This window comes from Trachypithecus francoisi, unplaced genomic scaffold (assembly GCF_009764315.1).
Source record: "Trachypithecus francoisi isolate TF-2019V2 unplaced genomic scaffold, Tfra_2.0 Lachesis_group14, whole genome shotgun sequence".
In the NCBI taxonomy this organism is placed as follows: domain Eukaryota; kingdom Metazoa; phylum Chordata; class Mammalia; order Primates; family Cercopithecidae; genus Trachypithecus; species Trachypithecus francoisi.
In genome coordinates, this window is record NW_022681459.1 from 13,778,224 (window position 1) to 13,850,312 (window position 72,089).

At 38.5% G+C, this 72,089-nt stretch overlaps 1 protein-coding gene across 2 annotated transcripts; it reads right to left on the reverse strand.

Annotated features, from left to right (window-relative positions):
- Positions 1 to 6,215: 6,215 nt before the first annotated feature.
- On the reverse strand, positions 6,216 to 57,273 carry ADAMTS5 (ADAM metallopeptidase with thrombospondin type 1 motif 5). 2 transcript variants are annotated; one of them, XM_033232236.1, is made up of 9 exons: positions 56,941 to 57,273; positions 54,784 to 56,582; positions 44,004 to 44,136; positions 32,315 to 32,482; positions 22,989 to 23,272; positions 21,391 to 21,574; positions 20,515 to 20,690; positions 18,274 to 18,449; positions 6,216 to 12,924 (listed from the first exon to the last, which is right to left on the reverse strand). In XM_033232236.1, exons 2-9 carry the CDS (start codon positions 55,885 to 55,887, stop codon positions 12,357 to 12,359), a joined length of 2,793 nt encoding a protein of 930 aa, XP_033088127.1. In that variant the 5' UTR covers positions 55,888 to 56,582; positions 56,941 to 57,273; the 3' UTR covers positions 6,216 to 12,356. The 2 variants fall into 2 exon arrangements, with proteins under 2 accessions (XP_033088127.1, XP_033088126.1); XM_033232235.1 differs by having other exon boundaries at positions 54,784 to 56,632.
- Positions 57,274 to 72,089: the final 14,816 nt, after the last annotated feature.

The window sequence follows — 72,089 nt, forward strand, 5'->3', positions numbered from 1 at the left end:
GGCTCCAGAAACACTCAATCAATATTAAAATAGTTTCATTCTTTCAGTATGAGGAGGGTGCAACATACAAGCTGTCCTTTCTGTAGTTTCCTGACCCATTTTTAGCAGTAGGTGCCTTTTAAAGTCTGTGTTGAGGGATTTATATAACTCATCCATAATCTCTGATCAGCCCCTGTAAGAGCAATGGCAGAGGAACACGTAGGACTTAGGAGTGAGCTGTATCACTTGAATGCAGCTAGAACTTAATTGTAGCTTCATTAAATGGATCCAAACTAAGGCTATCTACATTTTCTAAATATCACATTTCCCAAGACTTCATTTTCCTCACTAGAAGGGTTTCAGTTGCTCATGAAATGACCCAGCAGATGATGCCTGAACAATTCATTATACTCTTGTACCCATCTGGCTTAATCTGTTTCGTAAAATGAAGATGTCTTGTCCAACTTTACATGTGTAACAGATAAAAACTTTCTTTCCAGTCTTATATTTGAGGCCTGCTTACATCCTGATCCACAGAATGGTCCTCTTACTTCCCATCTACCTTATATTCGAATACCTCTGGTTCACAGAGAAACAACGCCTCTCAGAAATGTTGAAATATTTTTTTCAGGGGAAGACATTCAGACTGGGAGACAAACAAACAAACAAACAGACAAACAAAAAATCAATTCATCCTCTCTACCCTCAACAAGGAAGCTTCCCCAGTCAGAGCTGGTGCACTAAGTTAATTAGAAGAGCGTGACTTCTCATCTGCAGTTTGCTTATTTTATACCTGATCGCTTCTCAGCCTTTTGGCTAAGAGTAAGTGTTGTATTTTATACTCAAATGGATATAAAAGGTAATAATTCCCTCCTCATTGATAACTATTATGACTTTGTAATTCTAAATCGCGTTGTTTCTGAAATAAAATCCTCATTTTTTTGCCTGTAGGAAAGACATGTTAACAATGAAAAATTTACTTTAAAAAGTTGGTAACCAAAGTATAAAGTGGCATATTTTATAATTTTTCAATTTCTAGAAGAATCAAGGAAGTATCTTTGAGTGTTCTTGATTCACGCGTTGTGAAATTTTTAACTAGTTGTGTTACAAAGGAATACTCTGGCACTTCCATGGCTTGAGCATAAAAAACCTTATAGATTCTACTTGGTTTTCTGGAAACACCTATTCTTAGAATCCTGAGCCACTTTGTAAGAAGAGTGAATACTCTGCTGAAGAGACCACACAGAAAGGCCTTGAGAATGCCTGGAGAGGGAGAGGAACTCAGCTGAGACTGATTATCTAGTTGTCCCATCCAAGACACGAGGCATGTGATTAAACCTGTCTTGGACCCTCCGGTCAAGTCCATTTGGTGTGTGGAGCAGAAGTATCATCTAGCTGAGAGCCCTGACTCACAAAATCATAATATTCAATAAAGCGTTCCTTTAAACCACTCTATTTAGAAAGTTGTATTAACATCAATATATAACCAAAACATCTTTGTTAAATTTTTGACTCATTTGATTAAAACTGTTACACATTTATTGACTGCCAACAAAGAATTTTTAGCTGTATTTTGGAAAACTTTTTTCCAGGCAATAAATTTCCGTATCCATTAACTTCCATTTTTCTTGCCCCTGTTTTCTGCCTTGTGTTTGCTTATTTTTATCACTGTGGCTACAGATTGCTACTCCACATCACATTTTTAACTAATCCTGTCCTGGAGTCAGGGTGTATATATGCAGCCCTTGTTAACAGCTCAAGTGACTTGATATCAAAATTAGATTAGCCGATGGTCTTATTCCAAGATTTTGTGCCTGATCTGGTAACCCTGAGTTTGAGTTTTCTTGTTTCCACCTTGTTCTGTAACCCTGATAGTGACAGGAGGCCACCAAATGCCTAGGCTGATGGGGCAGGTCCCTGTTGAAACCCCACCTTCAAGCCAAAGACAGTTTAAAGCCTGAAAGCCAAGCTACAAGTTAAATCCTCAGTCCAGATTAAGACTTGTCTTCCTGCTTGGCATGCTTTCCTCTGACTGATCACCACCCTAAGCCTATTTTGCATATACCTACCCTATTCTAATTGTTTTCCTACACTGTTGTACCCATCTTAGAGTGGTGTTTTTGCTTCAAACTTTTTTGCATACTCACAAACCAATCAGCATGCACTCCCCATTCTGAGTCCATGAAAGCCCCAGGCTCAGCCATATTGGGGGACTTTCCTGCTTTTGGGTAGGGGAAGCACCCCCCATGTTTTCTCTTTGCTGAGAGCTTTCCTTTCACTTAATACATTCTACACCACTCACTCTCTGGTGTCTGTGTGCCTAAATCTTCCTGGTCATGAGACAAGAACCCGTACCTCGCTGAGCTAAGGAGCAGAAAAAAATCCTGCATCAACCCCAATAACTGGATTGTAATTTTGTTCATTCTGCTTATGGGCCTAACATGATAGCCTTTCTAATAATCCACTCTAGATTGAGATTATTCCTTGTTTTCATGTGTACATTCATTTTCTATTAATATCATAACAAATGCCAATCATTCCGCATCTTTATCAAACCCATTTATAATATCACAGTTTGTAGATATCTAAGCTCAACAGAGCTCAGCTGGGCCTCCGCTCTGGGTTTACAAGGCTGGAATCAAGGTATCAGCAGGCTGTATTCCTTTCTAGAAGCTCTAAGGATGAATCTGATTCCAACAAACTCCTTCATGTTTTAGCTAGAATTCATTTGTTTTGAAGTTGTAGAACTGAGGTTCTCATTTCCCTGCTGGCTGTTCCATTGGCCAGGTGTCATTCTCAGCTTTCTAGATGCTACCTGAATCCTTTAGCCTGTTGATCCCTTTCTTCATCTTCCTAGCCAGCGGTGGTGCTTCTTATACTTGGAATTCCTCTAAATTCCCCTTCTGCCTTTCTCTTCCGCTTTTAAGAGTTCATGTGATTAAACTGGCCTCTCCAGTTAATCCAGACTAATCTTCCTATTTTAAGGTTGTTGATTATTAACATTAATTCCATATACACAATATTTTCACAGCAGTACCTCAATTTGTGTTTGATTGAATGACCAAGGGACAAGAAGTATGGGGGCACATCTTTAGAATTCTGTCTTCCACGTTGGTGTCATACCAGGCACTGAAGATCTGTCTTTGAATCAAGTAGCCAGGTTCTTGCTATCACCCATCTACCATGGCTCCTCTACTTCTTGGGCCTAAACTTGGCTTGATTTTTTTCTAAAATGTCTTTTTTTTTTTTTTTTAACAGTATTACTTGTTAAAAATATTTACATACCCACATTTTGCCCATTTTTCGGAGACATCATCAACGATTTCCTGAACCCTTTAATAATTATTATTTGACTGGGTTGCCATCAACTTATTGATTCAGTCATTTATTCAACAAGTACTTATTGAACTCTTAATATATGCCAGGTACCGTCTTAGGAGCTGGTAATACAGCAATGATACAAAATAAAGAGTATGCTCTCAAAGTATGTACATTTCTACATCTGGTTATATGATAGGGATATCAGACGTATACAAATGAGGATATGGTGAAATTTCAGGAACTTATAAGTGACATGAACAAAAATGAAGGAGGAATGTGTCTATTTAATTTAGGGTGGTCAGAGATGGCCTCTCTGAGGGATAACATTTAAGTAGAGATTTGAAGGAAGACAGGAAGCCAGTGTATATCTGGAGAAGAGTGTTTTAGGCAAAGGATTCTGGACAAGGTTTAAACTTGATGCTGTAAAGAGTAACAGAGAGGCAAAGTAGCTGGAGAGTGAACCAAGGGGTGAGAAAAGGAGGGAAAATCAGACAGGTCTGTGGCATCAGATCCTGTGGGGCCTTGAAGCCTGTGGAAAGAAGATTGTTTCCTACTTTCAGTAAGTTAGTAAGGTGTTGGAGAATATTTGGCAGAGGAGTTAAATGATCTCTCTGAAGGCTTTTCATGATTAGTCTAACTGCTGAAGGCAGCAGGAAGTCCCATAAAGAGGTATTTGCTGTTGTTCAGGATAGAAAAGATTGGAGGATTCTACTCAAGTGGTAGCAGTGTAGAGCTATGAACTGGCTTGTCTTAACATAATCTTAAAAAAGAGACATCTATTGCTTGTTCTAATATACTAACATTCTGTCTGACACTCCTGTAGCTGGTCATAGTCAGGCACTTCCTATGAGTGTTCAAAGCAACATCTTTGAACAGTTAGAGGGATGGTAAAGGAGCTTGACAGTAAAGAAACAATCTAGGTAGACTCTTTACAATGTCTAGTAGGTACCAGACGTATTTGGAAATGAAGAGGTTAATGCTTCTCAACATTTTTGTAGATAAAATACTCTTTTTAAAATCGAAAACTGGCTCAGCCGCTATTTTTGGAAGCAGTCTACTTACAAGTGATTAAGAAATATTTTTTCATGCTTTCCAAGATTTAGATGCTTCTTATAGTAAATAACAACAATAAAAAGTCCATAATTCCAATTCAAGGCAAATCCCAATGGAGGCTTAAGTAGGGAGACAAAGCATTGCAGGTAGCTGGAAGTAGAAGGAGAAAGCTATATTGCAGAAAATCTTATGAATGTACGTTGGAGAGAGGTCTTGGGCTAGGCACTGCCCCAGATGGTTAATCATTCTGACATCATGTCTCCTTATGTGACAGACATGGAAGGGAACTAGAAAAAGCAAGGCTATTCTACTATACTCCCTCACCTGTGTCTACATAATGACATATAATCATTTATTTTGTGGGAAAATATGAATTTAATTGAACAGATAAAACACTCAATAATATATCAAAAAAGACCCAATAGAATGTGAGAAATAGAGATGATTTGGACTTCACAAATTTCTAAGCATCTCCTTTGTTCATTCTACTCCTAATCCAAAAGCTACCACCATTACCACTTTTATGCCTTTGACCTTGTCTGGCCCAACTCATTACCAGCTGTGAAGGAGTTTGTAAGGAAAAACGCTGAATTTATTTTTGAAAAACTCTTACTGGCAATTTCTTAGTTTTCTAAATCAAATTATCTCTCCTCTTTCCTTAAACAACAGTCTTCGTGCTACCCTCAGCTCCTGACATTATCCTTACTGCTGGTCTAATTCTCCATAGTTTCCTTACCATTTTCATTGGAATTTTAGGAATGTTCTTGCTTTTACTCAGGGGGCCGACACATTAGACCTAAACACTTGCCTCTATTTCTCTAATCTTGCACAGTCAGTCCTCCAGTCACCCTGCAATCTCTCGCTCAGATTCACAGTCCAAAAGGATTTAAGACTCAGTGATCACAGAAACCAACAATTGATAATAACCATCTAAGGTGCTTACAACAGTGATTGGCACTTGGTGAAAGCTATTCTGTTGGTGTAAAAGTAATCTCAGTTTTTGCCATAAAAGAAACAGCAAAACCGCAATGACTTTTGCACCAACCGAATAGCTAATAATTAATGGCTATCATATTGCGACTGTTATCTGTAATATGGAATCTTAATACCAGTATCACAAGAGCCAAAGGGCATGGAGAGAAATTTGTGGTAGAAAGTTTGTGGGGTGATTACCACAGGGCCTAACTCAATGAGATGTTGAACAAATCTTAGCTATATTTTGACAGCTAGTGTATATGTGTGTGTGTATTATATCATCTTTTAAGAAATATAGATGTTTTAAATCATTTATTTAAAAGCATACATCCTCCTAAGGAGAAAATTTAAAGTACCACAATTCTACAATATTATTTGATATGAGAGGGAAATTCAGTGTTTGAAATGTACGCTGAAAAGAAATGATTCCAGGTTTAAAAAGAATTAATGCTCTTAGGAAGCTTAATATTATAAATGTTATAAAATAGACTTTTGCTAGTCAATTTCAGGTGTTTTAAAAAAAATTTCTATGCTTGCATTATTATCTCAATTCTTTAACTTTATATCTGGACTAAGTTTAGATACAAAAAATAAAAATGAAGTGGTAGATTATGTTGCTTGCTGTTTCTAATCTAACACCAAAATTTTAATAGTATGCAATCTTCAGGGGTTGATAGTCCGGTAAAAAGAGCCTGAAGCAATAGTTTTCATAGAACTTTAACTAAGATAAAGTATTAATTGTCTATGCCAAAGAGGGTGAGCGATGATAGAAATTACAAAGAGCCTAGGACTTCCCTGAGACCCAGCTTGGTGCTACCACTGTTAGGAGAAAATTAAAAATAAATGAACAATAGTTTCCAACTCTAAAACATATTATATGCAGTACATACTTTAACCTAGTTTACAATTTATATTTATTGTGCCCATTGAACCCACAAAAGCAGTGTTTAATTTTACAGTTTAAAGTCACACATAGGGAAATGCTTTACAAAATAGGATATTGTTCCTCAATGAAAAATATTACAGTATAGGTCCCAAACGGCTCAGTTCAAGTCTTTTACCTGAATAACAGAGCTGTTGTGGAATGCAGGCTACAAGACACAGTAATGTTTTAAATACTTGATTAAGATTTGAAGGTTGCCAAAGCTGAGAGACATTTTAAACAAGACCCGTCTTAGTTTTCCAAGATTTTTGGTTTTTCAACTGCATTATATACCATTGCTTCTGGAAAATTGAGGGTAATAAGCAGCTTACATTTTACATCTTATATACAGTATGTAAATCTTCAATGATTTTCTCTACCATCAAAGCAAGTTTCAAGGTTTAAAAATCTCAGTTATACCTACTTAGGTTTATTACTTTACTCACAGACTCTAATATATAAACCAAATATTTATGCCATTGCTTCTATCAAATGCAACATGTTTCTTCAGTCTATTTAGTTATCCACAAAGTCTATTTACAAAGCATATGTATGATTTCCTCTGACTAACAGGTCATACAAATACGTAAGTAGTGTTTTTCAGCTCCTAACTGTAGCAAGATGAACCATCAATGTTTATATTGTGCCTGAGTGCGTAATGCAAAAATACCATCCAGAGACTATATATTTTTTAATCAAAAGTCTAGCTTTACAAAGTCACACACAGTATGGTCTTCTATTGTAAATATACTCTCAGTATAGGTAGACATGTTTCTAATATATTATGAGTTGTTAAAGAAAAGGCTGAGATATAGTCACCAAGTGTTTACTAATAACATAAACTGTTGCAAAGTTTGAAAACAATATCAGGCCAAATATATATGAAAGTTTGAATGGAATGCTGAGGACTTAGTGAATGCTGAAATATGACTCATCTAAAAGTCTGCCACTCTGGCCTGATGCTCCTCAAGTTTTAATGACCCCTTAAATGTCCTCAGATGCACATGCAGTTTATGTCACTGACCACTGTTGGTCAAAACAATCATTGGATGTGCTTATTTTTCGAATTTGGAGCATCAAATTGTGCCCTATCCTGACACAAACCTTAGAGGTCTTTCCTGCAAACTGTAAAATCATGTAAAAAAATAGTATCTCAGAAATATCACATTTGACAGTTGGTCACGAAAGATGTTAGCACCTCAATAAAAATTAGAATTGTTCACTGGATATGCCAAAGGAAAGTGGAAAAAAATTAAAAGGCATGCCCTGTTTTTCATTTGTTTTTTCCTACAAATCACAGTTCTCCTCACAGTGTTAGACTTTTAGGTCACTCTGATGTGGCAGTACCTTATAGGATGAGGGGCCACTACTCTTTTTTTTTCATTTGACCTTTATAGTCCACATGGTCCAGTTAGTTGAAGCCACAGAATAAAGACCAGAGAGAGCAAAATTATTGCTAAAGTGCAACTATATTAGTAGAATGCAATTAACTGGGCTAACGAATGTGTATGCCAAGGCCTTATTTTTTTTCAAAACCAACATCATCTAACAACATATTCTTTCAGTTTTCCCATAAAACCTGCATTGAGAATGACATCATGGTCCCAGGCAGGCATTTACCAGATTGAATGTTTTGCTGATCTGAACACCACCTGTATTCCAATTTTTTGGCTAATGCATGGTTTTGTATGTCAATATGTTCTCATACATTAGATAAGTGAAACACAATTATACATTATAGAGTTTATATGCATCATAATAATATAATTTGAGAAATTATCTCTATAGATTATGCCAACAAAGCATTCTTAGGAAGATTTTTTTCAATGTCCTAGCCAGTTAAGTTGATCTATCTGTTTGATAATCTAAAACTATAGATTGTTGGGAAATGAGAAAAATAATAGGGAAAACATACAAGTTCCTTTTCTGTGTGTCTAAATGATACATTGTCTTGAATTTGGTTCTATTAAAGCTTTAGATGCCCATTTCTGTACACATGGCTATTTCATTTATTTAGTAGTTTTGAAATGTTAGCAAATATATTGTATTTGTAGAGCATCATTTCATTATAAAGAGATTATTAATATTCACCAATCATGCCAATGAGATTATACACTCTGCCACAGACTACTAGAAAAATTTGATCATTATTAAATTCAATGTTATTTTACAGTGCGAACTCTAAGTAACAGCACAAGTTCTGGACTTTGAGTCTGGCTGCTGTCCTCACCTGAACGGTTACAATGACCTTGTTAACAAGGAAGGAATCAATGAGGAAGTATCACAACCAGAGATTGGCTGTGTGTCCAAGGGTGCTTTGTCTTATTGCCAGGATCAGACTGTGAAATCACAGAGGCAAGCTGATGTCATCAGAGGCAACTCTGCCTATTTCAAGTCCTAGAATCACCCCAGAGGATTCAACAGTAGTAGAAAAACATCACATTCTCTTAATGGACACCCCTTATTTGTAGAAACAGTTATGACTATTAACATTTGTTATACAAACCCAATTTATTTGTGCTCATCAGTAGAATCCTACAGACACTAAAGACTAAATGATATTAATCTTAGGAGGTGTTTCTAAACAGACAAAGACAACGTTTGGTTTTATTATCATTTGTATCCCTCAGAAGTTGTGTGTACACAACTTTCATCTAATACATCAACGTCAGCTTGTCCATGTTTCTCGATGAAGTGAAAGAATCTGATTCTTGTCTGTGTCTTAATGCCTGTAGGAAGCTTCTAGGCTATTTGTGTACCCAAATTTAAAACTTGCACCTTGTTTCATTGAATAAGTGTTTTTCTTATTTGTGACTTGGACAAATTAGAGTTAATGTGATGTAAAAGACCTATTATCATAGGTACAAGTAATGAACACTATTAGTTGTGAAAGATTAAAATTTCCTTGGAAAGAAAAATGATAGTATCAGAATAAGAATACATGAGGAATATATACATATACACCTGTTTCACACAGAAAGCTTTCTGTAAAAAAATACAAAAGCAACCAGTGCTGTATATTATGTAAACTCACAAAGTGTAAAAGTGTACTTTATACACAAACATGAAGCATAAATTAAAAAGTAGGACAACAGCAAAACATTTTAAATATAGAAAAATTTGCACATATTTTTGTTAAATAAGAATAAATAATTTTATCAACAGATTCACATACCAGTTGCAAAAACAATAAATTACTTTTTTTCAGTGCTGCAACTTTTTTTTGTTTGTGATTTATCCCTTAATTCCTAGTTTAGTGGGATAAAACTGTTTCCACAGGAAGGCAAAGGAAGATAAATTTATTGAATAAATTATAACAATGCCCTTATATTTCTAAACAGCAAGGCAGGGCTTAATTTAAATTTTTCTGATCTAGAAGAAATAAATGTCATTTTTTTCTGGCTCCCTTTGTACTTAATAAAACTTATTATGGAGTGCTTAGTTATGTAAGTGAGATTAGATTCTTACAAACCTGAGCATTTTCAGACAAATTCTTTTTTTTTTTTTAAAAAAGAAATAGCCCCTAGCATCCTGAATTCTAGACATTTTTAAAAATTCAAGATGCAACAATGGAAAGGTGAAAGACAGTACGAAGTCAAAACTGGACTGATTTAGATTGAGTTGTATAGAATTTTCCCTTTGTTCATAATTCTTGGTATCTATTGAACACTCCATTTCTCTGAATTTCAGTTTCCAGTCCATATCACCTTCTCCAGGAATTTAGACATACATTCTTCAGTCAATCTAGTGAGACTCACAAGAAAAAGGTGGAGAAAACTACTTAAAAGCATGGAATAGTGGTTTCTTTGCTCTAAGCGCTCTAGGATTGTTTCCTTGACAGGTGTAAACCATCACTATTTGAGGGAAACATGAATCATTGACAAATCATATTAAAAATTTATGAGTATAGTAAGAGAAGCAGAGTAGGAGACAACTACATTTATGCCTCAATTATTTTTTAATGTTGTTGGGAACATAACCACACACAAAAAAATAAATTTTGTCACATTTGAGTTACTTGATTAAAATTATTTCCAAAATGGAAAAAAGTAACATTAGCCTCTCTCCTAATTCTCTTGGCACAGACAAATGGCACTGGGATTATTATTTTTTTCTCACCTATTTGACTAGGTTTGCTTTCTGCCCTTGGCACTGGGTGATCTCCATCAAATATAGGTTATCAGCCTTCTACAGGCCTCATTTCTCAAACTGATAATTTATTAAGAAAAAAAATCGCTACATCTAAAGCAAAGTCAGTCAGTGAAAATTCAAAGGATGATTATTGGTTTTGTGAAACAATTATTTGTTTTAAAAGCAATTTCTTAAGAAAATACTAAAAACAGTGAGACATCTATTTTCCTGGCCCACTAAAATGATGTGACATAGTGATCAGTTACATAATTCTTTTATATTAAAAATATCTTATAATAAAAATAAACTCTCATGAGCTTGTATAACTCAAACAATGGTTCCCTAAGATTTTTACATGCAAATCTTTAACAATAGGCACATTTGGCATGATTACTATGAATTTTTATGAAGAAAAATTGGCTTTGCACTGTTTCACAACAAAAGAAATCCCAATGAAATGAAACAACTTAGATTTTCTAAGCTGTGAGGTTGGTAATGGGGGTGGGGTATACATTTTATCATCTAAAAAGATATCTTTAGGTGTGTGCTTATAAAATAATTTCCATGTCTAACTATTCAGACTTACAACCTACCTAAACAGGCTATGGAAACAAACACAACAACTTTCTGAAAATCATCACATTTCCTCACTCAGACACTTACAGGTACAACCAAGTGCTTTCCAGTTGGGAAAAATCTTTAGTACAATAGGAATATATTTAGATTTTTTAAATTAAGAAATCATTGCCTATGATGTGGAAACAGTCTTATTAATATTAACCACTTTTTGGCATTTACCACATTAACAATGATAACCACTTCTCAATGTGGCTAACTACCAAGTGATCTTTAATGTTTCTAATAAACTAAGTCAAGAAATACAAAACATTGTAGGTCTTACTGAACCCTGGAACAAAACAAATAAGCGAACACAAATGCATTTTAAAGGCTTGCTGGTAAGAGGTATACCAGTGTTGAAGGTGTTGGACATGATAGAAAACTTGCTGTGTGTTTTGTACGTATGTTATACATTGTGAGATATCAGATGAAAGCTCTGGAGAGAGAAAGTAGTTGTGAAAATACAAATTGAAAACACAGTGAAAAACAATTTTTTTTCCTTTTAAATTTCCAACACAAGGAAACTAGTTTTTAGACTCTTGAGTACTAATCACACACACACAGGCAAACCCTACTTCGACATCTGAAGTTATGCATTAATTTGGCTAGCTACCTGAAAAAAACACAGGCAGTCAAAGGTTGAAGTAAATGAACCTGTGTATGTATTTAAGTGACTAGATACACTGAGATCTATTTACTTTTCAAAATTTCTCAGAAGATACTTGCTGTCAAAATGGTTTTTTGACTGAAATTTTATCTCCTGTAGTCAAAATATACTAAATCTTATTAAAACAGCAGCAAGTTCTTAATTTCCAGTAAAATATCCACAGCTGTTTCTGGAAACTGAAGGAAGTTGAAATAGCTGCAGACCTACTTTGGTCAAACACTTTTTTTTAATAGAAATATATATGGATATTTTAATAGAACCAAGGGATATAAAGTGACATATCAAGGGAGAATGTATTTACAAACAGTAAAAAGAAGCTACTGTGTATTTTGGGTGAAAATGATTATGATGCCATTAAAGACATTCTATAAGAGGTAGGTGACAAGGGGGAGACAGTTCTGCCATCTTCAAATGTCCCCTGATTTTACATTCATCAGTGTTTCTTTCTTGTAAGCCCAGGGGATGTTCAATAACTCCCAAGTTTTTCTATATTGCAAGGTCACCACTGTCACGTGAAGCAGTGCACATCCTCTTTTGGTCACAGAGAGCAGATTCTGCCCATTATTGGACTCCTGTTGACAATGCCACTGAAGCATGACTTTCTGTGAGTTAGGTAGACCTCCTGTTCACCACAACAGCATCAGTGCTGAATCCTCCAGTTATATTTGTGCATAAGATCATAACCACAGGCTAACATTTCTTCAGCAAGCATTGCTTAAATGCAGAAGGCCTTTGGGAGAGAGGACATCCTTTCGCTAACTTCCGGTTTCCATCCTGGCACTGCACCGTCCTGGTGTGCCATCCTGTGTCACAGGTCCTAGAGCAGGCGAGCCATGGGCCCGTGACCCACTGCAGCTGCGAAGTGTGTGATCCCACTTTATTGCTGCCATGACTAGTGACAGAGTTTACTTTTGGAGTGGACTTCTTGGGAACAAAAAAGCTATAACGGACATCTAATGGTTTAGTGGGATCTGTTGCAAGGATCTGCACTATTAGAATTTCCTTCGTGGCAGCGTAGCCCATGCCATGCAGGAAATCGTCCCTGTGGCTCCAACCACTATAGTTCATGACTGTTCCATTGATGTCAATGATAGTCTCTGAAGTGGAGATCATGTACTTTCCATTGATAAGGTACTCACCATTTTTCTTTTTCAGGGCTAAATAGGCAGTGAATCTAGTCTGGTCTTTGGCTTTGAACTGTCGAACTTTTATGTGGGTTGCCCCTTCAGGAATCCTCACCACGTCAGTGTAGCCCTTACTGGAAGTAGGAATGTTCACAGGAAGTGGGGGGAGGTGATTAAAAAAAAGGAGAAAAAATAAGTAAACAGTAAATAATAAACAAGTTCTCTAAAAAGTCTTCTCTTAACACACAGTTTTAATGTCTTTAAGAGATTAGTTTAAAATTGAGTTTAAAAATTATTTTTTATGACAAAATTGCAATTAGCCTACAGTATTGTATACACGTTAATGGAGGTGTTCAAAATTAGGATGATGCTAGCAACCTGCCTTCATTTAAAAAATTTATACTAACTTTCAAGATTTATGAAACCATTTTCATCCTTATCAAATCCTATCACCTTTACAAATCTATTTTACTTTACATTCTTTCTGGCACAAAATGGGATATATTTAAATACAAACTGACAAAAGTATGCCTTCCCTTAATCTCATATAATTCTTTAATGTTTCTCAAATTTGCCTCCACATTAGAATCACGTGGAGATCTTCTAAATCTTTCAGAGCCTACCCACACCTCAGACCAATTAAATCCCATCTTCCATGCTCGGGCACAGGCAAAGAGCACTTTTGAAACTTCTCACATTGTTCCAATGTGCAGACTAATTGGGAACACAGAATTAATTAGTTTTTGGACTAGAGGTGAGTAGAGTCTCTGCATCCCTTTCTACTAGAACTCTGGATTTTGTGGGACAGGCCACTAAATGAAGCACGCAATTTCGAAATTGGGTAATGATATTACTAACACCATCATAAAAGGGGAATTTTTAAAAAATGACTTAGCAAATTTTTCTGAATTCTTAGTGCCCATAAGATATAATAGATTGAGAAAGGCTTTATGGTGAGTGACATATAAGTCTTCAAAGAGCCATCATCTGTTCAAAAAAATGGGGAAAGACATAAATATCTTTAATACCCATGAGCCTGTGAGGAATGCTAGGATGGAAATGCTAATTAAGCACCAAGTGTGAGGTGAGGAGTCTACTGTTGTCCACATTTTTGCCTTTTTAAGTAATTTCATAATAGGGTCCCTTTACTTTCCTAGTTATTTAAACAGGAATACTATTGGCTTGCACAGTTTGACTGACGTGTGGAGCTGAACTGTCTCATTTCCAGTTCTCATTCACATGCTGAAAATCCAAGTGTGTTTCCCTCACTCCAGAGTTTCCTCTGAATTGGAAAGGAAGTTTATCGCCAAGGAAGCTGATCAGAAGGAAGCCCCCTGTCTACAGGCAAAGCGTTCTATAGCGACAGCCACACAGGTGATACAGCTTCCCACAGTGCTGAAGAGATGATGCAATGCTCAGGGCGTTCCTTATTCTGTCTAACTCGATTCATTATTTTTATTTTTGTAGTACATTACAGATCAGACTTTGTTACAGATGTGTTTTGTAGTACCTAATATTAATAAATGATCCATGAAACTATAGTGGCTTCAAACAAAGTCAAAAGGGATGTTGGAGAATTTCTTGAAGCCAGGAGTTCAAGAGCAGCCTGGGCAATATAGGGGAGACCTTGTCTCTACAAAAAGTAAAAAAGTTAGCCAGGGATGGTGGTGCATGCCTACGGTCCTAGCTACTGGCAAGACTGAAGTGGGAGGATCACTTAGCCTGGGTCTTTGAGTGAGCTATGATTGCACCACTGCACTCCAGCCTGAGTAACAGAATGAGATCTCTCTAAACAGAAGGTAGTTGGAGATAAATATGTCATCTTACACAGAAAGAGTATGAAATGGGGATATATGAAAGTATTTGAACAAGTTCACTTTAGAGCTGATTAGTGGCAGTGTTAGGCTTAAAAGCCAGGCTTGACTGGATGCTGTGCTCACGCCTGTAATCCCAGCACTTTGGGAGGCTGAGGCGGGGGGATCACCTGAGGACAGGAGTTCCTGACCAGCCTGGCAGACATGGTGAAACCCCGTCTCTACTAAAAATACAAAAAGTAGCTTGGCTTGGTGGCCCATGCCTCTAATCCCAGCTATTCTGGAGGCCGAGGCGGGAGAATCGTTTGAACCTGGGAGGCGGAGGTTGCAGTGAGCCAAGATTGCGCCATTGCACTCCAGCCTGGGTGACAGAGTTAGACTCTGTCTTAAAAAAAAAAAAAAAAAAAAAAAAGTCAGGCTCTTGACTCCCAATTAGTGCTCTTTTTCACTATGTCCCCAGGCATAAAATCCTGACCCCTGCCAGCCATATGTTATAGTGCTTAAATGAAATTAAATTCTGGTTATGTCCAGAGTTTAAATGATGCCCAGTAGGGAGTAAGTAAAATAAAGAATAAAGGGTAAGGAAAGCTTTTTTGGGTGTTTACCCTTGTTCCTTAGAGCTTGTCTCATCATGATAAGAATTAGTATGATGGTCAGTATTGCTGTAGGCCTTCAAACTGAGTTTCACAAGCACTGGTAAACCTGAATATTAGTGCCCTCAGTTTTTAGTGCCTTAGTAAAAGATGATTCTCTTGATATTCCTGATTCCCTTTCTTTACATCCTGCTTGGTATCATTTAAACTCCAGACACTAACCAGCTTTCCTGACTACCATAAGTGAATGCAATTTTCATATAACTCTTACAAAGTATGGCTAGCAGGGTAAAGGAATCTTGTTTTGTTCAGGGCTATCTGCACAGTGCCAAGGGCAGTATCTGTCATGAAGAAATGTATTCACTGATATCCAAGCATGCTGTCAGGGAAGGGATGTTTTAGTCTGCTCCCAGCAAACAAAGTATGTGGTGATATTAATTGATAAGAGCTGTGAAGAAACAGAGTAAAGTAAGAAGTTACACAGTAGTGGTGGGAATGCAGGAGATGCCCTCTTGTTCACGCACAGTAGCCACCATCTGGGCAGGTGACATTTGACAGAAACCTAAGAGATTCTGGAAGGTGTACTGCTCATTAATAGCGGAAAGTGTTCCAGGCAGAGGAAACAGCATCCTCATACCTGGTGTCATGTTTTTGAAGTGCCAGAAAGTCCATTCTGGTTAGAGCAGAGCAAGAGAAAGGGACAGTGTAGAAAAGACACAGAGGAGGGAAGGGGCCAGATCTTTTAGCACCTTGGAGATTATAAAACAGTCTTGGGCATTGACTCTAAGTAAGATGGAAGCCATTGGAGGCTATTGATCAAAGGAATGCAATGATCTGATTTAGGTAATAGCTGTGGCTTTCCTTGCTTGGTAAGATGAGATTGAGGGGCAAAGGATCCAGAGGTCACGAGAAGACTGCAGTGTTAGTCCAGGCAAGATCTGATGAACACTTGGATTGAGGTGGGAGCGGTCGCTGTGGTGAGGGGCACCCAGATTCTGGAGATGTGGTGGAAAGAGAACTGACAGTATCTGGTGATGGATGGATGTGGGGTGTGAGAGAAAATGAGACATGAACCATGACTCCAAAGTTTTGGCTTCAATAGTAAAAAGACTGAGTTGCCATTTACTGAGATGAGGAAAACTGAAGGAGGAGCAAGTTAAGATTAGGGTCATATTGTGAATAGGCTTAAACTTGATAAAATATTTTAATATGTATTATCTCATTTCACCTTCACAACAGTTTTATTAACCGCATGATAATTACTAGTATTTCCACTTTACTTCTGAGAAATCTCACGGTAAAGGCATTAGGTGACAATTCAAAGATCACATGTCTAAGCAATCATTGAGCCAAAGCTTGATTACAAATATTCCAGTATGAGATCAATGTTCCTTTTTATAAATCATATAAATTACTATGGCCTCCCTAGGTAATAACTTTGAAATACTCAAACAAGTCATTTGTACCATAATATAATCTTGGTCAAACCAATTTTTGAGTGATTACATTGCATACCACTTGTTGCTATAATGAATTTCTTCATCTTTTAATGTGAAAAAATGTGCAGATATTAGTTGTCAACACAAAAATACTTAAAATGCTAAATTTGGCAATTTGAAAAGTGGTTTATAACTTTATGTAGAAGAGAATATGTACCATAAAGTGTATAAGGTATTACTTTCTAAAAGTAATTTTGTTTCTAACCTGATTCCTGAATTCTCTCTCTCCCTCCTTTCCTTTCCTTTTCCTTTCTTTTCTCCCTCCTTCCCTTTTCTTTCTTTCTCTTTCTTTCTTTCTTTCTTTCTTTCTTTTCTTTCTTTCTTTCTTTCTTTCTCTTTCTTTCTTTCTTCTTTCTTTCTTTCCTCCCTCCCTCCCTTCCTTCCTTCCTTCTCTCTCTCTTTCTCTATTTCTCTATTTCTTCTTTTTTTTTCAAAGTGACCTGTGCATTCTAGGATTTCAGTTATGGTGTCTGCTCTTCTCTGGCATTCATCAGCCATGGAGAATTGACTAACTCCTATATTTTCAGAGTCCATCTCATTTTTAAAACAGAAGGTTGGACTGATCATCTCCAAGGTGTTTAATACCTTTGAAACATATAAAAATGCAGGCTATAATTGGGCATGCAGGGTTTTTGACATAGATGGTCTAACACAATTGGGTGAATAATTATTTCATTAGCAAATAGAATTAGTAACGCCTATTTTAACTCAGAATAAATTTTTTAGACATATATTTTCCAATCGCATCAGAGGAAATTTATAGTTTTTACATTAACATTTTTAATTATTTTAATAAGTCCTATTGTTAATTTGGTTTGCATATTACTCTCAAATTACAGACAACAGAGCATGTACATCAAGAATACAGATGCCTTTGACTAATAACACTCAGCCTAACAGTGGTTTGGGAAGAAAAGCAAGCCTGTATTTTACCAGACACTAGTCAACTCACTCATCCTACCTGATAGCATGTTTTATGCCAGAAATTGGTACTTTATAAACTTGAATATTTAAAGCAAAAGTGTAATCTAGGACCACAAGAGGAAGCAGGAGACAGACACTGCTGTATATATTTCTTTAGAGAGTAGATATAAACCAGGATACTTCACTAGGATTGTTACCCACACCACTGCCATGAACTTACATTTTGCAAGGAGAAATGTTTTCTTAAGGAAAACACAGTGTAAGAAGAATTTGTTTTTGAAACTACAGTTAAGATCGAAACCAGCCAACCTTATCTAAATTATGTTTTAGGAATAACAATAGATCTGCAAGATATCACTAAAGTGGACTGTCACCCACTTTTTCTTTTCCGTTTTCCGACTCTGCCAGCTATTGATTCCCATGGTTACTGCAGTTTATCTGCTTCCAGAGGCGTCATGTCATGAGTTATCCCTGCGCAACCAGAGTTTTATTCATCTCCTGTCTCTTCCTTCTCATATTTAAAATGTGTTTCTAGAGCCACGTTAGACCTCCTTGTACACATAGCTTATGATGTAATATGAACCCCCTTTATCAATTTTGCAAGTGTCTAAAGCTTTGTTCAATTCATATAAAGGCAAAGGTTCTATCATTACCTTTTCTTATTAAAGGTTCCAACAATCTTTGTACAGCTGGAGTTGTCTCCTCCACATACCCCGCACTTGTCATACTGCAGCTTTGAGCCGATGATGCTGTCACAGCCAGTTCTCACACACTTCCCCCGGACGCAGACAGAATTGCTGTACGGCCTACATTCAGTGCCGTCGGTCACCTGAATCATGGCAAACACATTAGCAGTGGGAAACGTGTGCGTCAGTATTTGCTCCTTTGGTCAACTAGTAAGGTCTGATTTGTGATTTTTTGAGTTTGATGGGCATAGACAGTTCATTGAAAAAAAAAAAAGCCAAAAAACATAGTTTCTGGAAGTATCTAACTGAAAAATCCTTGGCATATTGCCAGACAGCAGATTTCCGATAAGTGTAGGTTACACAGTTTCTCTCTTAAGCTTACCTCTGAATGTGTCAAGAGACACAAGGTACTTATCTTCGTTTTTGTATGTATAATACATTCTCACGATACTATCTTGGCTTTTTATGATAGAAAAAAGTGTTTTAGCGGTGGCTCAATGTTGCACTTTGGGAGTCAGAGACTAGGTCAGGAGATGACTTATGAAAGTCTCGACTATGATGCCTGTGTGTTACTTGAATGCTTGAGGCATGCAGTGAGCTGATCCGGCACTGCACGATGCAGAGACTCTGTCTAAAAAAAACAAAGAAAAAAGTGTTTTGGACTTAGGGTTTTGGACTATCATTTGTGTGCAGAACTGAATATGAGCAGGCTTGAGAATGCAAAGATCCTTCTTTGTTGCATAGTTGTTATGATAATGACAAATTAGAAAATCTAAACTTGCCATTCAAAACTATGTCATGGTTGGAGAGCATTCCCTATTGTGCATTGAACTGTCAGACACTGAAATAGAGGCAACCAAATTAGTATAGAAAAAGGAGTCTGGAGAAGTTAGATGAACGGACTTACTGGAAGAGACTGAATATATTTTGAATAAAGGGATTAGTGTATAGTTTAAAAGCTAATTATAAAACTGTGTGTACATAGATTGTGGCTTGTGCATGTGAGTATAATATATATACACTCATATACATAAACAAGCCTGTAAATTCCATATGTATGTATATAGAAAACTCTTTTTATGCATGTCTGTATGTTGTGAATGTGTGTGTGTGTGTGTGAATTGAAGTAGAATATACTTCATCAGGTTAATAGCTCTGTAGATGGTGGTATTTTCAGGTGATTTTTATGTTTTTACTTCTGTGTAATATTTTTAAATGAAAATGCATTATTTTCTAATAAAAACATGATATTTAAAAAATTACATAAATTGGACATTAGCTTGTTTTTCAATAATATGTCATAAATATCTGAAGGCCAAGTTTCAGAGGTAATTTTTTTTCTGAGACAGAGTCTAGCTCTCTTACCAGGCTGGAGTGCAGTGGCATGATCTCGGTTCACTGCAAGCTCTGCCTCACAGGTTCAAACGATTCTCCTGTCTCAGCCTCCTGAGTAGCTGGGATTACAGGCATGCACCACCACACCCAGCTAATTTTTGTATTTTTAGTAGAGACGGGGTTTCATCGTGTGAAAGCCTGCCTCGGCTTCCCAAAGTGCTGGGGTTACAGGTGTGAGCCACTGCACCCAGCCATAGGTGATTTTAAATGTAGCAACTGTTTATAAATGTGTAAATTGCTGTATAACACTGACCATAAGAATAAAACTCTGCTATAGATTTAGAAAATGCTCACTTGTGAACAATAAGTCATGTTCCATACACAAATATTGTAACGTACGTAACTAGAGGGATATTGACTCATATTAAGGGTTCTTGACTTATTCAAAAGCCTCAGGCAAAAGTATATGATCTTGAAACCCATTTCCATGGCTCATCAAAGGAATTCTTAAGTAAATCATAGAAAAATAGAAAAAGTTTTCTTGCCTTAGAGTCTCCTTTACAATGGTGCTTAGGAAATACTAGTTGTTTTCATGGTTACTTTAAAGTTAAGGTCACACTTTGCCTTCCTTGACAGTGAGTTACACCTTTTAAATATAGCTTTTAAAACATTTACTTGTTCTGTTTATAAAATAATTTTTATTCATTGTGTAAAGTTTGAAAATATAGAAGTTATAGAGATGAAAATAAAAACCTTCCAAAATCTAACTGACCCCAAACTAATAGCTGTTTACATCTGGCATCCGCAGGCTTCATTCTACCAAATAATTTCCACCAGTACGCCTACTGCTTCTGCACAGTTGGTAGTAGTTACCTTTGGAGAAAATACCACATAGTAGCCAGTGCCCTTGGCCCTGCAGGTCAGCTTGCACACATCCGCTGGCAGGACGCCTGCATATTTGGGAACCCATTCCACAAAAGTTTTGACTCCTTTTGCATCAGACTGATAGCCGTTTTTGGCCTCACACTGTTCATGACGAAATGATTTACCTAGAAAACAAACATGTTACAGTATTACTTGTCAGTTCTGAAACTTAGATACATTCTTGTGGGTTTAAATAGTTAATTTTAAGGGTAAGATGCAATTTTTTTTTTTTTTTGCACAGTTTCTTTACTCAACAGTACTGATGGATTTTACCCATACATAGAGTTCAAAATGGTGATTATTTATTCCAGTTCTCTGAATATTCTGTTGCTTATAATAATAACTTAAAAATCACATATATGGACAGGCATGGTGGTTCATGCCTGTAATCCCAGCACTTTGCGAGGTTGAGGAGGGCAGATCACGAGGTCAGGAGTTCGAGGCCAGTCTGACCAACACAGTAAAACTCCATCTCTCCTAAAAATACAATAAATAAATAAATAATAAATAAATAGCCAAGTGTGGTGGTGTGCACCTGTAATCCCAGCTACTCAGGAGGCTGAGGCAGGAGAATCGTGTGAACCCAGGAGGCGGAGGCTGCAGTGAGCCAAGATCGTACCATTGCACTCCAACCTGGGCAACAGTGCGAGACTCCGTCTCCAAAAAAAAAAAAAAATTCACATATGTGTTTGTTATTGATCTGCATATTGGTGGAACTGTGCAGTCTAAGATTAATATTATTTCCCCAGCTTCCTGTATTCATTATTGCTAGAATACAAATGACATGTAGCATGTGATGGTTGCTGACACTTGGGAGCAGCGTACCATTGGGCGGGCAGGGCATGAGACCGCAGGAGCGGTAGATGGCCCTCTTCCCTGTGCAGTAGCGTCCATTGTTTCTGGGAGCAGGGTTATTACAGTGACGATAGGCAAACTGCACTCCTCCTCCACATGAGCGAGAACACTGGCCCCAGGATCCCCAAGACCCCCAGTTGCCATGGCTTGATGTCTGAAATAGAAAATAGAAGATATTTTAACTCAGATGAGAGAAAAACAATCAAAATGTGCATTTGGAAATCACTTGCATTTAACGACAAAGTAGAAACTTTGTCACAGACATAGTTATATTTTCACTGAATTTAACATGATCATGCTTTGGAAATACAATACATTTCCAGTGTTAAGCAATCCATCTTTTCCACGACCCCCACTCCAGCACTAGAAGATCTGAAAGTGTCATCTTAAGTACTGAGCATACCACAAAGATTACCTCCTGGTTTCTATGGGCCATTGTAAATTGTGTCTTCTGATTTGGTCCATCTCTGTTTGTATCACTGAACCATGGTAACTTTTTGTCCACTCTGATCTTGGATCTTTATTGAAACAATATAATGCTGAAGGATCTGCATGGCACTGGGCATTATTTAATAGTGTTTGCATCTGTTTAGCAGTAAAACTCTGCGGTCCCTTTGTTGACATCCCACATCCTGTCTGTGACCGACTCATGACGTGCATAAATGTACCGGACCCAACTTGGTTTAATTCCTAATTAGATGTGACAGATACTGAAGTGCACTCATGCCATACATGCAGACACACCCCTTAGGGAAGGAAGAGCCCTTTTATGGCAACCTAAGTCTATTTCTCTGGAGACATTCCGGGAGGGAGCTTAGAGATTCTGAAAGGAAGAATCTGATCAGCTGCTTTGCTGAGGGAATCTGTGAATTGCCTCTGGCTGACTGTGTGGGGTTATCTGATGGTGCATGGCTGGGTGATGCCCTGGAAAGATACAGGCAATGGGCACACGATAATTCTCTTCTAGGGACTTTGCAAATCTTGTGGGTTGAGAGCGAGCACATATTTTACGCAGGTCTTGAAAATTAACAGGGCAGTTGCTGATCTGAAGTGGACTGTGTATATGGTGGCAGATGAGTTTCCCCGGAGCAGCCATAAGTTACTTTAGCTCCTAAATTTAGATGAACTTATTGTCAAGGGGAAAAAAGTGACCATTTGGAGCTCACCAAATATGTACATGGACCACATGTATCAGCTCTGCTATTACCTCCTTCCTGAGTTTAAATACTTATATTCTGATAACTTTAGCAAGAGAAGTTTGAAAGTAAACTTTCCAAAGGCAATGAATAGGCTCCTGCCTGGAGTCTCAATTAGACAGAATCTGAGTTACATGAGTATTTGTTAAAAGATGTAAACTGCAAAGAAATCCCTGGTATCTGCATTTTCCCCAGGAAATCTCAGATCACTGAGAATGGCTACTGCGAGTAAAAGAAGCTGTAAATAAATCTCAAAATGAAAAGTTTTTAAATCAGAAAATAAAGCCTTCTGAGGACAGTGACCATATCCATCACAAGAACACACTTCACTTCTTGGGCCTCCAGGCCCTGACTGATGAGAAAACCACTTACTGAATAATATTTTTTCTTGGTTTTGTCCACACATTTGCCCTGCAGGCAGATTCTCCCCTTTCCACAAGGCGTCCCTTCCACAGCAGGCAGTTTCTTGGTGAGACAGACCATCTGGCCCTGGCGTACCACGGCACACCACAGGCGAGCGCAGACATCCATGCCGGGACACACGGAGTACTCGGGCCCGAATGTCAGGTTGCACTGCTGAGTGGCATCATAGGTCTGTCCTGGGAGTTCTTCCGGGCCCAGGATCTGCTTTCGTGGTTGGTCCAGCAAACAGTTACCTACAAGAATATCTGAGATTGACCACGGCTCTGTGTTTAGGTTTCAAACCGCTAAAATCATGGATCTAAAAAATAAAATGCCCCGGCTGGTGTTGGAGCACGAGGCACCTACGAATCTGCAGTGTAATGCTCTGGAGAGGGACTCCATGGGGACAAGGCTAGGCGCCTCCTCGGACGCACGATACCCTCCAGGGTTCTCAGGAGTGATACGCTCCGGAGTGTCTGTGACAATACAGGTGAGGTTGGCAGGGGTGTGATGAAATAAAATGATTTTGTAATGATTACTTATGTAAATAGCCGTTGTGCTAAGGCACTAAACAAAATTGGATGGACCTAGAGGAAATCAGATGGTGAATTTTAATAATAATAATGATGATAATGAAACATGTACTACTTTGAGAAACAGAGTTTGCCTTTGGCACTCTATTTGTATAACCCATTATCCATTTCTAACTCACCCCTTCCCCATGTGCCTATCACGTCTCCTTTCCACTAATTCCATAAATAGTAGCCAAGCTGGATCCTCATGCATTCTTACAGTCACTCGACAAGCATTTGTTCAGCACCTACAATGTTCTAGAAAATACACTAGGTATCTGAAATACAGAAAAATGACCCAGATCTACCTTTGAAGGCCTTCCAATAAAGTCAAGGAGATAAAGTATTTCTCCCAGACTGATAAAAATTTTAATAAAAAGCTTTCAAGATTCACAGAACAAAGAAGCATTGAAGAAAGAAAAAATAGTCTTTGATAATTTAGGATTAGGCTAGTCTTTATACTCTTCTCTTTGTACCTATTTAATGGAATTGGTGTTTGTTGAGTACTTGGAGCGTATCTGCTGAAACAAGGTAAGCATCTCATTGCATCATATATGAGGGTGTACAGGCAGAGGGGTGAGATGGGGAATCCATAGAAGCTGGAACATGGACAATGAGAATCCAAAATCTTAAATGTGCTTCCTTGCCCTCTCCTTCCCCTCCCTGCAAAAGCTTCCTTAAGAATCCCCGTCCACTGAGTTAATATCATTAATTTTCTTTTGTCACACACATGTGCATGCACATTTTCCATCTGTTTCTGTATTTTTCTGTTTACTTGATTTTAGGATTTACACAATTATTCTAATAGCAATTAAAAATAACAAATATTTGTTACACACACTATTCTCTGTTCTTTACACATATGAGCTCATTTAATCCTCACCACAACCCCATCAGGCAGATTCTAGTGCATATGTTATTTATGCTACAGATAAGGAAACTGAGGCCCACAAGAGGCAGACCAGTTACCCAAGGTCACACAGCTGTTATGGTTTCATGCTCGGAGCCTGCCCTCCTCTTCTGATGCCAGATGGCTTCTGTTAGCATGTGAGTAGCTGCCTGATTGTATTGCTGAAAGGCAGCCATGTGTAAGGACCCTTTAAGTGGTGGATATTGAGCTTAATGGAAGAAACACCCAGTCTGAAGTCTTACTCTGGTGAAACACTAAATGGCTGAATGCTCCTGGCTAAGTTAGCTAACCTCTCCTTAATTTATTTTCAAGATCTGCATAATGCTTCTCTTCTCACTGTGATACTGTAAATGTGAAATTATCTAACAAAGATATTAAGGGTGACCAGAAAAATACAAAGCAATGGTAGTTCTATCCCAGCATATTTCACAGTCTTTTAGATGTATTACAGTTACTCTTTTTATTCAACAAAAAAGTCATATTCAAATCCTTATGCACCACTGAGAAATAGAATATTCAGCACATTTTAAGTATACCATACATTTTTAAGGACTACATTCAAATTTCTCCAAAGTGAATACCTTAGAATTTGTCAATCTGTGTTGGGGGCATGATATGAAAATGAATAAAGAGCAAAGTTCCTGTTTAACTTCTGAGCCAGAACGTTTGAAGAGGTAAAGCTTCTTAAGGCAAGCCAGGAAAAGCACTAAAAATAAGTATCCAGCCAAAGAGAACTTTGGGAGAAAAACACCAAGTTAAAAGTAAAACATCAACATCAGGTCAATAGGAAAGAATGATAGTAAAAGCTCACTAAGCTTTGTTTATAAGGCAGAGCGCGATGAGGGCTTCAGAACTCCACGAAAAACATGATCTTCATTGCAGAATCAAAAAAGAAGTACTGTGTAAACCAGGAGATGCTTGGCAGATTGCTGATGTTAGAAGACTGTCAGCATATCCCTGAGTCTGCAAGAATGTTTTCCAATTCTTCAAAAGTGCTGTTTTAAGAAACTTTTTTTTTTTAAGTTTTACTAAAAAGCACAGACCATAGGACTGGGTAACTAAATATTAGTTAGGAAGTCTTTATCATGTATGCATTCACATGGCATGGGTCTACCTCATTTTTCTGGAGTCAAAATAACTCACCACCTGACTATGCATACACAGTCACTGACACCTGTTCTACCTCATTAGTAGATGACAAGTGAAAAGAAATGTGTAATGCAAACAATTTGAAATCAGCTTCCAATAAGGAGACTTCAAGATGTGGCATCTCTTTAAAAAGCTTAACTTAGAAGTATAAGTTTTAAAAATAACTAACACATTAGCTTTCTATTAAAAATAAGATATATCAGCTCTATAATTTTCCCTTAGAGGTCATACATGTGGAGATGACCTTTTCTTGCTTAAAATAAAATAACTTATTTCAGAATTGCAATTAATGTGTTATGCCAACATTCTCAGTACTAGGATTTGTAGCTGCATCAATTTCTGTTTATGCCAAAGTATATATGATTTCATTTTTACATTGAATTACGTCGTTTTGCAACAAAATAGGTACAAGCATCTCTACCAAATGACAGAATGATGCCAAGAAACAATAACAAAAATCAATACAGAGTCTAAGTCTGAATCTCACAGTATGAAATGTTTAAAACCTAAGTAATAACAGATTGGATATACATTTTTCTATGTTTAAAAAATGTATACGGTTTGGGGAAGGAGTAAAAAGGGAAACTGATCAACCTTTCAGTATCATTTCTAGTGACCTCTGGAAGCATCCAACCTACTGTTGATTTTTTTCTTAATCTGTTTTACTTTTATTCTCAACCACTTCTTCACATCTACTTCACATATTTTTTAATTCGTCGTAGTCTGAAATTTGATCTGGGCCTTGCTGTGAACATTTTGTGTTTGGTCTGTTCTACCAAACACCAAATTGGCAAGTTTCTTCTCTCCTTCCATTCCTCTCTCTTTTCCTTCCTTCTTCCTTTCTTACTTTTGTTTTAACATTGTGTATATGTAAATGGATAGACTATAAAATAAAGTCAGACCGGCTGCGGTGGCTCATGCCTGTAATCCCAGCACTTTGGGAGGCCGAGGCGGGCGGATCACCTGAGGTCAGGAGTTCGCGACCAGCCTGGCCAACACGATGAAACCCTAACTCTACTAAAAATGCAAAAAATTAACTGGGCGTGGTGGTGGGCACCTGTAGTCCCAGCTACTTGGGAAGCTGAGGTAGAAGAATCACTTGAACCCGGGAGGCTGAGGTTGCAGTGAGCCAAGATCACGCCATTGCACTCCAGCCTGGGCAACAAAGAGCGAAATTACATCTCAAAAAAAAAAAAGAAAAAGAAAAAGAAATAAAGAAAAGAAAGTCAATAGAAATGTGTGCATATTGCATATGTGTTTTACCATTCATGTTAAACTAAATGCTTAAAATAAGGCAAAAAAATAAAAAGTAAAATGCTGTGATTTGAGATGAACCAGTAAGAAAATGTGTTGGCAGAATTCCACTAACGGTGATGGAAGGAATGCCATGGCTCCAGGAAATGTAACAGAAACATCTCTAGTTTTATGTATCTGACTTATAGTACTATTTGTCTCTCATATTAATGGTGAACCAAAATTATCAGAGTGGTTGTTCTTTTTGTTGTTGCTGTTGTTGTTTTTGATGGAGTCTAGCTCTGTTGCCCAGACTGGAGTGCAGAGGCACGATCTCAGCTCACTGCAACCTTCATCTCCCGGGTTCAAGCAATCCTCCTGCCTCAGCCTCCTGAGTAGCTGGGATTACAGGGGTGCGCCACCATGCCCAGCTGATTTTTGTATTTTTAGTAGAGACGGTGTTTCATCACGTTGGCCAGGCTGGTTTCAAACTCCTGACCTCAGGTGATCCGCCCACCTTGGCCTCCCAAAGTGCTGGGATTACAGGGCTTGAGCCACCATGCCTGGTCTCAAAGTTGTTGTTCTTTATTGTTTTCAATTTTTTATTCCCTATTTCTAGCACTGAAATTATTTCCACCTTCTCTTCCTTTTCAATACTCAGGTATGAAATTGAGCATGACCCAAATATTCATGATCTAGGAGAAATCAGTTAATGTTCCTAATGAAACTCATCCAAAGAAGCCTAACACCACTGCTTACAATCTCCCTTGCTTCCTCTCTTCATCTCACGACCCTTGGCACTCTGCTTTTAGGTCTTTCCTTGAATGTCTAACATTAAAATACAAATGGGTGCATTTTGATGCTCTTTGATCACTCATTTTGGACCCAGTGATATAAGAATGCACAAGAGCACTTCAAAAAACCAGACAATTGTTGTCAACAAGCAGTTCACGGGGTCTGGGTGTGAAGCTGTTAGATGCATTAGGTATACTGTTTAGCAAATGTAATGGCAAGGAAATTAAATTAAAGATTCCCTGTGATAGAGGATAAAGGAATGTTTTTAAAAATATAAGTCACCGTGGCCTTAAACTATATGTCTTATTTGCACACTCTATTAAAGAGCATATTTAGTACGAAAATCAAGATACAACCATAGTGTTGGCTTTGAATTTTATTAACTCCACCTTAAAAACTGATGTTAAGCTCTCCTGGCTAGCTTTACAGTCTATACTTAACAGAAGATTCAGAGAACTGGTTTTCCAATATCATTTTATGTGCAAATTTCTGTGTTCAGTAAGTGGCTGTAAACTTAGCTCTTTACACTACATGACGGATTTTCAAAACCATCTATAGATTTTCCTTAGCAACCTATGTTGTGAGTGTTCTTGAGCTGTATCTACGTAAGTGGTGGCCTTTCTCATCATCTGGCACCGTGGACTCAGGGATACAGCAGGCACAGCTATCTTTTCTGGACTCAAGGTTAGTAAGCATTTGAGAAAGGAAATTCAATAACCTGCTTTCACCGCACAATTTCTTTGCCAGTGCTTACCTTTATTTTTGAGGATCATACTCCTAGCCAGCTTGCCTAGAGCTAGCTTGTATAAACACTGCAGAATGTCTACAAGTATCTTGGCCAAGGTTGGGAGTAGGGGGGTCCCATGAGACATGGCTTCTCCTTTTCTGAATCACAAATCTGCAGACACAGTGACTTTAGAGTGAGCACACACTGGTTTTTCAACCATAACCTAATTGCTGCATATTTCTTGTTGGAGCTAAATCAGGAAACACTCAGTACTAATGAATTTACATTTGGCAGTGGACAAGTGCTACAAATGTCCAGCTACTTATGGCTAATAATTTTAAAAATAAATCAAATGCTTTGAATTTAATTTTACTCTCTGACCTCATTTCTCCAGTATTACTGAAGGTGAGAGGGGGAGGGATAAGATATTAGACATAAATGGAATTCCCATTTATAATGTACTCTTTAGGTACCATTAAAAAATTGTATATGTGTTGTGAGATTACCTGCTTAAAAAATAGCAATTGCTTTTCTGCTTTTATAGGGGCCACAGTTTAACTTTCCTAAATAATTGAAATCATTTTTTTCTGTGTGTCAGTTATTGTATCATGCTGAAATATAGTGCTAACTTGAGGGACCGTGTTGGTGAGATAGGGGTTTTGACCTTTAGAAAATGGTACTAGACCACTGTGCGTTTCATGTTCTCAGGCTGCTGTTTACAGCTTTTCTCTTATTGTCAAATAATATCATTTCTTGCTCTCAGATTACCTGTCTAAAGTCTCCCCACCCTCACCGCTCATGACTATTTTATTGCTTAAAAAATTGAGTGGCCTAGAAAATTAGAACAGAAAAATTGTAGAACTGTAAAATATGAATAAATGGGCTCTGAGTGGAAGCCTGCATATCTTCCTACGGGTAAAGTTGAAAGGTTTTATAATAGAGTTTTGTGACATCGTTTAGTCTTCTAACAAAGATGCATCTGTTTGTTATTCTATCATCTTGGGCTTTGACTGTCTTCTTAGTTCTCTCCCATGCTCTTCAGTAGAAATGTTAGAACCTCAATCATCTCTAAAGTGGGTTTAGTAGTTTTTGTTTTTGTTTTTGTTTTCTTTGAGACGGAGTCTTGCTCTGTCCTCCAGGCTGGAGTGCAGTGGTGTGACCTTGGCTCACTGCAAGCTCTGCCTCCCAGGTTCATGCCATTCTCCTGCCTCAGCCTCCGAGTAGCTGGGACTACAGATACCCGCAACCATGCCCGGCTAATTTTTTTGTATTTTTAGTGGAGACGGGGTTTCACTGTGTTAGCCAGGATGGTGTGGATCTCCTGACCTCATGATCCGCCTGCCTCGGCCTCCCAAAGTGCTGGGATTACAGGCATGAGCCACCGCGCCCGGCCGGGTTTAGTAGTTTCTATGGTCACACTTTCACTTACATTGACTTAAGTCAGCTTTTTGGTAACAATTTAAAAGTTATTAAGTTATTTCAATTCATCTTTAAATAATAGCACTACAGGGAGTACCACTGTTTCAATTCTGAATCTGAGTATGCTCTTTTGAAACAAAATAAGATATAACTGAGCTTTGTCATTGTGCCACACTGCTTTTCTTTGGTTTTTGTTATTCTGAAATCACTTTATTCACGTTATAAGCTACTGATAAAATAGGATTATTTTTATCGAAACAAAAGGCTGCCTGACCAAACCAACATATTCAAAAGTGAGAAAGTCTAGATTGGAGGAAATAAATTAAATAAGTAAACTATAAGCATTTTCTGTTCAAGGAATTTTGGTAACTGAATTTATTTAATATATATGAGAAATTTAGATACTTTTTTATTAGAGCAAATGAATAAGATCTATTTCTATTAAAAGTATGTTCTTAATTGTTTTCTATCTTGAGTCCTTTGGAACAGAAACAGAGATATAAAAATATGTAAATTTGTTATAAAATCTTTAAAAAATCAGAGCACGGACTCCTTTAAATATAGAATTAATGTTAAAAAAATGAAGACAATGCTGAAAGCATATTTACTGCATAGAAATTAAGATCACAAATTCCATAAACATGAAATAAATGAATCATTTCAAAATTAGGAACAAAATTCTCCCCAGCATTGTAATTAGCTGACCTAATACTTGCACAGGGAAAAAAATTTGGTCTCATTTTAGCCATAAGTATTTGCTGCCTTAGCAACTAAATCCATTCATTTAGTGATTCAAGGTTTAGCTCAACTTCTTGGAATGTGTAACGTGTGATTTTGAAATAAAATATTAATGTTATTTTATTTTCAGAAAACCTGAAAAGAAGTAAAACAGAAAAGCGATATTATGAATGGAGACTTAAGATTCCACCCAAGAAGGACTTTATGAGAACATTGACCTGATCAACATAGATAGGATGATAATAAGGTAACATTCACTTTAGGACTTTATGGGCATTAATCCACAATGTAAACTGAGCTAAACATAAAATTACCATTGTATTATTGGTCTGAAGAAAAAGTTTCATACACTAATTCTTATTGTTGTTTCCAAGTCTTTAAATTATTGAGATATTTTTTCAGCTAAAAAAGAACTTTTTTTTTTTTTTGTATTGAGATATATTTTAAACCAAGCTGGACCCAGATTGCTTTTTCAAAATGAGACATAAAAATATATAGTAATAGGCAGCTAAATCTTTACCTGTTCACCACTAATGGAGCAAGAATGAGTTAATGAACATATTTTGGCTCCATGGTATCAGAGAACTGTGCAGACTTTATGTCTGAAATAATTTGAATTTGTCAGTTGTTCTGGTATTATGTAGCCACAATTCAAAACAATCAACATACTAAAAAGTTATGGGACATTAAGTCATAAACTTTGTGGAAGTGGGAAAAAGATAGTTTTCATAGATTATTCAACTTTGAACCCTATATAATGAGATAATTTTATAGAAAATTATTATGATAAATAATTTCTGTCACATTCTATTTAACTACTGGTTTTAGAAACACAGATTTTAAGAGAACATAAAATAAATGAGAATATGTCCATTTCTGTAAGACAGGAAATTTCAGCTGCATAATGTCTGAAGATTTTTTACAATGCCAATGCATCTATCCTTCTGTGTTTTTATTATTTTAAAGTACTAAAGAATGCTAGGAAATTTGCAACAGCTTGTTTCAAAGATTACTTAGGGGTCGGAATTTAATTATTTCTAAAAATTGTAACTTCCTCAGTATTTTAATATAATTTATAGCACTAATCCTAGTCTTATAGAATTTAATAAAGTATGCTGTGCTCCTGAACTGTATTGAAAGGATAAAGCCAAGAGTTTCTTTTGAAGTTCTTAAAGTATTTTCCCATCATTGAGATTGCTTTTCTATTTCTGTTCTGCAGTTTTTACTCTGCTTTCAGAAGAATCTGCTATCAGGATAAAACCAAATTCTTCTAGTCAGTGCAAATCTAGAAAGCTTCCTCTTCTGGGTTTATGTTGCCATAAAGAGAATCCAGTAGAATTGTCACCTACACCTTAACTGCACCCCTATAATAGGCATGTAACAAATAATTCTGAGAGTCATATTAATAGCAGGGAAACCAAGATGTCTGCCAAAGTTCTCACAGGAAGCTAGTGGTAAAAGAAGGAATAAAAGCCAGACTTTCAGGGCACTAGCTAGGCATTCTGTGTGGTCTTCCACACTGCTTCTCCTTTGAACTTTTTCAATTCAAAAGCCAAAATACCATAGCTAAAATGCCACCAAGGATGTTGGCAGTACATAACCACATATGATCAATTTCCTTGGTCTTTCTTCTGACATTATCCAAACAACTATTGTCTTAGAGGGCAAGATGAATGTTATGAGGATATAATGAAGTCAAACTCCTAAGAATCCCAAATTTTGTTTCTCAGCCTGTGTTCTAAATGATACATACCATGGCCATCATCCAGGAATTCTGTGACGGTGGCTGAAGTGCATTTGGACCAGGGCTTAGAGGCATCAATACTGGTAAGGATGGAAGACATTAAGCGCTTATCTTCTGTGGAACCAAAGGTCTCTTCACAGAATTTGGAATCGTCATGGGAGAGGCCAAGTAGATGTCCTAAGGGAGAGAATAGAGGAAGTGCAAATAATCCATGATTGTGTATTTCTTTTTTTCCATGACTATTATGCTAGGGCTTGACTTTTTTTCCTAACTGTAGATGAGTTCACTTTAACTGCTTTCTCACCCAGAGATGGGACCTCCGAGGAAATAACAGTTGCATGGAGTTAGTGTAGCTGTTGCTTTTGGTGAACATTTCGATGGAAACTGAAAAACTAAAGAGTAGATGTTCCCATAATTCATCTGGATCACATATGTTTAATGACATGTGGAAACAAAGCCTTATTTAGAATCAGAGTTTGCGAGACAATTGTGGGATTATGCCATAGCCCTCACCACATATCGTTTTGACTGTCTAATTTTCTGCCTTCTCTGATCAAGCCCCATGAGATCAAAGTGCATTTGCTCCCATATACTGTTGAAACCTCTGTATTGAACTTAGTGCTGTGCAAGTTGCAAACACTTAATAGATGGTTTTTGAATGTCAGTGACTTATTTTCTTAGTCAAGTAAATAGGTGGCTAATAAAAGGGAGGACTAGGGGAGACAAAGAAAGATAAGTGAAACGAGGAACTTTCCTGTTTCATGCAAAACTAAGCTTGCTTCATCCGTTCATTTCTTTTGGTGATATAGAGAATTATGAGTTTACTATTGTCACAAACTTACAGCTAATTTTGTTTTTTTTTTTTTTTTTGAGACGGAGTCTCGCTCTGTCGCCCAGACTGGAGTGCAGTGGCCGGATCTCAGCTCACTGCAAGCTCCGCCTCCCGGGTTCACGCCATTCTCCTGCCTCAGCCTCCCGAGTAGCTGGGACTACAGGCGCCCGCCACCGCGCCCGGCTAGTTTTTTTTTGTGTGTTTTTTTAGTAGAGACGGGGTTTCACTGTGTTAGCCAGGATGGTCTCGATCTCCTGACCTCGTGATCCGCCCGTCTCGGCCTCCCAAAGTGCTGGGATTACAGGCTTGAGCCACCGCGCCCGGCCTAGCTAATTTTGAAAACATGCCCATTTACATTTTAAAACATCTAAAAAACCAGTAACATGGAGTTTGAGAGCTTGAGGAAAGGATATTTCCCAGGTGATTGCTGTGATTGTTCAAAACCACTCAGCCAGGTAACATTTGTGCTTAAGCCTCTCAAACATGTTCTCTGCAGTTCCCGTCAAGCTAGATATTATTTTACAGAGCCCATAATCACATTCTTATAATCCAAGTAAATTGCTTTTTATTACATAAGATCAATTTTCATGCAGTCTAAGGATAAAATGATATTCCCCAACACATTTACAATGCTATTTAAAACATCTAGGACGGCAGTGTGAGCAATTACATACTCTAAAAAGTAGACAGCAAATCATCCTAGAGTAGTGTTTTTAACAAAGCTTTCTAGAATCATACACAAACCACTAAAACAAATGCAGGAAACACTGTAGCAAATTGACGACTACATTCTCCTTGGGTTCTTGAATACCAAAAGCAGAAAACTTTGGCCATTCTAGCAACAGAGTCCAGTGTGCACCAATAAAACCCAACACAGATGAAATCTTTCACTTTAGATTCCAACTACTTTGGGCCAACTTGTTAAATCACCAACACCTCATAACAAAATTGTCCACTGAGCAACTGATTGCTGTTATGGATGAAAATAAGTGGCTAGGACTTGGTGACCTTCCAAGTCTCAACATTTTTATGTTATTTATTCAGATATTTACTTCAACAGTATTTACTAGGCTAACAAGTTTTCTCTGGGACGTTCTCCCACCATCACTTAACATTTTGTTTGTTCAGTAGCATAAATGTGCATTATAGTCTCTACATAAAGTATGTCCCAACAGACTTGCAAAGGAAATTAGCAGGGGCTCATCTAATTTTTGAGTGGTTTGTTGAGCTTTTCAAGAAACTCACAGCTTACAGAAAAAAAAAGAAAAGTAAAAGAAAACCAGAATCTTTCATTCATGTATTATTAGAAATGACTTAAAGTTACTTAGTACGTGAAATACTTGCTGATAATGCACTCTACACTTCCTGAACTTTTCTAAGATAGAAGATTTATCAGTTAACACTGAGGGATATGGGTGGAAATTTCACACTTGAGTTTTTTCCTCTGGCCTAAGAGAGAAGAAAAGTGTCCCCAAGTGACCTCTGCAACATAATATTTATTTGAATCCAGGTTTTATACTTAAAAACTGTGACTTATGCATTCTACTTCATATGATATTTATATTTATTTAATGGAGTAATTGTCTTTTCCTCCAAATCTATATAAATACATAGCACTTTCCATATGCCTTTTTCTTATTGTACCAAGAGATTTTCACTTCATTTGGAGGGTAGATTTTAGAATTCTGATTTAAAATATAGGAAACATGGCAGACACGAAATTCACTTTCAGGGGCCTGGGAAAGTACCTACATTTTTTCTTTCAAACTGAGAGGTGAAGCATATAATTTTAAAGGGTTCAATTATGTAAGCAAGTCAATTTAATTTTTAAATATTTTGGCATCATTTATGAATCTTTTGGAATGCTCGTTAATATAATATTATGACTTTTATGCTCCCCAAATTCACTCATTTTACACGGAAACTTAATTGCCACTGAAGATGCATAAAAGAAATTATACTGGAAAAGACTGCCATTCAAGCATGAACGAACACATCTTCGTTTCACCTCAGCAAGGGGATGTGAATTTTGTAAGATCTCCAAAAGTCAGGCAGAAACAGACTGCTTAGAATCAACAGAAAGAGATGGACTCTTTTGAGGGCGAATGAACATTCTGTCCTCCATGAAGAAAGCCTGTCAGCTGTCCGGGAGAGGCATGCTCTCTCAAGGGCAGTGAGAGTCCCGGGCAATGTGAGGAACACTGAAGCACCCAAAGTAACCAGCAGCCAGTTCCAGTGTAGCTGGAACCAGGGCATGGCAAAAGAACCATGTGACTTCCCTTCAGGAGCTGGACAGAATATGAAAGGGAAGACCAATGTGAGGGATGTTTGGATGCTCTTCAGGAAAGACGTGACACACATTCTAAAGGCTGCAAACAGCCAAAGGAGTGGTATTTTCTAATTCGAGCCCTCCAATCAATTATGCTAAGACATTTACTGTTAGTTGAAATCAGCCTTGAAAAAGCAAAAGTATACAAAAGTATAAGCAATTTTAAAGGAGTACTCACAGTAAAGATGGCACACTATGATACTAAAAGCTAACTTAACAGAGAAAATCCAGAATCCGGGGAATTTAAAATACAATGTCACAGCTGACAACTGTGTATTTCAAGTAGGGATTGTGAAGGGGAATTGGAAAAGCTAATAGCTTTGAAGACATCTGCCTTTTCAGGAAGACGTTGTTCATAAATCATTCACAGAGATGTTTAAAATGAATGGTGTGGTTTGGAGATTAAGCATTTCTTGGACAAGCAGACCCCAGGAGCATTAGCAGCAGATAGGATTAGATATCCCTGTCCCAGAGAGTAAAACAGCACATGAAGAATATAAAAGAGTGTGGAGAAAATGTGTACAATGCCAAAAGTAATTTGTTGTTTACATCAAATTGTATTACATGATGAGTTTTTAAAGCAATACAGAGCAACAGAGTTAGTTGCGGGTGAGGTTTTAGAGGAGGCAGGGGATGAAATCAAGAAATCCACATAGAATGGCAATCCTTACCCTTGGAGAAGGGAAAGAGTTCTTTTTGGAGAGTCTGAGTGCTGCAAGGGAAGGGTGGGGAGGACGCAAAGCCATTTTGACAAAGATTTGAGAAAGCTCCCTCAGTAAAATAGGACGTGAAACTCCTAGCGAGACAAACGGCAGAGGTGGGTTTAGAGGTAACTATCTGCTGTCAGGATTTAAAGCAGAGGTAGTGAAGTCTTGCTTTAGGGAAGAGTTAGTATTTGTGTTTAGGACCATTTATATAATCAGCAAACATGCAAAAGATCGAAAAGTAGTATGCCTGAGCAATTTTGTTTACAATACTATCTTTCTCAGCTATCCTTAATTTTTGATGATGTCATTGGAAGCTTTTCACCTAAAACCCTGAGGCAATTAAGGACCAAACACACTTGTGTAATAGATGCCCCTGTTAATGGCCTGTGTATTTATATGCTAAATAAGGTTTTAACTGGGTAGGGGAGACAGAAGCCAGAGTGAAATTCAGAGAATAATGCAACCATCTAATCCACGACTATTTTCCAAGTGGTGCATGCCTCAGAACTGTATTTTGTTTTTGTTTTTGTTTTTGTTTTTGAGATGGAGTTTCTCTCTTGTTGTCCAGGCTGGAGTGCAATGGCAAGATCTTAGCTCACTGCAATCTCCACCTCTGGGGTTCAAGCGATTCTCCTGCCTCAGCCTTCTGAGTAACTGGCATAAAAGGTGCACACCACCATTCCCAGCTAACTTTTTGTATTTTCAGTAGAGACAGGGTTTCACCATGTTGGCCGGGCTGGTTTCGAACTCCTGATCTCAGCTGATCCACCCGTCTTGGCCTCCCAAAGTGCTGGGATTACAGGTGTGAGCCACCGTGCCCGGCCAGAACTGTATTTTGCTGTTTGAAATAATTAGTAAAAGTTAAGGTGTAAATTGTGTTAGATGATGTTGACCTATTCTTAATAGATGTTAAATCATGTCTTAAATACAACAGTCATGCTGAGTGTCTGTCAGCAAGTAACACTAGAAAGGAGTTTATTTGAATTAATCTAAGAAAATAAATATAATGATAAATTATGTCAGAATAAAGTCTATAGGGCTGAGAGTTTGAGTTACGTTGTTAGCTCAGATATAGCAAACAAATTGTCACCTGATAACTTTCCTGGTATGAAAATCCTCTTTTTGAATTGGCAAAGGGGTGACATTTTGTAAAATAAATGTTATCTTTGATATTCCCCATACAGATTTAAAGAACACCTTGCTTTCTTAAATTCACAAGGGAATCTGGTGTTAGAAAATCTGTGATAATGTGTAGCCAGATGAAGACACATCATTTTAAAGGAAACTGTTGGTTCAGCTTCTTATTCAACCCAGGTATTACTGTACAACTAGGGCTGACTTATAACATTAACCTCAGGAAGGAAATTGTTTGTTTTTCTAAACTTTGGTCTGCAAATTAAACAGAATTTCAAGCTCTTGTCTCCTGATCCCAAACTGACCAATGGTCAAGGGGACACAGTACCACATCCTGAAAAAATGTCACAAGAAGCTCTGTAATGTGTTTATTTGGGAAAGCACTGCTCAGATGAAGCATCTGTTTCTTAATGAGGTCATGTTTTTACTTTACCTAATTTTCCAGCTGGGATTATGGAGGTGCAAGGTCTTGCCAGGGGTTGAAAAGTGAGTCAGCTGCTCACATGGGATCAGAAGCTAGAATCCTTGAAGAAGGGAAGCATGAGCTCCAATCATTGGATCATGCATGCTTATTCAAACACGAATCTTTACATAGATGTGATAAAACTCTTTGACTCCCATTTCAAAACATTAAACATGAATGGTAAGTGTGGTATCAATTATGTAATTTGGAAGGAAGAAACTCTAACTTTTTCACCTTATAACTAGCTGTGACAATATCCTTTTGAATCCATTTCAGAATTATAGCCTTTAAAGTAAAAACTGTCTAAAAAAACATTCTAGAAGGGTATAAACATCTTGAGCTCTGAAGCCAGATGGATTGGGTTTGAATCTCACTTTAGCAGTATATTAGTTGTTGACCTTAGACGGGTTTAGAAAGTACCCTGTGCGTTAGCTTCATTCTCTCTCTTGGGTGACCCACTAATGGTACTTACCTCATGGCATTTTGTAAGAAATAAATGATATAAAACATGCAAAGTGATTAGAATATGTGCTTGACATATATCAAAGGACCAGTGGTTGTCAGCTAACTTTATTGTCCCCATTGATATTCTGGGATTGTTATATACTTTTACTTATGAGTATCCTAGTAATCAGTGGTGTGTATGTATATGTGTGTGTGTGTGTGTATATATATATATATACACACACACACACACACACACACACACAGAGACAGAGAGAGCGAGAGAGAGAGACATGCTCTATTACCCAGGCTGGAGTGCAGTGGTGCTATCAAAGCCCCCTGCAGCCTCCATCTCCTGGGTTCAAATGATCCTTATACCTTCTGACTAGCTAGGACTACAGGTGTACGCCACCACCCTTGGCTATTTATTTATTTATTTAATTTTACTTTTTGTAGAGACAGGGTCTCACTATGATGCCAGGGCTTGTCTCAAACTGTTGGCATTACAAGCATGAGCCACCATACCAGCCAAAAAGCTTTGATATTACTAGACACTCTTTATGTGGGAGGCAACAGGAAATTTCCTAAACATAAAACAAAACAAAACAAAAAACCACTCAGCAAGTGTGTGATAGATTTACTTTTTATGCCACCTTCAATTTGCTGGTTTCCACACATGTGGCAGATAATCTATAGGTTTCTCCCTAGAGAAACATGAATTGGGATTAAGTTTTTAAAAAACTGACAATAGACACAAAATATCCCAATATTGCTCAACATATAGCAAAAACTTATTCCCACATTTTATTTGGGGGCCAAGAAAGACATAGTGTGGCTTTGCTCCAAACTGCTTGTTGATTAAAGCAATGGGTTTGTGGGCAAATACCAAGTTTAATCCTAGTTTCCTTCTCACTTCACATCTTACAGCCAGCCTGGACATCTGATTCTGTGTATTTGGATTTGGTCTGTGGTGTTTCAAGAACCTCTGCAGCTTTTCAAAATATGGCCGTGTTTAATCTCATCATCTACAGAAGCAGAGTCACACACAGATCAGCACAACCAGGGAACACCTTTGAACCACACCAACACACAGGCGGCTTTGCTGTTGTGTCTCAACCACTTCCTAAGTCACAGCTGAATATTTGGTCTTAACTTTTTAAGTTGCCTGAGTTTAGCTTAGGAAGCACACTGGAGTCTTTCACAGTGGAGAGATTCACTTAGTGCGTTTTATAATTAACTACTATAAAGCAAAGCTTCAGCATGTTTGCAAATTATGGATTTCATTAGTCTAAATAAAATCAGATTATTCCTTCCAGCATATTAGAAGTTGGCCCAACATCAATAAAATTACTGTTTTTAAGAACCATGTGTGCAGCAGGTGAAATCTTTATTATTACAAGTCAATAATAAAAGTTTGACAAGTTAAAATATAAACTCAAAATGTAAACTTACATTAACTTGAAAACTTTCTGCAGTTCACATTTGGACTGTAAAGTGGCTGCAAACACATTCCTGCCTCCACTCAAGGAACATGGATGGAGACTGTGTTTTTGATAGTTTGAAGCGACTTTCTGAAATGCCTTAACAATTTAGCCAACATTTACATGCATATAACACAAGAAGGAAAGCACTTTATGACTGCCTATCCAGAGTCAATGTCAATCAATATCCACGTTCCAGAAGTCTGTATGGGCATCAGTTGATTAGTTACCTTCAAAATCTAGCAGCTTTTCTGAAAGAATTAGTAGAAAAAAAGAAGGGTTCTAGTTATCAAATGGTATATGAAAAGAGTAACTTTTCATAATTGTTCATTTTTAACCTGTGTTCATTTTAAACCTGTAATCTAATGCCATGGATAGAAATGGTGTCAGATAGAAACTTTAGCTCCGCCTCTACTTACCTTATGTGTTAATTATCAAGATAAGTTTTTTTTTAGGTGGGGGGTTCACTCTGTCACCCAGGCTGGAGTGCAGTGGTGTAATCATAGCTCATTTTATCCTCTATCTCCTGGGCTCAAGCAATCCTCCCACCTCAGCCTTCCAAGTAGCTGGAACTACAGGCATGCACTACCATGCCCAGCATTTTTTTTTTTTTTTTTTATAGAGACAGGGTCTCCCTATGTTGCCCAGGCTGTTCACGAACTAAAAAGAAAATTTTGATTCTGTTTATTCATGCACAAAATAGATATGACTTTCTACTTTAAACCACTATGAGGAGAAAGAGGAAACAGTTGTGCACTTCCATGAAAACCTGTACATAGGTTAATGAAAGTGTAATTCTTGCTCAAATATATCCTTTTACTGCTTATAGAAGAAATGAAGTAGAAAAATTATGGGAACTGCCTGGGAATCTTCTCCTTGCTTGTGTTTTGAGCACAGTAACACATTCACACTGTTTGCATAAAGGAAATTACACATTTTGGAATGAGGCTAGAGCAAATTTAAAACCCTGGAAAACTGAGCATTCAAAATTTCATTTCCATCACCATACTTTAACCATATACACAACTTCCGAATCTAGAAAGTCACAAATGTCTAGTAAAAAGGAAGGGGGATGGTGAAACCACATATCTAATAAAAATACAAAAATTAGCCAGGTGCGGTGGCAGGTGCCTGTAATCCCAGCTGCTTGGGAGGCTGATGCAGGAAAATCTCTTGAACCTGGGAGGTGGAGATTGCAGTGAGCTGAGACTGCGTTGTTGCACTCCAGCCCGGGCAACAAGAGTGACACTCCGTCTCATAAACAAAAACAAAAAAATAGGAAGAGGGAAGATTGCAGGAATTGAGAAGAATTAAAATCGAGAGCATGGTTAGCTCAGACTGAGAGCTTCACACAGCAATCCAAAAAATACAGCATTGGGAAACAAACCAGCAAGCTGCATTATCCAAGATCATACTGGCTGGAGGGGCAAGGCTGTAATAATACACAGATGATCAGGAAATCTTTTGTCAGGCTGTTTCCTAAATGTTGAAGGCTTATTTTTTATAACACATGTCCATAATATTTAGGCAAAAAGTGAAATTAAAGAATAATAAAGACATTAGAAAATAAACTGAATGAAAGTCAGATTCTTATATGAAAGCAGAATTGAATCCATATTCCCCCACTTCCCGACCTTAAATAGCTCAGATTAGCCCATATGTAATACAAAAGGCAAGTTAAGTAGAGTGTGTTTGATTGGACAATGAATTACAGGGACTTCCAAAGAAATAAAGATGATCCAACCAAAAATTTTAGTGGACGCAATGGCACAATCATATACCAAAGATTTAGGTTTGAGTTTTCATATAGAAGTCCACCTTTCTTCTACATTGTTTCCTTGTATAACTATGTCTAATATTCTTGTACTATTGAGAAAAATTCTCACTGTGTACACACACATGTATATATTTAGTTTTAATATAACGTTTGTTCTTATCAGCATCTGGCTTCCTGCCTCTCAGACTGCTGCATCAGCCCTGTAACCCAAGATTGGCTTAGGAATTCAGGAGAGCTGGGAAAGGTGACCCTGCACGGCTCTTCCTTCCACCCTAGTTAACTTGAGGTCAAAGCAGCCCTGAAGAAGCTGCATTTATTGCCACAGTGTTTGTCTTACAGGGAAATCTCCCAGATGCAGTCAATGTGTGAAAACCAATCACTAGAAAGGAAAGAAACTGCCTTTCCTTTAAAGAATGTGGAATCTTTCCTTTTGAAGATCAGGATTTGGAGCCCATAATCCTGTGGATGGATGATGCCAACATTCAACTCTGCTGCTTATTCCCCATAATTTCTCCACTTGACCTGTGACGAATCAGCTTCTGCCTTTCCAGGGATTTAGAACCTTTCTTATGGGACTCCTCTCACTCTGAATGATGGTGATTAATTACTAGTGTACTTTAAAAGTCTCCTCTATTTAATTACATCCTCCTGAGTATTTGGACTAATTCCTCTTAGTTTCCCGCTGCAGATCGGAACATTGCCTTGAGCAAGTTTCATGTTTCTTTCTCCCGCTTACCCAAGCACATACATAGATATGTAATAAATATTGATTAAGGTTCCGTATTAGGCTGTGTTTTTATCAGTAAGGATTAATAGGCATAAATGAGAGACATAATCTCTGCCCCGGAGCCTAAATGGGATGTGTTATAAAGACGCTTTCAGGCTGACCAGTTCTTCTAGTGCAGCTGAGAAGAGAGCCATGCCTCCTCATTAGCCCACCTTATAGGGAAGAAATGGAGACTCTTTTAGACAAGTATCTAAATCACTTGTCTGAGATAAAACAGAGAACCCAGAGACAGAGCTGGGACTCCACTCAGATCTTTGACTACTGAAGCCAAAGATGCTTAATCAATAAAACATTGAATTATTCTCAGGGATGCTATTGGATAGTTACTTACATTTAGGTTTTATGTTTGTGTTTTTCTGCTTAAGAGGTAAGAAACGTGTCAGGAACATTAACGCCATACTTAAGAATTGACATTTAACTACTGAATTCTGTTTTACCGGGGTAATATTGTGAATCATGCAATTACTGCAATTACAAAGTACCTTGGATTAGAAGTTATTTAACTCCCCAAAGAAAACATAGCAGTTAGAAATGGGTGCTTTGTGAAAATACTCTCTGCCTATTAGGAATGTAAGAAAGTAGTTTTAATTCCCATTTAAAAGTTATAATTTTAACCTTAAAAATCAAAATCTGTTTAAATCAAAATCTTTTTTGCTATAGATGGCAAAAAGTACAATAATTATCAAACCGTGCTTTGCTCCCAAAAAGGTGATGCTGAGTTGATACACACATTTAAAAAGGAAATAGCTAAATTTAGCTATTTAGCTAAAAAGCAAAACATAAGTATATGTGAATATAAACAACATTTACTATCTAAACTCTACCCAATTTACTCTCCAAAACAACTCCTTGAAATAAGCACTATTATCCCTACATTTCAGATATGAAAACTGGAGCCCAGAGAGTTTAAATAATTAGACCAGTGTGACATAGGTAGAGAGTAATTTAGCAAAAATTGAGCTCATTTAGGACTAGATGTTGGAATTAGACAGAAAAAAAAAAATTAGACACAAAAAATTGTGTCTAATTCCAACATCTAGTCCTAAATGTATTAAGCCAATTTCTCATACACTTAGTAACCTAGGTCAATAATTAGGAAGTACATATTCTTTATTTTGGGAATGTTTCTTAGCAATCAACTCAGTTCTGTATTTATAGACGTAGGATTTAGATGTGTTTCTTATAACAAACAAATTAGGTAAGTAACAATTTAAAGCAAACCCTGTTGAGTGGCATGCTTGGTTTCCTTTGCTTGCTATTAAGAACCAGACAGAAATATTTACCATAAGCCATTGATGAACCTTGGCAGGAGCCTACAATTACCACTGACAATGAAATAAAACACATTACATTTCTGTGCAAACTGATTAGCCCTGGATGAATCAATACTGTCTCCAGTAACTTCTAAGAAGGACATCTCTGCATACCAAAGTTGCCTGTGACAAATTTCATCCAGGGGTCATTTAGGGATGCTTAAAAAGATAGTAAGAAGGCAGTAGCAGTAGTAAATTTCTCTTGAACTTTTAAATGACACTGTCAGAAGAAAACATCCACTGTGTTGCTGACTTTGCCTTCTCACTTGCTCATATTAGCTAACCTTAAAAGTGCAAATATAAACAAATTTAATCCCCAATGGTACATCTGAACCAGGAGAAATCTGGAATTAATTGCCAAGTATTTTGGTTCCTGTTGCAGCTGTTACAAGTGTTTGATTTGGTGAGGGAAAAGAAAAGGTGCTGCATACCGATTTCGTGAGCCACAGTGAAAGCTGCGTGGAGGCCATCGTCTTCAATCACAGCACAGCTGCGCTCTGGAGAACATATGGTCCCAACGTCTGCCATTCCCAGGGTGTCACATGAATGATGTCCACATAAATCCTGCCCAGGAGAAAGAAAGAAATCATTAAAATCAATTTACATCCAGAAGGAGCCGCCACATAGAGCCACTTGCTTACCCCAAATGGCAACAGGGATATGTTTATGGTATCACCTGTTCCTCTCTGGAAAGGTTCCAAAGGCAAACTCAAGGCAGAGACTCTTCTAAACTGCTCTGGGACCCAGAAACACAGAAGGATAATGGAATTTAATTACATTTAAAAAGATGTCTTAGGATTGTAACTTGTCTGTTACAATAGCGCCCGCAGCCTTAACAAAGCTGTAATGCATATACGTCTCTGATCACTTTCCCATATGGTCATGCTTAGGAAGGTCCTAAAATTCTGATGGAAATTCATGCTAAATTTATCAAAATCTGGTCTCATAATTTGTTTTCTATTACAGGGGCAAACTGCAGCCAGATGTCTGCAACAGAGTACAAATTTATTAGAAATTTGGATAGAAAACTAAATTTTAATTCATAATTTGATGAAAGGTCATCTTTTACTCCCAAAATGAGCTGTAATTTCATAGGTTGTGTCTTCTGAAATCTATGCATTCTTACTCATAACATTTAATGTAGCATTTCTCAACCTGACCAACCTGCAGAAAATATATGTCATATATAAATTGTGTGTACATGAGTATATGCATTTTCTGGTAAAAAGTCATAGCTTTTCATAGATGTCATAGAATCTTTTAAGAGATTCTCAAATAGGAACATGATTCCACCCCACTAATGGTGAAAAATGATCAATTTAGATGAAAAGGACATCAACAAGCCTCTTGAGATATGAAACATAAAGAGAAAATATAAGTCTCAACTTTTTGACGTGACAGATTCATAATGATAAACTTTCCCTTTAAATGCTATTTGAGTATTAATGGCCATTAGCATTTCTTGTGCTTGACCACAATTTTCTATGAAAATTTACTAACAATGTGCCCATTTATATTCCCAAAGAGCAAGATCGTGTTTCTAGTAAGCCATAAGTTAGTAACAGCAAAAGGAAAAGTTTTTAAAATATATTAATTATTTTAAAAGGCAACTGTTTATTAGTTAAAATAATAAATGTTTCTATTATACAGCAATCATCTTTGTATGCCCAACTTCCATACTAACCAGCTTATATAGTAGGAACTTAGCAAATATTTGCTTCATTGAGTTGAATTGTCACCTACAGTCAGATACCTTAGAGTGCTCCCACATCTTTAATATGCTGTATGCTAGCAGGACCTTAGCAGGCTCCAGACAGCCAGTACAAGGCAGTGTGACTACATAACCAATGCTACATACTCAATGGAAACATATTCTTCTAACCCTTTCCTATCTTGCTGCATAAAAAATCCAACCAAGCTGTATTCTCTTCTCTTACTATGTTCTCAGGTCCTTATTGTGTTCTGTTTAGTATGAGTTCCCAGCTAAGATAAGTTACAGTGTGGCCACCATGTTACTGTAGCTTTAGACAGTGGAAATCTCAGCCAAGTAGCCTTGGTTAATCATGTCAGAAAACCAACAGCCTTCCAAAGTTTCCTGTGTATCCTCACATGTCATCCCATGGGATGCCAAATTACAGTGGTTGAGAACAAGTTAGTAGTTTTTCAAATTGAAACTGGAACACACTTTTGCATAATAATCAGTCTTTGAGATAATAATATAGCACAATACATTTTTAAGCCCCTCCCCCACAATCATTTCAGTATCTCTAGACAAAAAACCTAGGTCATGCCTTAAGGGAGTTGCTAGACACTGCAGGTTGTATCTGCACACATTTTTTTAAAACAAGATTTATGTTTACACCACAATTTGGGGTCATTATCTTTAAGTAATAAAATCCAAGAATTACATTTTCCCTTCTTACTCTTTATAAATAAGCCAGGATGAAGAGCCACAGCAAAGGGAAATAACCCTCCTGTTCTAGAGAGAGATTAAACTAGATTCTTAATATCTCTGTGTTTACTGCTAATCAATTGCTCATTAGAGGCCATCAACCCTCCTTGTCATCCTTGAATTGGATTAAATGCATTTGGCCTTTTGCCACGGAAATGTGGCAAAATTATGAACAGAAGCACTTGTTATTTTTTTAACCACACTGATTAAACTCCTTGACTACTCAGCCACACTATATATTTCTGTAGCTATAATTATGTAAACTGGCAACCTTTCCATTTCACTCACACAATTTCAAATCTTGGCAAACAGTTACAGTTTCAGCCTCAAGGCTTATAATGAACATCTGAATTTCTTTGTGAACGATGTTCATTTCAATGAATTAAAACGAATGTGCATCAAATTGTTAAGAATACAGCATATCACATTCATGTCTACTTTCTGGTGATGATGTCTAACAAAATTATAAGTGTAAACCTTATTTGAAGTTTATAGAATATTTCCTTAAATTCTGAGCAGGAGTAAAGATATTATTGGGGCAATAGCATATATATATATATAATATATATATTATATATATATTATATATATATATTATATATATATATATGGCAGAGACTCTTCTAAACTGCTCTGGGCCCCAGAAACACAGAAGGATAATGGAATTTAATTACATTTTAAAAAGATGTCTTAGGATTGTAACTTGTCTATTACAATAGCACCCGTAGCCTTAACATACATATGCTATTACATATGTGTATGTATACATATATATGTGTGTGTAGATAGATAGATAGATAGATAGATAGATAGATAAATAGATAGAATCTAGACCTGGAAGCAGGAGATACTGGAGAGATGTGAATCACATACATACCATATAAGAGGTAAATGAATTAAAAGTGCTGACAAAAGCTTATCTGCTTGTTCAGTGGAGATCTGAAGATAAATCGTATCTTTGTCATATCAAATAAGGCTTGTTTTATGCAGGGTCAGTATCTTATCACCACTGTGTGGAGAGTAATGCAATGGAAGAGTGAGTAAAATATAAAGGTTGCAGAGATTTATCTAGTGGTTTTGTGGTATGGTGTTGGCCAGGATACAAGACTGAGACATCGTATCTAACTCAGAAGTGTATTCATGGTGGTCTGCGCGACCAACAGAGATTTGATAGGAAGGTCATTGCCACTGTGGCCATTCACCGGGTATGACCTTTTAGAAGACTGTAAATATGGCAAAGCTTGTGATTGATCACAGAATTCTGAAGCCATAATAATACCCAAGACCTACTGGGCACTTCTTGGGGATGGGATGGGGGACAGGGAGCGGGTAAAGCACGCTGCGTTGAGAAGCAGATGCTCAGAAGATAATGTGAACCTTGAAAATCCCAGTGGGTAGTACTGGGTGGTGAAAATGAACCAGTCAGACACAAACGTCCTAAGGTGGACAAATCACAGGAATCAGGATTTCTTGTCTTGACTGAGAGATTGTTTTTGCATGCAGTGCAAATACGCTGAGGGAGGGAGCCAGAGGCAACACAAATGCTGATACAGGTAGATACCATCACAGCTGCAGCAACAGCAGCTGAAATTAAGGAAGAACACCTTATGTAGGAGTTAAATAATAGCAACTTCTGTTTCTATAGATCTTACCCCATGGAAAGGGCAAGCATGGAGCTCAAGGGAAGAGCATAAAAGAGAGTTTAACTAGATTTCAGATATCTACCCATCTGTCCACACAATTCTTATTGAAGAGACACTAGTGATAGAAGAATTAATCTGGTGTGGTACATGTTTTAGTCATAAGTATTACCTACACACGCACACACACACCCACACCCACACATACACACACACACACACACACACATACACACATGCATATTTGTTCTATGGATCTGATTCTTGAGGAGTCCTTTGCCTTTCTGGCAACCTATCCAGTAATCCCCAATAACAGGGGTTTTAATTTTAGACTTCAGCAGAGACTACATTAATTGGAACTGTTAGGCCAGCCATTACAATGACCCATTTTATACAATCTCTATCCTTGTCTCTTGATATACCTAAGGGATACCAAACACACAGAGCCCAGATGGGTTAGGGGCCCAGAGATCCAGATGTGTTTATTCCTAAAACAATTACTGTGTGCCTCCAATCTGCCAGACACTGTGGAAGTGCTGACACTGTGGTAAATAGACGAAGTAAGATTTGATCCTGAGCTTTAAGGAACATCACGCTCTAAGGAGCAAAGCAGATATGTCAAGAGCAAAGCAAACTGTGACTTCCATTACGAACAGATTGTTGAGGGAGAACAGAAGAGGTATTGAGGAACTCTCCTTGAGGGAATCAATAAAGGTGTCTCACAGAAGTGAGTGGATCTGATAGCCTGGGAGGAAGGATACTCTGGCAAGGAAAGACTAGTGGAAACATAATGGAATGGGAAAAGGCAGAGTCTTTTTGGGAATGACAAGAAGTTTGTTTTGGCTGGAACACAGGATCTGTTGAGCAGAGGGCTAGCAGGGAAGTTGGAAAGAGAATCTGGGCCCAGAGTTCCAAGTCAGGAAGCTTTCTCTGACAACTGTGAGGTCAGAAGGGGAAGAAGAGATGGAACAAGTTGGAGACTGGGGGCGGGGGAGTAGATGCTTGACAGTCATTTTGGTAAACAGAAATGGAAGCTGGTTAGAGATAGTGAATGGAAGGTAGATTGCTTTTTAATTTAACGCTGTTAATAAGAAGCACTGTGTAAATCATTTACATGCTTTGAGACAAAGTTCCTTCATCATTAACATCAGGAGTTTGGTCCAGGTGATCTCTAGGATTTGTTCCAGCTACACATGTCTTGATATTAACTAAAAGCATTTCAATTTATAAAGAAATTAAAGCTCAGGGGCATTAAATGCCTGAAATCTCAAGCTTGTCCATACTGAAGCTGAAATTCAAACCTATATCTAAACACTTAGAATCCTGAACTTACTTCGCCATGGTTTTGTTAAATCATCACATGTTATTCTTGACATAATCTTATCTTTTGTATTCACAATCTGCATTTGGTTAAGCGAATTTCTTTTTTTCAGCAAATAAAGAATATCCTGGTTTTATCTCTATGCTATGTTGGAAAAACTAGATAATTTAGAGTTATATTAATATGTAAAATACACTGTGAAAGATATTCCAGAAAACAAGAAAATGGAAGCACTGGATAAGAAACCTGGTGACATCATTAATTCACCTCCTTCTTTCAGCTGTCACATCTAATTAGCCACTGTAAGTCACTGTAGTTGTCCTCTATTTCTCATTTTTTCCATTATTACTTCCTGCCTGAATTATCACCTAAGATTTCTAACTGGTCCCTTTTCCTCCTGTAACTTCCCTATCTATGTGCTCCAGTCAGTCACCTTCTTAGCACACAGATCTTACTAGATTCCTCCAGTCCTTCACCTCAGTCTTAGCCTGGCATTCAAAACCTTGCACAATACAGCCTCAGTCTTTCTGTCTGCCTCCATTGTACCTTCCTGCTCCATTCTGTCCACTATTTCATGCATGTCTCATGAACATTTTGGCCTCTGAAGCTCCGCCTAAGACATTCCTTCTGCTACAAAGAATTTTTACCCACATCCACCTCTTCCCAACATTTCTTGACCCAATATATGCCTCTCAATTCCTAATGCCACTGCTTTAGTTTAGACCACCTTGAGCTTCCTCTTGAAGATTTCTGAAATAGCCTGCTCACCCAGGATCCAGTCCACTACTTAGACCAGAAGGCTCATTTCAGAACACACCTCTGATCATTGCTGTCTTCCTGCTAATGGTCTTTTCAATGATTGCCATTGCACTTAATTTACAGTTAAAACTTGTCAGCATGGTGGAGTAGACTGAATTGTGTCCTCTCAAAACTCCTCTATTTGGAGATAGGGCCTATAAGGAGGAAAATGAGGTTAAATGAGGTCATGAGGACAGGACTCTGATCAGATAGGATTAGTGTCCTTAGAAGAAATGATACCCAAGAGTGTTCACTCTCTGTTTCTACTTGCAGGCAGTGGAAAGGCTTAGTGAGAGGGTGGCCACTTACAAGGCAGGAAGACAGCCCTCACCAGAAATCAAATTGGCTGGAACCTTGGTGTTGGACTTTCCAGCCTCCAGAACTGTGAGAAGACATACTTCTGTTGTTAAAGCCACCCATTTTACAATATTCTGTTAGAGTGGTCTGAACAGACTAATAGACACAGTGTGTAGTTTTTTTTTTCCATAGTTGGGCTGTTATTATCCTCTCCAAACTAATCTATTACCATTCCCCATTGAACATGAATGTTTGCTGATGTCTGCAATGCCTATCTCCTTTTTATGTATCTGGCTAACTCTCACTCTTTCTGCAAAATTGAACTCAGATGGAGTGGCAACCTTCTAATGCACTTCCATAATACCTGACAAATACATCTACTGTAAGAGTCATCATGCTGTACAGCAATGACCATTTCCCTGTCTGTTTCCAGGAATAGATTCTTAAGAAAGGGGTTACTTTTTAATCCCTCTCTGCCTATGAGGAGCGTATTAAAGGTCTGAATAAATTTGTCATAATGCTTTTAGTTTACAGAGTACTAGACAGGACTGTCTTCTCTGTCTGCCATTTGTTAGCTGTTACTCTAAGAAGTTTATCTTTGTTTCTCTTCACATGAATTCTGTCAAGATAATTATACGATGGTTGCAGGTTGTTGAAATGATTAAGTTTAAAATAGTTTGTGGCCATGGATAGTACATAAGAAATGCCCAATAACAGCTGGCTGAATCTAAATCCAATCTATCAATCCTTTGAGGATTAATTCAATTCTACATTTGCAATGAGACGTATATAAAGGTCCATAGGCAGAATTAACTATTACCTTCCTTTTCCTTTCACAGACTTTGTTTATATCTCAGCATGGGAGTTATCAGAGTTTTCCTAACATTAGAGCGATTTCCACATGTACCTGTTTCCTCTCTGCCAGGGATATGCCTAGTGGGCAGGGAGCAGGTATTTCTGTCTCGCTACCTAAAACTGCCTACATGAGTCTCACACATAGGAGGTACATATAGGCAGGTACTGCATAGATTTTAGATTTGCATGACATCCCTCACAGTTTATTGTAAAAATGTTAACTAGAGCTGCTTAGTCTGCTATAGTCTCCCCATTTCTGAGTTATTTATCCTTTTATTGATTAGGATTGACCTATAGGCTCTGATTCCTTGACAAGGGTTCACTTTTGACTTTAAATGAGATTTCAACTCAAATATGTGACTGAATTAGTCAGTCTAGGCAGCAAGCCAATAAGAAAAAGCACATTGCTCTCCCTCTTCCAAACTTCTGGTCTTCCTCTATTGCCCCCTGTTGTCAGAATCAAGCCAGGAGCCACGTGGTAAAGGAGAAATGCCCTGTGTGGTGACCCGGCCCCAGCACTGTAAGGCAGAATGTAGAGAGTTTTAGCTGAGATAGTGATCTATCAGCTGACATCTTGATAGTTAATGAAAAGGAATTAGCTTTTTATACTGCACAATCTCTTAGTTGGTTCTATTTTAATTCAACGTTTCAATCTATGAAAGAGTCAGGGTTTTTGCTGCTTTCATGCAGGGGTGGAGGGATGTTAAACAATTTCCTATTTTGTTATCAAGCAGGCAGACTTTTGTTTCTAAAGGGCAAATGGTCTAAAAAAAAAAAAAAAAAAACGACTGTAAGAGTTTGTCTTTGAAGAAATTATCTTAAAATAAAAGAGGACGTCCGGAACAAGGAAAGGATTCTGGAAAGCAAAGTTAAATCCTGGGGAGATTGGATTTCTACTGTTTGATGGCAGAAGTGGTGTGAATTCCAGCATTAGTGCCATTTCAGAATGAAAACAGCTTCTATGCCAGGAAATTGACTGGTGCTAACTCTCTCTAATTAGAATAGTACTGGAGTGCTGGGTACAATCCTGACAGTGAAGTGTGTTCCTTTGATAAATGAGTTACTAGCTCTATTCTGTTGACTTCCAGATGCACCTTTCAAGGTGGCCTCAGCTAGTAAACAGAGGTAGAAAATATATCCTCATACATTCGCTTCATGCTTGAAAAACAAGTAATTTAGGAGAAGACATCTGGACCTAAATTTGAACAGGACTCAGAGCCCATCAAAACATGGATTTCATGGCTTGGCGTCTGGCTGCTAAGCAACGCACTTCTTACATTCAAAACAGAGTTGTAAAAGTAGAATCTTGGTGCCAACTCTGGGTATTTCTCATTGAAAAGGAAATAGCTCTGAACGTTTTTCTTCAGGCCTTAAGATACCTGGTTTTCATGAGATGGAAGACCTCAGATCATCTCTTCTCCAGCCTTCTTTTTTTTTTATGCTCTGAAGTATTAGGCAGAGATTAACTTTGGATTGTGAAATACTCTCCAATGAACGCTGCATAAATGCCTTGAAATATTTTTTCAGCCCCCTAATTAGTAACACTCTTTTAAATTGGGCACATCTATTGAAAATACACATGCATTTCAAATATTTGCTTCCTGTGAAGTTAGATGTATATACTACAGGGCCAACCACAAATGAAATTTGCTTTCCTAAAAGTATGCTTCTGCTTGGCAAGGAGACCAGAGAGGGCCCATGTGAAATATTTTCCGTGTGTAGTCTAGTTTGAAAAATGCATGTTCTTATAATACTGATAAAAATTAAGATGGGCCATTAATTTATTTGTCCCTTGCTTTTTATCTGTTTAAAATATGCTGTTAGGTTCCAGACTTTGGAAAAATAGGGACAGTTAACTATCCAAACAAAAAACAAATTCAGAAAAAGTCATCGACAAATCACTGAGAATCACTGAGTAGTTTCCTGTTTTCTGGGAAACAAATAGGAACATTATGGGGCAGGAGGTAGGAAGTAACAGACCTTCTATTAATTTTTATTTATTTTAAAATTATGAAATGTGGATTTGTATTTAAAAATGAAAGCGAACTACTAAAATGACCCACTCCTTGGCGCAATATGCTTACAAAAGTATTTCTTCCTCTTCCTTTAGAGAACCTCCTTCCACAAACTCTCCAAAGCCTCCTTCCTGGCATCCTCTTGTGATGTAGCAGAGCAAGGAACCCTAGATATGGAAAGTTGCTTACCAAAAAACAAAAAACAAAAAACAAAAAAAAACGGAGCTTGGAAACCAAACAAGCAATGGATAGTTTTACAGAACTTTACTTTTCACTTTGCAAGGAAGGCTACAAACGAATGTTCTATCACTTCAAAGACTAATGTTGTGCAGAGGAGTTAAAGGATGGCTTCCAGAAAATCACATCATGAGGAAAAAAATTTTTTCCATTGTGCACAGCACTGAGGACTGCCTGGCTCTCCCTAAACTGCCGCCCTCCAGCATCTTTGTTTACATGTGGTTTACATTAATGTCCACCCTATGAACCACAAGCGTTTCTCCAGTCCAAATTTATCAACACTTTTCCTTCATACCAGGGGTGCCTTAGCAAAAATAGAAGAATTAGGTAGTGAAGCTGTGTGATTCTAAAGTCTCCTGCAATCCACCATTTAATTTCCTATCCTTGTTCTATTTGCTTCATTTCATACCATGATTTTACATAATACTTCAAAGTTTGTAATCCTTTATTCTGGAAGGGTCTCAAACACTTAAAGAATCAGCTTTAGAAGTCAGTTCTTACCAGGCATTTAAGAAGCACAACTTAAAACTGCCAATCAGAGTAGAGTTGTGACAACTGAGGCTTAGAACTATGCACAAGCCAGGCCCCAAACCAACCCAGACTTTTTGTGTAAATGTCACACTAACGTGGTGGTCAAATACTGTGTAAATAGATACTGCGTTCCTCCTAGAGCCTCTGAGCCTTAAAGATCCATTTCTTTCCTTCCCCATGACCATCTTTCTTAAAAGGGGGAAATGCTGAGAAAACATTTCTTCCTCCTGTCTTGCCTCTTCGCCCAGATCTTCTGCACTGGGGCTTCGGAAACATACTCATCCAAAACCCAAACACGCAAACGGGATGTGACCCTCCCTAGGCGGCGGAGTTGGCCTAGGCAGTGCTTGCGACGCACTGGTACTGGTCGACTAAGCAAAGGAGCTGTTAAAGGAACCTCACAAGTTTGTCCTCTCATCTGATTGGGTCTCTATACCCTGCTGGCCCGCCCACATTCCTTCCTTCCCAGGAACTGAGATTCCAAGGTGGACATGTAAGAACACCATTAAGAATCCAACCTGGAAAAAGAGTCCTTGAGAAAGTTTTCCCATCCTTTGTGTAACACAAGGGATTCTAGTAAAAAGGTATGGACACTTATAAAAGAAGGTCATCGGATAACAGTGACTACCGTAAATGAACCATCCAGCCCTTTCCACTGGGTTGAACAAAGTTATATTTTATTTTCACTGGAAAGAAGACCCATGATCCCAAAGGCAACTTTGTTTTCCTTTCTTTTCCCCATTTAACTGTATCATTTCCCCAAGCATCCTAGTGCCTTCTTATGTTTACGTTCCTATGCCACAGCACCTTCGACTAGATGACATACAGTATTACTGAGTCTTCATCATTACCTAAGCAGATCTTGTCATTTCAGGCAAAAATTTCTGCGGGGGCTAACCTGAATACAGGAGCAGAGTTGAAGGCTGGTTGGATTTCCTGCAAGAAGCAGTTAAACACATCCACAGCTGCAGGAGGTTTGAGGAAGCAGCAAAGCTACCAGCAAGATTCCCTTCCACCTACCTCCTAATCCCAGCACTGGGACCCCCGCATCCCGGCTGGACCTACCTCCCGAGTAAACAGGATAGCTGCGTCGTAGTGCTCCTCATGGTCATCTCCCAGCTGGTTGTGTTGGTGCTGCCACTTGCAAAAGTTCTTGAGTGTGGTGGCCGCGTTCTTGCTCACCTCTAGGCTCTTATCCTTGTCGCCTAGCACCACCACCTTCACCACGGCCAGGCGGATGTGGTTCTCGATGCTAGCATGGCTGTACAGCCTGTTGGCGATGGAGGCCAGGGTCAGCAGGTAATGCTGCAGGCCCCGGCCATACAACCGCGCCATGGACGCGTCAGCCACCAGAAGCAGCTCCACCTGGCGGGCCCGGGAGATGGAGCGGCGCCGCCGCCGCCACCACGTCTGCGGTCCTGGGCCCCCAGCAGGCGAGACAGCGGACTGGTCCAAGAGCTGCGAGGCCAGTGCTGCGCGTCCGCCCGGGTTGCTGTGCGCCGGAGGACGCTCGTGGGGCTCCGGTGTTGACGCGGGGGTCTCGCAGCTGGCGCGAGGCTGCAGGGCCTCGAAGCTGAAGCCCTCGCGGGTGTAGACGTGCAGGATCCGTGCGGACCCATCCCCGTACACGCGCCCCGTTTCCTCCTCCGCCCAGGGTCCGCGCAGCAGGGGCTTCAGGGTGTAGCGCGCGTGCTTGACCGCGAAGAAGCCGTCGAGACCCCCACAGAGGTCAAAGACAGCCAGAGAGCGGGGACTGCCGTCCACTGTGCCCCGATAGAAGCAGTGGCTCCGGTGGCGCCAGGGCGCACTCGTCCCGCCTCCTGCGGGCACGAAGCCAGCAGTGCTCACCGAACCATCTCGCTCCAGGTCCAAGAGGAACCTCCGGCCGCCCGCGTAGACGAGGTAGCCCACCTTGCCGCCGCCGGAGTAGAGTTGGTCGATGTTCTGCACGAGCCCCTTGCTCCTGCGCCGCTGCGCCAGGGGGTGCGGGTGGCCGGGAGGATCGGTCCGCTCCTGCACCTCCTCCCCCTGCCGCCGGCGGGGCTGGGCAGCTGCTGCAGCAGTCGGAGGCTGCCCAGCTTTATCCTGGGCAGGTGCTGCGGCGGGGCCGGCCGCGGCCAGGGGCAGGCGGAACGCGCACAGCAGCAGGGACGCCCACCCGAGCAGCATAGTGCGCTGCCCACGGGGAGGGGCTGCGCGACTGGGACTTTATGGGTATTTGTTATTTGCTATGAAGTTAACGGGGCGGGGGATGGGGACACACACACACACTTGCTTGCAGGATTGAGTCAAGTGTCGAGGGAGGGGGGCCCGGCAGCAGCCCAGCCTGTCCCGGCTGCGGTGCCAGCGTGCGAACTTTTCTTTGTTGCTTGGGAAAATGTTTGGATTCGTGCTCCAGAAAGAAGAGGAGGAAAAAAAAAAAAAAAAAAAAAAAGATTAAAAAAAAAAAGTCGGATAGTGGAGATTCAGCAAATACGGGAAAAGGAAAAAAACAAAAAGCAAAAAACCACCAAATGTAGGCACGATCGCTGTTCCAAGAAAAGTAAGGAAAGGTACCGCGCACCGGGTTGGCAACTGGTGCGCGCAGCCTCCCGCCCCCGCACTGCGCTGGACAAGCCGGCTGCGGAGGTTCCAAGCTCCGGGGCCCACTTCCTTTCTTATTTTGTGGGTTTCCTTGGCTCTGCTGGGACCAGGAGGAAGGGAAGAAAGAGACGGGAAAAAGCCATAAAAATTAAAACAAAAATGCAGGGGGCAGCCTGAGGCGAGCTGGTGAAGCGGCGTGTCTGTGTCCCTTCGGCTGCAGTGTCTTCCTGCCCGCCGTCATCCCCAGTCGGCCGCTGCGAGCGCCGAGAGCAGCGCGAGCGCTGTGAAGATGCGAGGAGGTGGAACAATGAATTTATAGCGGCATGCCATCCTGCAATGGCAATTTCAACAATTCGTCACTGCACGCTGCCTCTTAAAGGGAGAGCTTCCCCCACCACTCCCACCCTTCCCAGACCGCGCCTAATCAGATGGGGGAGGGCAAAAGAGGAGGGTGATCGAGGAAAGGGAGACGAAGTAGGAGGAAGGGACTGGGACCCGGCGAGGTGGAAGGAGGGACGAGGGGAAAAAAAAAGTAATGGGGCAAGAAAAACAGATTTCCTTGGCCGCTTTTAAAGCCACAGTGGCTCCGGGTCTGTCTGATATTTCACAACCAATTGGGGTTGGCTAACTTTGGCTTACCTCATCTCCTGAACGGGTGTTTTGGTGTGTTTTTAAAGTTATTGAGACGTTTCAAGTCTCTCCCTGCCTCCTTTCCTGCTTTCCTCGCCCTCGGTGGGAAGTTCCTGCCGCAAGTTTTTCCTCTTTGCACACCCGTGCGCTCTGACCTCGCAGACGGTGCAACTCCATCCACCAGCCAGAGCTTTTCAGCTTCCCATGCGTCCCCTACCCACCGCGTTCCCTTCGCTTCCTCCCCTCCGTCCCGGCACCCGGTTTCCTCCCTCCCCATTCTCCAGCCTCTTAGTGCTTTGACGCTCGCCGGATTCGGGCTCCGGGTGACTAACTTCTCCCGGCCACCAGCAGAGCAGTGAGCCCAGGGCGCTTCCTGGCGCTTCGCGGAACCCCGGGGCAACAACGCCCGCCGCTTGGGAACTCCGCAGCTTTGTGTGCAAACGGCGGGCTCCCAGCTTTCTCCAGCACGCCTTTCGTCAGGGTCCACAATCTGTCCCTTAATCCCAGCCCACTGGAACTTCCTTTGCTCTAAAAAGGCAGGGCGGGAAAGAGTTAACTCTTGAAGGGAATTCCGCTCATTTTTTTTTCCCCGATAGATTTAAAAATTTTGCGCTCACACTTTTATTTTTTTGCTTAAATGATAATTTAATAATAAATTCCTATATCTGTTTTTGTCTCTTCTAAAGCAACCACTTATCGCCATAGGCCTTGACCTGCCTTCATTCTCAGAAATTCCTTTTAGAAGAAAAAGAATACTTTCGGCGGAAGGAAGATTGGTGCTTATTAGTACGCGGGTGGCATTATCACTGCTACTCATTTTCTCTGACCTCTTTGTTTCCTCTAATTATCATTCTAAGAAGGGAGAAGGAAAACCCCACGACTTATGGTTAGAAGATCTACCTTCTACTGTAGGGGTAAGAGCTCCCTCCATCCCCAAATTATTCTTCAGGCTAATTAACTAATGCATCAGTGAAAAATGAATGTGGTGTAATTTGTACATTTCCATCTTTTTCTACGTTTAACTTTGGTGATGCTGGGGATAGCAGGGCGGGTGCCTTAATGGGGCCCCAAGCTGATCACTTTCTCTGGGACGGAAAGATCAGGGTCCAGGGCTGGATAGAGGTTCTTAGAGTGGCAATAATCCTCTGGAAGGAATTTCAGAATTGCCTGGCAACAATGCCTATTTCCCTGTGCCTGGAACACCCTCTGGAGTCTTGTGAGGAGCCAATGTAACATCTTGTTTTAACTTAGAAATTAAGAAATCACTGGGGCCTTAGGGACACCTAACAGCCCCTGATGGATTCTGAAATACATCAGGACCACGGAGGAATTTACTATTGCTGAAGGCCATTGCTTTATAATTCCACAATGCCTCAGCCTCTCAGTGGCCAGTTGCCCCAGGCCATTGCTAACAGCTGGATGCGTCAGGATAGGAGGTTCCAGCCATATTCTCTATCTCACCAAGGCCTTTGAGCCTTGCGTTAACCATTCTCTCTCGTGGTCTTTGCTTTGCACCTACAAATAGCAAACTTTATCTTTTTAACCAGTTGCAGTGAAAAATGGTCCAATATTTGGCACTAAGCACCATTTCTAATACAACCTTGATTCAATAAATTTAATCATTTCGTCATTGTTCACGTCAAAGAATCATTTTGATAGACAAGCATTTTAGGTGACAGTGGTTAAAATTTGTTAATTAAAATTATTTTCATTCACAAACAGATTTGTTATTTAGGATTTCAGGAAATTCCAACAGATTATCTTTTCTTTGATGGTCTTGAACTCATAGCCTCCAGGGATTCTCCCACCTCAGCCTCCTGATTACCTGTGATTGCAGGCATGAGACACAGTGCCAGCTTGAATTTTCTTCTTAATGAAGCTTTTCTCCTCTTTCACAAGCACTGTGCTGAATCCTGAATCTGAATTTTATGCCTTTAAGTTTAATTACATGGTGACGTGTGTACTCAGTTTATGCAAATATTTAAAAATACGTGGGGAGAATAGGATAGACACAGATAAAGTTCCAAACATGAATATCAAGCACAGAATATTTACTAGAGCTACATATTCACAAGGAAATACATACTAAATCTTATGAATGCAATGAGTAAATTCTTATATCTCAGAAAATTTCTACTTGGATATATATATATATATTTTTTTTTTTAGAAAAGAACTTGGACACTTTAGAAACTTCATTTGGTAGTATTTTTAAAATATTACACTAGTGGATTAGGATGAGCTGCTATGTTGTGGAAAAAATTACTATCTGTCACTCTAAGGAAGTGATTTGCACTGGATAAAAGTAGCTGAACTTTTTATTTTTACAGTAGAAAGAAAAAATATATTAGCAGTCATGTTTAGGTAGACTAATTGCTACTTATTCTAAGTAACAGTTTTACTTGTGCATATTTAATGAGAAATATATACAGTATATGATCACAAATACCATTGATAGACGACTGTACATTTCCCAAAAGGAAGAAGGACTTACTACTCCAGAATGTTAGAATTTATCTTGGAGATCGGGTAGGGCAACTTCCTCCATCTAACAGTGAAAAGCTGAGACCTAGATGCCAAAATGGCTTGCCTGTGGATAAAAAGTCCAGTAGTGACTGAATGTCCTGAAACCTAAAACTCCCAGCTCCTAATTTGGGCTCATTCTACAACACCTCTTACAACGTATCCAGCTTAACAAATATCTGTCAAGGTCCTACTGCAAAGTCCTTTATGAGGCTCTCTGGAGGCATGAGAAGATGAACAAGTCATGTGTAATGTTTGGAGGAAACTCACAGTTTAGAGATGGAGCCGTTTGTATAATAGATGCACAGAAAACAAACTGGAAAATACAAATAGAGAGGGAGAAAAAGCAAGAGAATTATTCCTGCAGGTGCTCTGAGCCCTGTATTTCCAATATAGCTCTACTCCACAGATTTGTATACTCTTGTAAGTAGTATTTTCTCAAATTTCCATTTGCTAAAGTGTCATTTCCTACCCCCACCCCAAACTATGATTTTAATGGTAAGAGTGAGGAAATATCTGACAGTAAAATATTCCCTTCCAGCCAAACACCTGCTCCCTACCTCCCATGTAGAAGAATTACAGTCTCGACTCTGCATTTTTCTTTCCCACATCAAGATCCCTACCCTAGGCCTGCTGAATTGGAAACCCTTTTAGTATCAGCCTCCTTGGTGGTAGCAGGGCGTGTGGATTCTGTGGGTAAGATCTCCACTCCACAGGGCGTGTGGATTCTGTGGGTAAGATCTCCACTCCACAGGGCGTGTGGATTCTGTGGGTAAGATCTCCACTCCACAGGGCGTGTGGATTCTGTGGGTAAGATCTCCACTACTAAGCTCCACTACTGCATGGGACCATGAATGAATGCCTTAAAGACTCTGGGTGAACTTTTTCCTTTCATGACACTCGCTTTGCAAATTCTAGTTTTTAGGGGACTTTGCTTCAAAACCAAAGGTTACACTCTGGGAGCAATTCTAGCTTTGATAAGAACTCTTCATTTTTAGAGGGTGACACTACACTTAAATCGTCCTTGTTCACTCCTTTCCCAGCTCTTTTCCCCCTGTCCATCCCCTCTGATATTTACAATGGCAGAACATGCATCCTGATGCACTAATGCGTGTATACCCAATCTCATATGCATTAGTACACACAACACATGTCAGCATGCATGTGTCACACATGTACTCACTTGAACTCACGTTTCCCTCTAGGCTGCACTGATGGCTTGCTAGAAATCCTAATTAGAGCTCAGATAATAGAAGAGGAGATCAAACCAATCATCCTCTGCCTTCACGAAGAAAACTTTCTAGAGACCTGTATTGTAGAAATTCTTTTATTTCCCCCCTCAGGAAACCTTCCTGAACACCTGATAAAACTGGAAACCATCTTCTCTGCTATCTCATTAGGACATATTACAAAACAATCTATCTATTGTGATGGATAACATATGCTTTAGAATCTGTTTTACTTAATATTATAGAAAATATATTTCTGGAAAAGCCAGATTTTCATTTTTTATACACAGTAATTTTATACTATATAGAAGTCTTCAAATGAATAATGTACATATTCATTAAATAATGTATTATTTAAGACGTACAGGTGTTATCTGTAAAGTAAAACCGACAAGTCATTTTTTATGCTGACCAGCTGTGAAATGTTGTTTTAGCTTTTCTCACACAATTATGCACATATTACTTGCTTTTATGAGTTACTTGAGTTCTATTTTTTCTTTATTTTCCAAAAATCATCAAAAATCAAACCTTACTAGAAACACATGGAAAAATCAGGAATTTCCAGCAGAAGTAATTTGAAACATTTGAGGTTTTCTTTTCTTTCTTTCATAATGGCAAATTTCAAGCAAAGTTTTCAAATTACTTACTGAGTAGTAGCTGTAATTGTAGTAGGAGTTGTTTCTCGGTTCTATAATTGCATGGTTTTTTACAGTTAAGGTTGTATCTTAACATTGCCTTGCTCACGCTCTAGAATATTACCATATTCCTCAAAACTATTTGGTCTCTCCATGTTAAATATATTCTTCTGGTAAATAAGGTAAGAACTTGCAGTAAGTTCACACAAAGCTGATAAATATCAGTTGGTTGCAGTCTCACCCCTGGCAAGTAGGGAAATGGAAACTGTAGCTTCTTGATAAATGTAATTATCTCCTACCCATGATGTTGGGGTCATTGCAAGTTGCTTATGTGGTCAGTGGAAGAAAATATACAGTATCTGTTTTCAGACTCTCCATACACTATCACATACCTCTCTCATACACACCTTTCCTAGTCAGGGACTAACAGGTGGAAGAGTAGTTACCTGTGTTACACTCCTAGACCTGGGTTCAAGTAAATACATTACAGTTTTTTCTCACTTTTTTATTTGACTTAGGAGATGTTGCTCTTCCTGCATCTCTGCTTCTTACTGTTTTAAATCAAGTTGGAAACAGGAAGTGACAATGCACTGTCACTGGCTGAATGAAGATTTGACTCTAAGTCCCAGGAAGGAACCCTCTTCCAGGAACTCACCATCAACTCTCCCCCTTTTCTCCTTCCAGCTGACCCAACCTGGACCTGTTGGAAGCTTGTTTCACCACTGTGTCCCAGGGTCCCAAATGCCCCAGGGTCCCAAAAAGATTGACACCTCTGACCTTTGAAAATATGAGCACATGAGCTTGAGGCAGCAGGAAAAGAGGAAGTGGGCTTTGACTGATTTACAGTTCGGGGAACTAACTCTTGCCCATCGCTTCTAGTGTAGTTCTTTCCAAGAGCCAGACTACCACTTTTGCTCCTCTCTTTTTCTCATTTCAGGACCCTCTTCCAATCCATCTATACCCTTTCCAGTTTATGTTCGTGATAAAACAAGACTCCCCCATCCTTCAAGGAGGTGGAACATCAGAATCTTTTCAGAAAGGGGGTGGAGAGGAAAGGATTCAGTTGTGGGACCCTCATTTATGAGACTCAAGCCCTTGTTCAAAATCATCTTCTCAGATAAATCCCCACCAGATCTGCCCAGAAAGTTTATCAGACCCTCGATGGCCCATGTCATTTTGGTTCCAAATGTTGCAGGTGAATTTTGAACGGCACCTGAAAAAGTTATTTGACTTGTGACATAGAATTCATTACCGATAGTTGGCTATAAATTACTAAATTTATATTTATAATTAACTAGATAATCTCTAGCATTTTTTTTGCACCTCAGACTCACACTTATTTCTGATAAGCATTAATCATATAAGCAATTATTTCATTCATCTATTAGCTTAGTAGGTGTCTTCCTTTCTTTTAGAAAATTCAATTGAGGAAAATGGTGCAGATTGAATCTAAGAAAGGTAGAGGCATTAACATAGGGAAACTGGCCAGTATGACACAGAGAAAGTCTCTTACATATGTTATATATCTAAACTCCACAGAAGTTTCAGATAATCCATAAATAACTTGAACAAATTGCTGGTATTCAGAGTATTAAACAGCAAAGTAACCTGATTAAAGTCTCTGCTAGCTTCCAGCCAACCCGTTTACCTTCCAAAAAATGCAAAACAATGTCTTGAGATTATGAGATTTTTTTTCCCTCTTTTCTATCATAAATTTCACTTTTGCTTTTGGTTGTTGGCAGGAGTCTAATGGTTGGGTCCCTCCTACATGGGTAAACTTTTTGCATGCTAAGGATAATAATGTCTCAGAATTATTTTTGGCTAACGTCTCTTTCTTCTTTCCACATTCTTTTCTTTTCTTCCTCTTTTTCTTTCCGTCTTTGCCATGGAATGTATATTTTATGAAACCAGGGACCATGCTTGTCTTCCTCACCATGGTGTCTCCAGTTTCTAGTTCAGTAACTAGCAAATTGGAGGCATGCCTGGACACATGTAAAATATGCAAAACACATACATTAACTATTTTAAAAAATTATGTATGTGGGTGCTTACTGATATTTTTCCTGTTGCTCTTCGTTACCATCCTTTTTTCTAACAATAAAAGCACACCTTTCCAAGGAAAGTCAATCTATGTGTTTGAATAAAGCTGACTGCTTTTCTTCAGATCCGGATACTGGATACCAAGCCTGACAAGTCAGAGTGCCCCGTACATCTGGCCAGAGCTGATGGTTCAGGGAAGAGCTCTGCCCACTGGACATTTGCTCAAACCATTAGCCGAAAGCACTTTTTCTCTGGGATCAGACAATCTAAGGATCACGTATTAAGAAGGGAAGTTGAACTGCTGTACCAAATACCTTTAAATTCTCAGTGGTTTCACATAAAGTGTATTCTTTGCTCCTGTCACTGTCCCTTGTGGGCTGATGGCCAGCACAGTAGTGATCCATGCAGGAGGAGCTCAAGCTTGCTCCATCCTCTAGTCCTTCCCCCTAGCTGCTTCCAAGGCTGATGCAGAAAGGGAAGAAAGAGAAAGAGATAGTAGAGAAGACACACTCTCCCTTGCTTGCCTCTTCCTGGAAGTAGCATACTTCTGGTCCATTGGCAGAAATATAGTCCATATGGCAGTAATAGCCTTATGACCCCACTCAGATGTAAAGATGGGAGTGGGAAGCTGAAAAATACAAACTAGTAGTGAGCCAAGAAGAATAAAGAGGGGGAACAACTAGCCAGTCTCTACTAATTGCCATTTTATCTCAGAGATCCCACCAAATGGGAAAAGTCTAAGAACGAAGTTGAACAGAGATGAGAAAGGGAGAAGGCAGGAGAAAGTAGAAAAGGGAGGAGAGAAAAAGGGGACGATAAATAATCAGAATCCTCAAATCCAGCAATGTTAATAATATTCTTACTTTTGTTTAAGCAAGTTTAATTAGGGATTCTGTCACCTAAAGCAGAAATAACCTGCTTAACATACTACTTTGTCCTGACCATGTTATGTCTAGCCCCTAGCTCAGTCCTTTGCATATATTCGATAATCTAAATATTTTTGGTATCAAAGAGCATAAGAATGAATACTTAATATTAACAGATTGAGCTAAAACTGTGTGTAGTTATTGGTGTGATGTTAACTAACAAGCTTATCTCTTACATTATTCCTAAAAATTGTAGTCTCAGGTAACTAGTAAGTGTGCAACATTTATTCTATTATTGTAGCTCCTGTTTTTCTGTTGTCACTTACCTATGAATGTCACTTACCTGCTGGTCTATGTAAAAATTGTCAGTGCCTTTTATCGGGGTGGGTATACTAAATATAAAATTTTTACATTCATAATTAATCAAAACTAAGATTTCCACTGTAATTCTATCATTCTAAGCTTGCTTAGTCTTACTAAATACCATAATGATCTGTAAAATCCTGGAATGTAAGGACATTAACCTTCCTCCAGTGTTTATTCTGAAGAAATGTTTGGCTAGCCTTCCTCATCTCAGTGCATGACCTTGCAGTATAGAAAATCGTGGCTCTTAAACAGTGAGAGCTAACTGCCTAGCTGAACATCATAACAAAATTATTCTACCAAACAACAAGGTATGGAAGGAGAATATTCACTATGTTTTAACTTTCTGTATGGTTGAGCACACCTTGCAGAAACAAGCAGCCAAAATGCCTGAGTTTATGTCCTACCCTAGGCACTATCTGGGATCCTGGGGAAGTTATTTAGATACTTTGTGTACTTTTTTCCTCATCTGCAAAAGAGTGACAGTTATAACACATGCCTTGTGGGGTTTTTATGAAGGTGAGCAAGGTTAAGAATTTGAATATGTGTGAAATACCTAGTACATGGCAAATAAATAATAAATGTATTATTGTTATTTTAAATTACCCACTATAGCAGTTAAGGGTTTTAACTCTTCCATATTCACTTAAATTTTGTCTCAGAGATTACCTCTGGCATTGTTCTGATGGAAGTTTTTGGAAGAGAATCACTAAGGCTGTGAGGAATAAAGAAGTTTAAGACATTCCAGTTACTAAGACTGGAGAAAAGTCTGATGCCGATAAGTGGAAAATCCAAAAAGGTGATAAAGATGCACGACTTCTATGTGGACTACATGTAGAGAAAAATTTTAAAAAGCAGTGCATCCTTTCCATTCATGTCCTTTTGTATTTATAGTCCCTGATAGTGTTAAAGCCATTTGTGTGCTTATTTTTCTGTTGCTCCTGTCACATGCCAGGCTGCCATCACACAGAGCATGAGGACTCCATCTACACATGCCTCCAGTGCCTAGCACAACATCGGACTTTACAGTTTTTTGACAAACATTGGCTTAATGATTTTCAATTAAATCAATCTCATGTAGTCCCATAGAGTCTAGGTGGGGAGAGAGAATATATATATAACATATATATTACATATATATGTAATATTGGTTTAACTTAAAGAAAAAGAATTATAGCTTAAGAAAGTAATCATGACTATCTATAACTGAGTTTAATAGAAACTTTTGTGTTCTAGAGTTCCATACCTCAAAGAAAACTCAGGTAATGATATGGTTTGACTGTGCTCCATCCAAATCTTGAATTGTAATCCCCATGTGTGGAGGGAGGGACTTAGTGGGAGGTGATTGGATCATGGTGCAGTTTCCTTCATGCTGTTCTCTTGATAGTGAGTGAGTTCTCACAAGATCTGATGGTTTAGAAGTGTGTGGCTTCCTTTGCTGTTTCTCTCTCCTGCTGCCATGAAAGATGGGCCTTCTTGTGACTGCAAACTTGTGACTGCAAGTTTCCTTGAGGCCTCCCCAGCCATGTGGAACTGTGAGTCAATTAAACCTCTTTCCTTCATAAAATACCCAGTCTCAGGTAATGTCTTTATAGCAGTGTGAGAACGGACTAATACAGGTAGTAACAAATGGTAATGATTGCTTTTAACTTGAGGGAAAAGTCAATGATTCTCATCTTTCCCATCACATAATGTAACATTTGACCCTTAGGATTAGTGTATACGGTATTCACATTTTCAGTCTCTGAGTGGTTTCCTGAAGAACTTAGATGCATAGTACACAGCAATTCATAATTTGAAATGTGATCAGCCTGTGCAGTTGAATGGCATTTCTTGTTCTGGGTTTTGTTGGTTTGTCTGTCTTGGTTTGAATACTCATTGTCCCATAGCAAGCAGCTAAGGTAAATAGATTAAAGAAAAACTAAAGCCACAATTCTGTTCCTTTGAAAGAGATATTCCTCCTAAAAAGGTTAGCTATTATTGTTGGGGATGGAAATGATGAGAACATAAATAAGTGCAAGACAGTTGTGTTTTAAGTTATAAAGTAAAACAGATAGATTTAAAAAGGGAATTCAGTAATGGCTCAAATCTAACATGGGAATAATCTCAATTATACTGCCCACAGGTAGAAGTAAAGGTGGTAGATGAGATAGCGCCTCCAGGCAGTTCATCCATTGCAGAATTCACTCATCAATAAATGCTTGGGAGAAGTTGTAAAATGGCCAAATGTGTTATTACACACAAAAAAACCACATCTGTGAGGTTCTGTTAAAATGAGGTTGAAGAGAGAGAGTCAAGAGTGCAAACATTTCAAGAAACTACAGTTGGTGAAGGCAAGTTGTAGGCAGCTAAACTAGGCATACCTGTAGTAAATGTTACTTTTAGACTTCCAGAAATATTTTATAGTTTTTGCCACATGTGAGATCAACAAATGCATTGTTTGACTTACTGCCCCACATGTGTTCTCCTGACGGGAAGAAACTCATAGAAGAGAAATAATATGTTTAATAAAGAAAATACTGGCCTATGTTAGAAGAAAATACTTTCCCAAATATTCATCCATGAGATGGGTAAGAAAACACCAGGATTTATGGAAGCCAAGGATAAATTGACTCATCTACTTTTGTGGCAATGCAGCATATTTTGGGATTAAGACTCACTTGTTTTCCTGTTCTGCCGTTTCCCAATATTAAGGAACTTGAATAGGAACTCGCTGAATGTTTATTGACATTCCATTAAAAAGAGCATAAGACACAGCCAAAATTTTTTTCCCTTCAAAAATGTCCACAAGTACATTGAGCTAAGGTGGTATTTTAAAACATGTGGGTTCTCAATATTTTCTTGACATATCTGTAAGAGTAGGAGAGCATATTTTCTCTTTCTTTATATGCCTATTGACCAAGGAGAAATAAACTTCCATCCTCTAAAAAGCAGTGAATCTCAAATATTTTGGGACGCTTTTATGCCTTTAAAAACTCTCAAGGATCCCCAGAACTTTAGTTTATGTAGGTTATATCTGCTAATATTTACCGCACTAGAAATTACAACTGAAAAAATAAATATTTGTTAATAACAATACCACAACTATTATATGCTAATGTAGGTAACACTTTTATGGCAAATAATTATATTCTCCAAAACCAAAAAGAATTAGTGAAACAAATCGTGTTGTTTGATATGTTGACAAGTTTCTTTATAGAAGACAGCTGGATTCTAATATCTTATCCCGTATTTAATCATTTTAACATCACATGTACTCTCCAGGAAACTCCACTGTAATATCTTTGTGTTGTTATAATAACTTTTTTTTTTTTTTAAATCTTGGGGCTCTCCTGAAAAAGCTTCACAAATCTTGCTCTGGAAACTCGCTACTCAAAACCAGCATCTGCATGACTTAGAGCTGGTTAGAAATGCAAAATTTCAGGCTAGACCCCAGACCTACTGGATTTGCATTTTCACAAAACTTCCAGGTAATTATCTTATACATTAGTAAATAGAAGGATGCTGTTACTTTGTTTTCATCTCTTACTGACTTCTCCCCAGGGAAAAAGTGGATCAACTTTTTCACTCTGGTGAAATGATTGGTGAAATGAAAAGGTAGACAAATGTTGGCCTACATTTCCCAGTGGAATGTAATTAATATGGCAAAAATTATTGAGCATGTGTGGCCTTTTTGTGTGTCCAGGTGGATGGAGGGTGGGATGGATCCTCTGTGCTTAAAGGTTCATGTAGCAGACCTGCTAAATGTCTTGCTCTTCCCATAGCAGGTCCCAAGGCTGACCAAGGAAGTCAGAAGGATAGAGAATCAAGTTAAAGCCATCCTTCAATTAAGCTTTACCGATTATATTTTGATCCGTATCCTGTTTCTAAGTTGGTTCAGAAAGGGAAAAGACTGTGATAATTTACTATTCCCACGTATCTCTACACCTAGCAAATGTCTTCTGCGCAATGCTTAGCCCAGTCAGTATGTGTACCCATTATATGTTGCTGCTGCTATTGGATGTAGAAAAATAGTCTAGAACTTAATATTGGTTCAATGATCCTTTTTCTTTTTTTCTAAGACAAGGTCTCACTCTATTACTCAGGCTGGAGTGCAGTGGTCCAATTACAGCTCACTGCAGCTTCAACCTCCTGAGCTCAAGCGATCCTTCCACCTTAGCCTCCAGAATAGCTGGGACTACAAGCAATGCCACCACATCTGCCTTTTTTTTTTTTTTTTTATCTTGTTGTAGAGATGGGGTCTCATTGTGATTATGTTGCCCCAGGCTGGTTTGGAACTCCTGGGCTCAAGTGATCTTTCTGCCTTGGACTCCCAATGTGCTGAGATTATAGTGTGAGCCATGGTACCCAGACCAATTATTCTTTTACTTAGAAAAAAATAGACTGTAAATATTTTTACAAGATTAGATATGAACAGCTAGGATCCACAAAGCACATAAAGTTTATACTTTTACATCTAAGTTACAATTAAAAACATATAAACTTACATTTTAAATGTATATTTATGCTTGTTTACATCCCTCTACTCAAACATGCAATGAATATGGGTAACATAAAATATGAAAAGAGAAAAATAGAAAAACGCATTCTCTAAAGCCTGTCTCTTTAGATCAGAAACAGAAACTCAAAGTTATGAGGTCAGAGGCTTTCTGGACTCTGTGATAAGCAGGCAGTGGCATCTAAGTGTTTGGCCCCTGCGTGCGAATAGAGACAAAAACAAACAAACAAACAAACAAAAAAGGACTCTATCACAATAAATGGAGACCCGAAGTCTGTCTCATTACTTAAAGCTCAAACTTAAATCTTACCCCATCCCTAGATTATATATAGTAGCAGGCTTAGGAAAATGGCAACTAACTGTTACCTGCAACAATGTTTTGTAGCAGGCTATGGTCCGGGTCAGTAACAACCAAGCTCAGAAACCATAAACTGAACCAAGAAACCTAGTAGACTAGTGAATACATCTGTGATATCCCTAGTGTCTCCTCTGGCAGGAGCACTGAAATCATGAAGTATTAGGCTGTTAGAGCTAATGACTGCTAAACAGAGATGGGTAAGTACAGAGGAAAACTTAAAAAAAAAAGTGCCCATCCGAGTGCACAAATGATATTACACAGAAATCAAATGCTAAAATTACAGCCAACAAAATCAAAATCCAAAATATAAATATAATTTCAGTGGAGGTTGACAAAAATTTTAAGTAAAGTTTCTGAGGATGTTTGAAGAGATAAATATGAAGAAATAAGTTGGATTAAAAAGAATAGAATATTAGGTAAAATTAAGGTAAAACAAAAAGTAAGAGGGCCCGGCACGGTGGCTCATGCCTGTAATATCCCAGCACTTTGGGAGGCCGAGATGGGCGGATCACGAGGTCAGGAGATCGAGGCCATCCTGGCTAACATGGTGAACCTCGTCTCTACAAAAAATACAAAACATTAGCCAGGCGTGGTGGCAGATGCCTGTAGTCCCAGCTACTTGGGAGGCTGAGGCAGGAGAATGGCGAGAACCCGGGAGGCGGAGCTTGTAGTGAGCCGAGACTGTGCCACTGCACTCCAGCCTGGGTGACAGGGTGAGACTCTGTCTCAAAAAATAAAAAAAATTTAAAAACAGTAAGAGGAAGTATAAAAAGAAATAAAGTCAAAATCTTGAAAGTAAAAAAGTATATTTAAAAAATATAAAACTCTTTTAATGGATTCCATAAATGGTGCATACAGTTGAAGGGAATTAGTGATTTGGAGGAAGGTACCTTCATCTAAAGTTCTTCATAATAGAGACACAAAAGGCCAGGTAAAAGGTGTATAGGTTAATAAAGAGGGTAACAACAGAATAAGGGATTGAAAGGAATGATAGAAAAGCAGTACACTAATAGAAAATACTTGATAATTTTCCAGAATTTGTTAGATAAAAACTTCACTCTGAATGCAAAATGAATTAATAAAAAATATTTTTAATTTAGACTCATTGTGTTGAATTTTACTAAGAAGAGGGATAATTCATTTATCTTAATGGCTTCTAGATTGAAAGGAAACCCAGATTAATACATGTTAGGCACATTTTGTTGTCAGCAAAAGTAGATAACAGAAAACAGTAGATTCATATCTTTAAATGACTGAAAATTTAAACTTAAATTTTTATACCCAGCTATATTATTTTTCAAAAATGAAGACAAAATATTCTTTAAAAATTGTTCAGAACTAAGAAATTTTTACCATCAATTAGTAGGCCTTTATAAAGGAATTGTTAAAAAATAAAATTTAGCAAGAAGGAAGGTCAGCACAGAGGGAAGATGATGAATGCAAAATTGATAAAATAGGTTGATAAATATATTGAATTTTGACATAGAGGTAAAACAGCCCAGCTTGTATGCTTTTTCTTATTTTGTTCAAGGTAATAAAATGGGAGAAATTATTATGAACTTTAATATAGAAGCTATCCTGAAAAAGCTTCTAATGGCCAAAGAGGGAACAATTTGAAGAGCAAAATAAATGATGTAGTATAGGATTGTAAATCAAAGCAAAAAGTAAAAAATAAACACCTATAAGTCCATGTTGATATGAACACATTATTAAACAAATAAAAGAAAGAAAAGATATAAATCTCCCATATAGAAGAATATTATACAACATGTTAACACTCCTTTTCTTAAGGAGTTGGAGCTTAGCTCTCTGTCCCTTGAAAATGGGTTACATTTAATAACTTGCTTCCAATGAATACAGTGTGGAAGGGGAGAAAAGTGTCTACAATAAAAAAAAAAAACCTGCCAACATCACCTTGCCAGGGGATTGAGATTAACTACATCACTGATAACTAATGTGGATAGTATGCACCCATCATAGGATATGATGAAAATGACACTTCATCTCTACTGTCTTCCTTCGAAAAACCTTAGTCAAATCATGAGAAAAACACACTGAGAAAACGAGGGGGCTAATGCTGCTGGAAATTTAGGAAGGAATAAAAACAAAGGAGAGTTATGAGGGGCCCAGAAGGCTTTTTAATGAAATTGAAATGTAAATAAATGAAAATAAAATGAGGGAAAATGAAGGCTTGATTCAGACCCAAGTGGAGGGACTGAAAGGAACCAATTGGAAAGAACTAGTGAGCTTTTAAAGCTTTAATAATGAAAAGAGAAGAGACCGAAAATTGTCAAGTAATGTGTGGCAATATCCAGACAGGATTTAACTTTAATGTTAAAATGTGAAAACTACCCTGGACAAGTTGAAGGGAAAGAGAAATAGATTTTGTGAATGGTGATGCTATTTTGGAAAGTTTGGTTTTCTAAACCAAGTTTGAGTGCCTATACATGGGACAGAACTCAGGCTAAGTAGGTAGGATAAGGCTCCCTCGTTTATGATTTATACATGACATTGATGGGAAACGGTTCCCTTTTTAATTTCTATTTTTTAAGCACAATCTATCCTCTACAATGTTGTATAGAAGGCAAGTGTACATAATCTAAATATAGGGTGACCATAGGTGTCTCGGATTCCAGATCTCAGTTT

Excerpts from the sequence above, each read along its gene's own strand:
- ADAMTS5 (XM_033232236.1), bottom strand. The coding sequence starts at position 55,887 with ATGCTGCTCGGGTGGGCGTCCCTGCTGCTGTGCGCGTTCCGCCTGCCC. Across the intron at positions 32,483-44,003 it reads CACTGTGGCTCACGAAATCG|GACATCTACTTGGCCTCTCC; the intron begins GTATGCAGCACC and ends TCTCTCCCTTAG. Across the intron at positions 21,575-22,988 it reads CCAAGAAAAAATATTATTCA|ACATCAAGCCATGGCAACTG; the intron begins GTAAGTGGTTTT and ends TTTCTATTTCAG.